The 72,089-nt window shown below is 32.6% G+C and overlaps 1 protein-coding gene across 1 annotated transcript; it reads right to left on the bottom strand.

The window, feature by feature from the left end:
* Positions 1–11,753: 11,753 nt before the first annotated feature.
* Positions 11,754–59,151, bottom strand: Zdhhc8 (zinc finger DHHC-type containing 8). Its single transcript, XM_067271944.1, is given in 9 exon segments — positions 11,754–12,877; positions 12,880–13,844; positions 29,668–29,809; positions 29,988–30,079; positions 31,854–31,956; positions 35,955–36,127; positions 38,423–38,580; positions 42,600–42,721; positions 58,776–59,151. Coding segments are annotated over 9 exon segments (2,097 nt in total). The 5' UTR covers positions 58,868–59,151; the 3' UTR covers positions 11,754–12,627.
* Between the last annotated feature and the right edge of the window lie 12,938 nt (positions 59,152–72,089).

The raw sequence follows: 72,089 nt of genomic DNA, 5'->3' as shown, positions 1-72,089 counted from the left end.
CTTTCACGGCGAGAATAACCGAATGGTGTAAAGCAGCCAAGGGCATTGGCGCATGCGCTTTACAGAGCACCAGCGTCAGCCGGTTTAGCCGGTGGATGCTACACACCATAACGCTTTCAAAGATTCTATCCCTTAGCCACTGGTAGGGAGCTATGTGACTAAGTGAATTGTTTAAGATTTAAAAAGTGAAGAGTATTCATTGTTATTTTTATGTACGTTTCTTCGCAAAGTTATACTTAATTATAATTTTTTTTTAATTATACTGTAATTATATTGTCAGAAAATCTTTAGAATTTTTATCACTTTTAAATGTTAATAATTTTAATATGAAAAATAATTTTTCCAAGCGTGTTTTAATTCTTTAAATTAAGTAAATTTTATGGGAAATTTTTTGATTTATCTAAATTACGTAGCGAATCGCAATATTTATATTCGTGTCCTGACTATATTGACAAACAACTCTTAGACATAAAAAGTATTATAATTAACGTCGATCCGAACAAAGACGTACTAAAAGAATTATATGATTTAATACCGTTAATTTTTACGAGACCATCTACCGGTGGGTCTGCTGAGCGCAGTTTTTCGACCACGAAGCAAATTCATACATTGGCCAGGAACACTCGGTCGGAGGAAGATTGTCGTCGCTAGCGTTCCTTTCGATAGAAAAAGTGCTTTTAAATACGTTGACAGAGTCGACGACCAGCGACTTTTATGATAAAGTAATTAACGACTTTGTCGAAAAAAATCGCCGAATAGAGTTAGTTTATAAAAAAAACAAGTTTTTCTATTATTGTTTGTATCATGTCAATTTGTATTATGTATGTATTATTTGTATTTTAGAACTACTGTAAAATACGTAAATTGTTTATTTTTGTCATTTCCAGTATTTGTTTAAAACTTTTATGGAAATGTCATGTACCGGACAGGTCTGACCCGTCACAAAAGACGCGAAAAACGGTTAATTTAGAGAAAAATTGATTAGTTTAAAAAAACATAAGTAAAAGTCGTTTGTAGTCGGACACTCGTTGTTTATATCAAACTGCCAAGCAGAAACCATAAATCGCGGACGGAAGTCGTTCTGTCATCGGTGGAAGATCGAATTCGTCTTCGATTTTGACTTTTCTCGCGCTCCGGGTAAGAGTCTCGTTACGTTTAGTAACCAGGGACCAACCACTCGGGAATCGTGATTGAGGGAGAACGACTAATCAAATGCACGAAAGAAAGAACGGAGATCGATATAATCCCCGACAATCGAGGACACCTGGCACTCGGTTAACGTTCCGAATAACCAAAACGCCGTGTGTCAACGCGCGCAAAAAAAAAAAAAGTTCTCGTCTATTGTGCCAACCCGTAACCCGTGCCACTTCGGACTTAGACCGTGTCCCCGACGCCAACAGAGGAAGTCTCCCCGTGCCCTACAGACTTGTCAACGCCACTGTCCCGGGGCCACCTTCGATCGACCATCGAAGAACCACATTGACGCCCGGGATGTCCGAACGGCTGATTGTTTTAAAGCAAACGATCTTGTACATAATATATGTTTATTTTATGTTTCTTCTTTGTCGGTTTTTGTCAGATACGTCTCTTTCGCCACCACGCACGTACGAATGGACCCTAGGCCATCACTGACGCGCAATTAACTGATTGCCCCTGGAAGTCGGCTTCTTACAGAAACACAGCTTCCCTATCATCAAATGTCACGGCACGCCACTGGTAATATTTATGAAACCGTGCCGGTGCTTATTCTGCAACTTGAACGCAAACTATATGGTGTATTTTCTCGGACACGTGGCAAATTTCATCACTAATTTTTCAATCAACTGAAGAAAAATTAGTGATGAAATTTGCCGTGTGTCCGAGAAAATACACCATATAGTTTGTGTTCAAGTTGCAGGAAACAATAATATCGAGAAGGAGATACGGACTCGCTCGATAAAAGGAAACAAAATCTACTTCGGGCTGACAGACGTACTAAAAAGCAGACTCCTTAGTAAAAGGACGAAGCTAACTGTATATTTGTCGCCGATTAGACCCGCGATTCTGTACGGATGCGAAATATGGCCAATGACAAAGCGGGAGGAACTACAACTACAAAGATTTGAAAGCGAGATACTAAGGAGAATCTTCGGACCCGCGGAAGACTATGATGATAATGGTATCGTGGTCAATGGAGAACAAATATGGGAGAATAACAAATCGGGAACTGCGGACAACCCGCGACGAGCCCGTAATCACACGGGTGATTAAGGCCAGAAGTTTCGGTAGCTAAGCCACGTCCCAATACTACCTCACCGGGGAACTGACCGGTGGTTGTTGGGCCGCCGTTGCGCGAGCATGCAGTCTCCCGCTTCTCTAACCGCTTCGGTGAGGTTGGCCACAGCTTCCTCCAGATCTCGACCTTGGAGACTCGCGTGACTACGTCGACCGTGTTTTCGGCGAGCATTTGCTAAACGTAGCGCGGTTTCCGGCAGGCAGCCTGTAGCAACTAATCGGACATTGAGAAGAGTCAGACAAACCGCACACCACCTCGAAGGCAATGAAGCGACGGCGACTACAGCTTTCTGCATCGATAGTCTCCCACTACCAGATCAGTCTAAACATAGACTCACTCACAACTGTGGGGTCCAACTGTTACCTAGAACCCAAAGGAGAGGAAAAGGTAGCAATCCCGAACGAATCCTTCGTCGTGTTCCAGTCAGGATCGCCTTTGATGTCTGAATCGACATCAAAAAGCATGACCATTACTCCCGCGGTAGGGTCCTTATAGATAGGTGTTTCGGTGACTTTTGGTGTCCACGGAGACTCGGCTTCACCGCTCTACAACCACGAGGACAATCTTCACTCTTTTGTCCAGGATTATCGGTTAGGACTTACCCCAACGGTTTACGGGCCAGGATCTCCCGATAAGCATCCCTGTTCAGTTATTTTACCGCAAAGGTTTGGGCTTGTGTCTGACCCGGTCATCTAGTGCACTGTATAAGTTTCTCAAGTCTAGCGCGCTGACCAGTGTGAGGCTTGGAAATAGCCGCCCAAAAAAGGGGGTACGTACAAATTTGTTAAGTTAAACCCCGAGATTATAACTTTTAGAAGTGTCGAGTGGGCGACACCGGACTTTGACGTCGACGCTCATAAAAAGTAACGGGAAAAACAAAATTTTAGGTAACCGGACGACGGTAGAATCCTGCAACGCAAAATTATAATTTGAATTTTTATAATTCTTGAAAAGTTATAGAATTAATATGCGCTTTACATCAATTTACGTTCTCCGTGTAAAAGAAATTTTCAAAAGTGTTTCTTCTCTTATTGAATACTTTTGTTGGACGCTTTATTTCTTCAAAAATCTTTCGTCCGATGTACCGCCGAAAGTACTCGCTCGCATTTGATATGGGTCTTTATGAGTAATTAGAAATACGTTTTCGCAGTCAGATATCGATTCCTTTATTAACTAAAATGAGAAGACGTTATACGTAAACACTTTACTTCATTAAGAATTATATATTTTTGTCAATTATCGTAGACCTAAGCCATACGCGTAATGTTATTAAATGCCAACTTTGACGGCCGGATGGCCGAGCGGTCGAGGTGGCAGCCTACCGCTCTGGGGAACCCGGATTCAAATCCGAACGGGTCGAATAATCCCCAGGAATTTTTCGGGGAGTGGTCCGTTCGGATATGTCGGGCCCCGTCCCTCACCACCCGGTCGCCCCATTGCGGGCCTGGCCGAACCCATAATGGGCCTTCTAAAAGAGGCCCTCTTAGTACCCACAGGGCGAAAAGTTTTTAAAAAAACATGCCAACTTTGACCCCTAATATCTCAACGAGCGACGAACCGATTTGGATGAAACTTAACGTGTTTTGTGTCCGCGACGAGTGCTACGGACCTCTTCAACTTTGAATAAATTGATTGGTTGGATCGTTTTGGACTTAGCCAATCGGTATTTTGTCGCCTAGATTTACCAGCAGAGATAAAGGCGACACCCAGCTACCAATGTAGGAGTCCGCGTGTGTTTAAAAGCTTTTTTCTAGAGCTGACGATTTATATTTTATTTGCATTGTATAAAAGGTACGTAATGTGAAAATGATTATCGATTTGATTTTCTTCTCGTGTCAAATTTCGTACGTGATATTATCACAATAAATGAAATCGTATAAAATTCGCAAATCGGGAAATCGTCCTTATATTAGTTTCATTATTGCGAGTCTGTTTTAAACTTTATTCTTCTTCTAGAAGATAAAATGATTTTATGCCGAAGACGAGTCAAACAAAGTCGAAGGGTTGAGCTTCGGTGAACGTTCTTCCCTTTCCGCTGTCCTACTTGTCTTAACCGTTACATTAAATTTTAGAAAACTTTACACAGTTTAGAACATTTTCTTATATCTATTTCAAAAATTCATGTATATTTCGTGCCTACTTACGGTATCATTTATAAAGTGATAAAGGTTTTGTTGGACGTTCGAGGAAACGAGGGGGTTACGAAAACTTGGACAAACTGAACACGGAGGGAGAGGGGGAGTAAAAATTTCAAGGAAAATGCAAACATAAGGACAGCTCCCGTGGTGTTCGACCATATCCTAACTCTATGTCAAATGATTATAGCGGCTGGTGTCTGCGATGACGAATAAAAGGCTCGAGATAAACTCGTGCAATGACCCACCAAAATCACTCTTTAGAAATACAGAGAGACGGAAATCACGACATTCGCCGTAAAATCCAATTTTTTAACATTAAACCGAGTCGCTACGCGACAATAAAATTTTCTCGTTGTCGAGAGAGGATTTATTGTTGACTGGTGCGGTTATTTATTGCCAGTGTTTTCTCGAGTTTTGCTGCATTTGCAGCGATTATTTAAATATTCTTTAACTTTGATAAGCAAAATATCACAATTAGTGACGGCGGTTTTCGATAACAATTGCTCGGTTTCCATCAGAGTAATCGGATCTTCTCATTTCTTTTGGAAGAGTCAATTCAGTCTTACGATTGTTAATTAATAAAGCAAATGAAAATTAATAAATAGCCTACTTTAAATCTGTTATTCCCCGTTATAGTTTATATATTACATACGTATATACATTAATATCCCGTCCGAATCTTAATTCATTACACGTCGTCTGGTTTCCTCTATTTTCACACACATTTTGTGTTATGGCAGTCAACACAATATTACATTTTTTTAAAACTAATTTCTCTATCGAACATTAAAAATCGTCGAAAACATTATTATTATTATATATAATAGAGATTTTATTATGATATTCAAGGAATTAAATCATTTTTGCGTTCGAAATTTACAGTTCAAATTTGTAAGGTGGGGGACTTGTGGGGATCGGGAACTCGAAAGCCCACTCCTCGGCACCAATATAAGGTTGCCGTCCTTTAGGTGAGGATCGATTAATCTCGCGTCGGGATGAACTTAAGGGAAGTTTGCGTGTGGGTGTGGCGGAGGAGGCAATCGATGACAAGTGTTTTACAAAAGGAAAACCGCTTATTTGGTAACATTTATGCTTACGTCGACAATTGATAGTTCCAGTTCTCTATAGTCCTTCGGAGAGGCGAGAACTTCGGCTTCGGTCGTAGTCCCGGGGCGGACGAGACGAGATCGATGGACGGATGCTGGCAGAGACGCCGAGGCGTCCTACGTTGTTGGCGGCGACACAACACGATACACCGAGCGCGTCTTTTTCTGATCCAGAGGAGACTCCTCCAGATCTCGGAGATTCCGATTTTTATAGTTTTTCTCTCGCTATTCCAATTTCCGATTGGCCCCTCATCCCCTTTCCCGCATTCCGATTGGTCCCTCCTTTGTTTCGGGCAAAAACCCGGGACGACTCGGGTCACGGGAAAGGTCCGATTCGGGGTGTCCATCCGGCGCCCTTTTGTCTATTGTGCTCGGAGATTGTTGATAAACCATAAGACTCGAACTCATAATTTAGTCCGTTAATTGCGATTTCTGTCATCTAGGAACTTTTACGATCATACGCGATGTTTTTCTATCCATTAAATCTGTCTCCCCTTTCCGAAATTGTTTTCCTAGATTGACTATTTACGAGCACTCGAGTCAGAATTCCACCTATTTATGAGCTTCTGTGTCGGAATTCTACCCTTCCGTTTGACATTGACCGATCGTTTTTAACACGCGTTCCGAGGCTCCTCGTTTACATTTTGCGTCGCGATGTCTAGATCAAGAATTTCTCTCTCTCTCTCTCCCTTCCATATAATCTATTGTTATAATTTAAACGAAAGAATTTCGTGATTTGCACGATTTCGGACCTCGTCTGGGAACTGACAAATTAGAATAGGAATATTTCTTAATGCAAGGTGTGTTTTCACAACAGACGATCATTTTTCTTGCAGAATGGATAATTTCAAAGAATTGAAGTGGCACACCTCGGGCCACGCGAGTCCCGGGAAGGACCTGGTCTTGGCCCGACGTAATACGGGTGCTTCCGAAAGATGCGGGGGAGGAGTGGCATACGTCCGATGTCAAATGGTCGGTGGTCGGTGGTGGTAACTCCGGACGACAGCGCCTCGTTATCTGGAGCGGAGATACTCCGAAGTTGCGGAGTGGACGGCGGAGACACGGTCACGTGACGATACCGGACTCGACAGAAAGGAGTCCGAAGTGACCTTTCGTCCGGCTACGACTTAATCGATTGGACTCGACGTTCCATCCCAATTTACGGACGGATACTTCGACAACATTCGAGATTCGGTTAAAGTGCATAGAACAACGACAGTGGCCAAAGTGACAACGAAAATTTAAGCCGTGTTCTCGTGTTTAAAGACTATTTAAATGACTAACTGGTCGAGGCAACTTATAATATTTCAACCGATGTTCTACTTGCAAAACATTTCGCTACAAAATAACGGATATTGGTCGCTAGCAGCGCTGCCGCCTCTTCTGGTGGACCACCCCGACGGCGTCTTCGTTTACCCTCGATTACCCTAAATTGAGAAAACTGCTCGTGCTCGGATAAAAAAAATAAGACGAACGATTCTATGACAGATCCCTGTACTATTATCGTGAAATAATAATCAGAACAATTCTTAATTTATTGTTTTTAAAAATCTTAACTAAAATGTCTTAGGATTTTTAGGCTTTGTCGGAGGTTTACATCTGATAAAGCCTAAATTTGAATTTGAAATTCCAATTTAGGGAAATTTAATCCGAATTTACACCTGATACGGAGATAATTGATGTTTTACTCCCAATGAGAAAAATTCGCCTGGTCTTTAAATAATCATAAAATATATCCATAAGCCAGAATGCAATTATTTAAACTTAATTCACTTTCAACATGTGTTTTAGCCGAAGATAGAGAATTAAATAAGCTATTCACTTGATTTCAAGCATACGTTAATACGTAAATGATCAGTTTTAAAAATTAATTTATATATATATATACAGGGTGTTTTTTTAAACTGACAGTACTCAGAGACATCTGTAGAGCAATCTAACAGCCGGACTGTCGCCAAATTTGGGATAGTGACTAAGGACGTCGTGAGAAAGATTCCACGAAGAAAAAAGTAGTACCTAAATTCGTCGGTAGGGGTGGATTTGGCGCTGTTGTAGCGAAACGGCTACCAGCGCTTCACCGAAGAAAGGGTCATCAGACGCTTTTTTCCACTCGCATGGCCGCCTCGCTTTCCGGATCTAACCCCGTGCTACTTTTTCCTGCGGGGTTACTTAAAGTCCAAGGTCTATCTTGATAGTGTTCCAAATTTGATGACCTTGAAGGACATTTCTCGAACTGTTATGAACATTCCTGCGGACACGTTACGTTCGGCCATAGAGAACACGGTGTTCGGGATGCAATGTGTTTTCCAGCAGAACGTTGATCACAATGAAGGGTTATTTGCCGATTAATTAAACTTTCGTTATTACACCGAAACCCCTGTCTGATTATTCATTCGTGTGTTTGTGAATTGCAGCTGGATTTTATGCAGATTCTTAGCTTTTTGCTACAACGACGCAAAATCCACCCCTACCGGCAAATTTGGGTACTACTTTTTTCTTCGCGGAATCTTTCCCACGTCGTCCTTAGTCACTCTCCCAAATTTGGCGACAGTCCGGCTGTTAGATTGCTCTACAGATGTCTCCGAGTACCATCAGTTTTAAAAAAGCACCCTGTATATATCTGCGTTATAACATTCGCTTCGAAGGTTCGAATGAAACCACCAAATCCGCTTTATTTCTTTAGCTTCTGTTGTCCTATCCCGAACCTCCATTTATAGGGGAAAACAAAACTGTTCCGGCAAAACTTGTAGCGCGATGGGTAACAGCATCAAATCACAGGACAGTTTTACCATAGATTTACCCTAAATATAAGACTACCCTAAACATTACTCCGAGAGGTTGAAATTACCCTAGAAACTGTAGCACTGGTCGCTACAGTGAACCGAACGTTTCCACGTCGAATTTTAGCCAAAAGCGCATTGCAGTCGATGTGTGTTAAAAGCAGAATTATTATTACTTTAATAATTAAAATTGTACCAGAATTTTCGATTGTACATAAATTTTTATATTTAATAAAACTTATTAAATTTCGTGTTACCTGTTTAAAGATTCGATATTTATTGAAGTTACACACGTTTAGACGAATTTATAATTAATAATAATGTTTCTAACAGTTATGACGAATAATCAAACAAAAATATTCAAATTTAACGAGCGAAATATAATTTAAAAAGTTGCAAGTTTCTAGTAAAACAATGGGGCGAAAAATGAAATGACATTAAATCGAGGTCCGCCAGCACATTTTAAAAATACGAAAAATCCTCAAAAAATACAATTAGAAAAAGCTTCGGAACATTTCGAGTTTTGCGCAAAAATATAGACAAATTTCCACCGCGTGTCTTTCCTTCTACCATTGTCCTTTACACCGTGTCGGCAAAATTAAAATTGCGAAATATAAATACTCCCATTCTACATTTTATTTAATGCAATATTGTATTGTTTTAAGCCCTCTTTACAAACTTATATTACCGTCGACGTCACCCGGTGACCAACAGATTCTAAGCAGAAAAATACCAAATAAAATATAATAAAACTACTTTACAAATTGAATACAAGTTATAAAATAATGTAATGTAAATGGATCTTAAAAAACAAGTTCAACTTGAGTAACGATAGCTTTTGTCCAGATGATTAGTGGAGATAATCACGCTAGGGTATTTTATTTTTATGTCCAGGAATTAAATACTCTAATGCCAATTCATTCCTAACGATTATATCGACACTTCCGTCAATCTTCGGCCATTAGCGAGATGAAACGTACCTCGTCTCCGTCGGGACGACGACCGACGTATTAGTCGCTCTTCTAAACGATTGTCCGAGAGACAATCGTTTAGAAAGTGCCATTCTCCCGTAAACCGTGAGGATTTGTACGTCTTTTCGAAGCTAAACATAGGTTATTAACGGGTTCGATTTAGTCAAAGAAATGGAATCGTTACGGTGCCGTATATATCGTCGAAAAATGAATTTCAGAAGTGACATTGGAAAAGTATAAAACTCGGAACCGTCTCGTACATTAATAAACAATACGCAGCATATACAAATCCCATATCGGCCTAGCTCAATTAAAGCTTTCCTTCCGAATTGAAAAACATCGGTACGATATATACATATATGAATTCGTAGATCTGGTCAAGTAGGTGTCTGCAAACGTAATTAAATGGCAACGTATTCACCCGATTTGCGGCAATTACATTATTTTTTATTAAAATTTTTCAATTTATTTAAATTTTTCGGCAGACGAAACACATCTATTTTGTAGTGCCAACTTGATATACGGTAGAGTTGAAAATGCAAAATGATCGGGCTGGGACAATTTCAAATAACCAATGTTTTCGGCTAATTGATCCGATCGCACTGCCGCAGAAAGAATAAACAACTTGATACGGTACCTTAAATAAAGTAAAACAGGTTAACGCGTAGAAATTTAATACTTACAAATGACCATAAATAACGGGAAAAAGCATCTAATTTATTAAAAATTAAATAGTAAAACTATTATTAAAGTACTCGCACAAAAAAAAATTATTATAGTTCTTTTTCCTTTCACTTTTTCGGTATTTTTCTGTTTAATTTGATTCGATCCCCGATTTGAAATCGTGAGTTTAAAAATCTATTTTGGGTTGCATTTCTAACCGCGTCGATGCTGTTTCTAATGTATCAAAAGTTTCGCTTGTACAGTACGTAGGGCACGGGGAAGCGTTTGATGCATTAGAAGCCCGGGAATCGTGCTTTTTTATATGTACTGTAATAAATAAAATCTAACACTAGCTCATTTGCGGACGTGCAAAAAATTGCTGGCAATCGTCATTACATAAAAACTTCAGAATTTCTGAAATTGATTTCGATTAATTTGCTTTTTCAAATGTATATATAATGTATTAATCATAGTTACGCAAACTACTTAGTTACTTACGAGTAATGAGCACGCTTATTACACTACACACCCAGCCTATTTAATTAACTTATCCGAAATGCATTTCGGCCCTACGGGCCGTTATCCATTAGATGACGTACAAAAAGCAGAGTCTATGGTGACGATTGCCAACATTACAATATAAGTACAACTATTACAAATTATTACGCACGTCTTATTAATAGGAATTCTAAATTATCACTTGTCCAGTTAAAACCTTGCGAATAGTCGTAGTGTCTTCTTTATACTGTGGTAATTGTCTATTCTTCTGTCACGAGGACTATTCACAAAGTTTTTTACTAAACTAGTTTAGTTAAGCCCGTCCATTAGTCGTAAGTATAGTTTTTGTACAAGGGTTATTTTTTTCCAACCTCCACTGACCCAGAAGAAAAAAAACAAGAATGAAGAACAAAATTACTTCATTTGTTGAAACTAGTTACAGTTGTCACCTATTTTTCCACGTAATTGTCTCGTCGATTCGGGCAGACGTCCGACGCCGGCTTTTGTACGCCGACGTCGAAGAACGTTTCCGCCGGGCCGTTCTGCCAACCTTTAACGCTGTCGGTCGGTGGTATGCGGTGTGGAGCTCGAAATTTGAGAAATCGTGAAACCGACGCCTTTCTCGCACCAACTGATCCGCCTGTCCGACAAATCGGCGGTCGTCACGCACTTCCTCCCTCGACTGTCCTCGTCGTGAACGTTGTCGTGTCCTCGTTTGAATTTCCCGCACCATTCACGCACACGTCTGCACCTCGTGAAGACCATACACGTTACACATCCTACGACGAATTTCGCCTCCTTTCGGCCCGTAGAAATCGAATTACCGCTCGTACTTCGCAGTTGGCGGGAGACCGGATTGGCGGGATCGTGTTTACTCGTTTACTTAGCGTCGTGCCAAACTATTTAGACATTTGCTAGCTTGACACAACGCTATGTGGTGAGGGAACATACTACTCGCTAGGTGTGTACCCTGTCCCGTCTCACAAGCTTCCGATTTTTTTTCGTGCATTAGTGGAGGTTGAAAAAAATAACCCTAATTAAATAATACGGGCAAGAAGCTTTTTAATATATTAATCATAGATTTAATATAACTATTAACACCCCCATTAAAAGTTGTATTAATTCTACATTTACTTTATAATTTCCCAATTGTTTTCTCTATTTCTCATCAAATTTAGCCTCCGAGCGATAAAAACAAATGTTTTAAGTCAATCAATAATTATGCAAAAGACTTTGGATTATGCTGTTGCGCAGCATTCTGTCGTAATTGCATAGAGAATACACAAATTTTGTAATGTCTATAAAAAAACTTTTCGTGAAAATTATGAAAATTTAGTTTATTCTTGCCACTTTTACAGTAACACACATCAGACATTCGAAATCATTATAATCCCATCAAATATTCTGCCCAGACTTAACTACTACATGTAACAAATTTATGATCGGATGATCAACAATGTTTCGATATATTTACATAACCCGAAATCGTAACTGCGTCAATTTAATGACTTTCGGCTTAATTCAACTAAGCACGGGATCGAAATAATAACAACGATGATGATAATACAATTAATAAATAGAATGTTAACGAGGTAAAAACTTGAAACAGAACATATTTATAGCGACGAGAATGGTCGAGTCGACTGTATACAAACACACACATTTCTTTTAACATCTCTCCTAATTGTTAAAATCATAATTATAAAACTGATAATAAAGCATTATATATAATCATTGGATAGTAGGAAATAAAATAATATAAAAACTTACCTCGATGCTGCATTTTAAGTAAGAAGTTTTTGCATTTTCATCGGCGGAGGAAACTAGCGTAAAAAATTGAGGTAAGAAAATGGAAGAAGTCGGATATGATAAATTAACTTGTTAAATATTGCAAAATATTTGGTGAGTTTTATTACGATAGTTGTTTGCAAAATCGTATCTATGATTTAAGTTACAAAGTTTTAGTCTCTTTATGATTTTGAATGCTAAGTGTAAATTCCATTTAAAATCCTAGTCATTTATTTTTCACTCCAGTCCCGCTGTCGAGTGATAATTTTCTTCTTTTGTCGCTGTGGCAATGTTTCTCCTCAAGTAAAACACCTGGAGATATTTTCATATAATAATTCTATTCATAAAACTGCTGGCACTTGAGGTAAAAATTCATCTAGTGGATCCAATGAACTATAATAAATTTCACTAAACTGAGATTTCGTAATTCATTTCGTATAAACTCCTTCTGTCGGCATTGCCGTCTTGTAATTCTTGAATGGTCGACGAAGGAGGGTTTGACGACTTCGACTGACGATGTTCGATTTTGGGAGTTCCCGCTCCCGCCGCAGCCTTCTCCATAGAGTCCGACATTTCTAAGGCTTTTACAAAAGACATGGGCCTTTTTGCGTGAGGACGAGAACCCGCGGGCGACATATCCAACGGCGGAGTCGCGTGTCCCCCATGTTACGTTTGGACTGCGGAGAGGCACTGCCGCTGTGACGGCGGCCGTAAGGTCCTCCGTGAATGCCTGCCGGCGGCAGACCGTGGATGGCGTGATATCCTAGAGAATGAGACGGTGGCGTGTGAGAACCGGAACCGTGCTGTTCACTACGCGAATTGCGACGAACCCTGTGATGACCGCTGCCGGAAGAATGATCCGCCCAATGACAGGCTATTCCGGTCCGGTTTGCTAATTCTTGGATATTATCTGCAGTCTGATTTGCGATCACTCTAGAATCGTAATTTCCATTTGCTTTGTCTGCAGCTGCTCTGACGAGTTCACTTTCCGAAGCAAACTTACGATTAGGACTCATGCTTCGAGAATTAGTTCTACCTCTCATTCCTATGTGAGTGTAATACGGCATCGGACCGCCGTACGTTCTTCCGATGCTCGACGGTCCTCCCAGACCGGAGTTGTTGTGGCGTTTGCTCGTCGCCGGAGACTGCCCGGGAGTAACCGCCGTCGGCGATCCCGGACTCGATCTTCTTCCCGGCGAGTACTGATTATAAGAAACACCCACGATAGCGCTGCTGCTAACGGTCGGACTGGTCAGACTTCTCGGAGGAGTACGAGGCAGACGAGGACTGTTGATATTTGGCCAAATGGGCTGGCTATTTTCGGGAGTCCTAGGTAATGCCGACTGTACCGCTCGATCCTCCACGCTTAATATGGCACGGGGAGCTCTCGGCGTCGGAGGGCCGGCGCTACCGTAAGGAGACCACGGCTTACCTTGCTGAAATACGTGATTTGCCCGTGCGGGACTAGAGAGCGCAGTCTCTTGCATTCCCGGATTAAAAAAATTCGTTTTTGATCCGTGACGTGGAATGGGAGGAGAAGGCTCACAATCACACGACTGACTTTGAGTAATTTCAAACGAATCCATTGTAATGTCCACATCGACAGAATCGGTTATCCCTAGCATCTACAAAACAAAACTTAGTTTTACTATGTTGTTATTTAATTAAATTAATAAACAAATGTAACCTAGTTAAATACATTTTTATTACTAAACTAATACAGAAATAAATGTTAAAAATAATAATTAACTTATTACTACTGAAAACAAGCTTTACAACAATAAGTAATCTTAAAATGCAGCTTGTTAATGTTAGCAGAATGCATTTAAATAAATGAAATAATCCTACACAAATAAAAGTCCTTGAAAATAAAACAAATTTTTAACTTTTCGGTAAAAATTCTTTTAAAAACAAGCAAAACACTCAAAAACAACTCCGTCTTATTTAAATGCTTACATTCATATTAGATTATTTCATTTAATTAAACTGTTTTATCGATGAATATAAAAATTTGTTATTTATTAAAAATAAATAAAATCTATATTTAAACAATCTCGATAATATTTAATTCTATTGGTAAATTTGATTATAAGAAATTGCTTGACATTTTAAATCCAGTATAATGACAGAATGACTTTCCAATATTTACATTAATTTAATAAATATTTTTCAGTTGCATGTATCATTACATGATTCGGAATAAAAGCTATTAATTCTTTTAATCAAGATATGTAATAATTTTTTAAAAATTATTTTAATTTTATGAATATAAAGTAAAGAGAAAAGGCTTAAAAGTGGATAGGAAAATCTATTTATACAGTTGAACTTGGTTAACTCGAATCTCTCCCTAAAGCTAGGTTTGCACTTTGTGATTTCCATGTAATTTTTGTCATTTGACTCTACAAGGCACAAAAAGAACACAACAAACAAATTCAAATCAGTTTGAACGTGTAGCTTGAAAAATTGATCCAATGAATGTTAAGATCATAGACCACCTTACAATTATTTCTGTTCATTTAGTATCATTTGTCATTCTTATGTTTATTAATTATCTGTTCAGTATAAGAACAATTAATTGAGAGTTTTGTATAAAGGAATATAAATTATATTTATATCCTTTTAAAAGAATAAATAGCTTGTCAATGGTATGACATCAGAATTAATTATCTTTTAAATAATCACCTAAAACACTGGGTTGAAATCACTAACTCCTCCAAAAACCTTTAACCGGTTAAAGGTTTTTGGAGGAGTTAGTGAAAACAACTTTTGTCACAGAACGAAACAGGATTAAATCAAATTTTACTTTACCCTGGATTTAACTCCCATAAATTCAATGTATTTTGTACCTTTTACGTCGGAGAGACTAAACGGAAGTCGAAGGTCGGATTCTCGGGACGTCTCGCGGCAGTACATAAACGTACTGCCGCCAGATACTTGGATACTTCTCTGGTATTTTTGCATTGTAATATTAATAATTGTCAAACTGATGTTAATGAAGTAAAAATTGTGTATAAAGATATAAATACCGTAAAAGGGAAATTTAAAGAGCATTTTGCAATCGTTACGCAAAGTAAATTTAAATAATGGTGCGGTGCCGGTGGAATGCCGGATAAACCTTGTCGGATATAAAAACCGTAAACGCGGAGTAGGAGATCGTAACGGATAGCGATCGTGATTGGCAAACTGAATTGTATTGTGAATTTTGGAGCCCTACCGACGAGGCCGACGTACTAGCAAAATGCATTTAGGAATAAATACGACGAAATAAAAAGGTTTCTCTCTAAGAAAAACTGGTTTGCTTTTTAACCTTTTATTCTAATTCTATTTCATTTTAGTAAATTGTTTAGAGTTCTGAAGGTTTTATGCCTCCATAAGTCAGAAAAGAAAGGAAATTTGAATTTTCGTGTACTCACAGTACAATTAAGTAAAATTAGAAAATTCTGACTCCATTGTTTTAAATATTTTTATTTAGTTTTAAGAATATTTAGATAACCCAACATCTGGGATTCTAAAAAATTTATCTTGTTTACTAGCATGCATTTTCTGTTGCAATTTCAAGGGGCCACTTTAAAATGATTTAAATCACACGTGAAACAATGTTTTCAAAGCAATCAAAAACATCTAGAACAATATCCAGCAGAAGGCAATGAATTATTCATCATATTCACATTAAAATTACTTCCACTATTATTATAAACATTTTGCTATTTTACATTATGTACAAACTCAAAAATAATTTTTAAAAATATATCATATTTAAGTCTAACCATATTGTTTGTATCATATTTACAATTTAATTACAGTAATGGTATTTTCTGTAACTGAAAAATTCTTCTCTATCCCTTTCACCTGAAGTTATTGAAAGTTAATATTTTTTATATAATAATTTCAGTTAAGTAAAATATAATGGCACAGAGAAATTAAATGCTATATACTGTTAAATACTGAAGTAACATTTGTCTTTATTATACACAGAAGAATAAACACACAACTCACTTGATCATATATAATAAGTAATATAAAATTTATCATTAAATAACTAAATCAATACAAATTTTCTAATAGATTTTATTGAAGACAAATGAAATGATTAATGCACCAGGAAATGGACTATTAAATTGCAGAAAATGAAATGGGCCATATTTTTACTGATAATCTTGTTGATTATTTGATAAATTAATTTCTAAATGTTATATATATGATATGCATTTCCTAAATATTAACATACGGGCAGTAAGACCAGATATATAATTCGAGGATTTATGTATGTGTTAAAATTAAATGAGAAAAGAGAAAGGCTTCTTGCCGAATCTTTTTCCGATACGAGCGGTTCGCAACTTTCGGACGTAACGTATCTATAAAAATGCGTACGAAGCAATAAAGTCGCATATTTTAAATGCAGTTCTGTTGGCAGAGCTAAAAAAATTATGAAAACTCTTATTAAGATAGGAAACTTTACTTCTTTACAGGATATATGTTATGATCTTAAAATAGTATTTCAAATGTTAAAACTATAAATTAAATAGAAAACAGTCAATAAAAATTGTCGCAACTGATTTTGCTGTTATCGAAAACAGCAAAATGCACATTACAATATCTTAAAAATTACTTTTGTCAGTTGAAAATGTACAGAAGTTGACAGTGGCATATGAAAACTGATTTAGAGATATCAAAGTACTATTATGTATAAAAAAGTGGTTTGTCTAAAAGTCAGACTTCCGCAATAGTATTTAAGCCATATCCAATAAGCATAAATCATACAGAAAGTTTTAATTTTTCAATAAACAAAACACACTATCACGGAGGAAAAAAACAAAAACCGAGACCAAGAAGTAGCTAAAAAGAATCATCCAAATAACTGAATTTCTTCCTTTATACACTGAAATCTCAATTGAACACTGTAAACAGGAATCAATAAGATCAATCTTACTACTGTTAGGAAACATAAATTTGAATAATTCAACATTTTAACACGTAAATTTAGAGAGTTTTCTCACTCCCTCTCCTCTTACATCCGTCGTCTTCTACTAAATTTCAAATATTGTAAGCAATATTCTTATTGAAACCATATAAAATTCATTTAAACTGGAGGAGGAATAATAATTTAAAATCTCACAGAAACACAGCTTTCAGACTTAAAATACTTTATTAAGAGTACTTTTTAAAGGTTTTATAATAAAAAAATTAAGCAGTCTTCACTCGTGTTTAGAGTTCAATTTACTAGTATGAAAAATCAAATTAAGTATCTTTTAAATTCATACAAAATTTATTTTTGTTTGGGTATTGAAATAATGGCATTTGGGGCCACAGCAAACATCTGTTATAAAACTAAAACAATCTTATGATTTTTATAAATAGACCAAGCAGCATATATCCTATTCTATGCTTATGAGATTGGACACATTGATTATCAAATCACTAATAGCTGGATTAACTTTTACGACTATTTATTATGAGATCTAGTGAGTGATAACACACAGTAAACAGAAGTTGCAGATTAAAGACCCTTGCTACATCAATCCTTCCTTCTGAAATATTCTAAATTATTGAATTTAATTCTATATTAATATAATTATTAAAAATTAATACAAAATGGCAGCCAAACTATCTGCTTGTAGTCTACATTACTTGGTATTCATAATAATTAACCAAGTTATATAATATTTAAAGCTAGATTTTTATCATGCTCTTTTGGCCAAACTTTAACTTAGTTATTAAATAATTTGAATGAAAAACAGGTAACAAAGATACCCCAATAAAATCCAGCTTTGGTAATTGTTACAGATTTCAACTTGGTTGTTTTCATAACCAAATTATAACTTAAATGTTAACTCAATGGTTAATGATTTGACAACTATACCAGTAATAATATGGGCTTGGTTGTTCGTATATACTAATACAATCCATGTAACTGTATACAAAATAAATACATGATAATGATGAAAACAATGTTAGATGTCATGGAAAATAATGGCGTAATATTTCATGTAAAAGGTTCACTCATGTACTGTAAGAAAACTTATTTTAACATCAGGAAATGTAACACTAATTACTCAGCAAGTAAGAATATATTTAGACAAAATTCTGTACTTATTTTAAATTGGATGCATACAAAACTTCTACCTTAACATTTTAAATATTATGTCTCAATAAGCAATTCAACACCATTTGAAATATAGTGGTGTCTACTGACCAATTTAATGTTGAAAATAGTAAATGTCACTCATAATTTTCTCCAAATGATTCTGAAATTAAATCAACACAATGAGCATATTTCATATATAGTAGATCTCATTAATTTAATTGTTAGTAATAAATTTTCTCAAATAATTAGTGGTATTCAAATAAAAAACTTAATTGAATTATTTTATTTATTTATTTCGTTTACATTAGGAAATGTCATTAAACAGAAATCTCCTCCCCAATAAATAATAAGACCCATAACAAAAACAAAGATAAAATACATAAAAAGAAAGCCAACTGACATAATAAAACAAATTAAAATTGCAAAAAATATAAATACACAGAAATGTCTAAAATATTAAAAGATGTTTAATGCTAAAAGTAAAACAAAAATTTTAAATATAATATAATAACCAAACCGGATTATAGGATATTGCCATAGAATATGTTTGCGTAAAGTGTAAAAGAATTAAAACGTAATAAGATACGTAAATAAAATCGCGTTTACAAACCGCCGAGAATTATATAATAGACGTCGACGAGGTGTTTTATAACGTAAAAAATTGTCGCGGAGCACGTCTTCTACATTGTTCGTGTTTCCGACTAAGTGCTAAAAAGGGGTCTATGCGAAATAGATAAATGCTAAAAAGGAGTAAAAATACAAGTGTTGTTGCATGTAATCTTTATGGGTATTCTAAGACAAAGCCAGGAACCCAGAAAAACACCATTAAAATATTTATAACAGAGTATACAATCATAGTATTTGATTCTTTCACGTAAATTGGTAAGACCTAGCCCGAACCTTGCAACATTTGGGTCGTTGGTAAATGTAGATTCTTTATTAATTCATATGCCTTTGTGTCCTTATTATACAATTTATTCGTATTATATAAATATCTGCTAGGACATATCGTATTAGTAGGACTTACTGTACTGGTGTATGGGTTCCGCGAATTGAGGAAACTTATTCAGAAAAACTGGTGCAGGTGAAACAGGTGAACAATAAAGATTGTTTTTTCTGAATAAGTTTCCTCAATTCACAGAACCCAGACACCAGTACAACAAGTCCTACTAATATATGTCCTAGTAGATATTTATACAATAAATGGTAGATTCCTTAGTTTATTTAACAAAAAATATATTTTATTATTAAGTTCTCTTAAAATTTTATTGAGGGAAGGAGCTAATGATAATAATAATAATATGAAGAAACCAATTTTATGAGCAATGATTGATCAATTGTTGTTATAATATAAATATGTAACTTTAAAATAAGCATTTCAAGTAATAGAACTTTTACACTATTAAAGGCTATTAGTTTAATTAAACAATACACTTATAAAATCAGCATAAACATTAAAATATATTTTTTACAAAAATAGATTTTTGATGAGCCTCTTAGTTTAACTGTGTAATAATATTTATTATTATTTCATATCAATTACAGCTTTGAAACAAATTAAATACAGATTTGTTTCAATACAAAGGAAAAAGAGTAATAAAATTTATCTTTCTTAATGAATATTTTGCCCATAGCAAAATAGGTCTCTATCTAATAACTTTTTGTTTTCCTGAAATTGTTTTCAGCAATATAAACAATTTCTTAGAAGCTTTCATTTGCAATTTGGAACTCTCCAATGGTCAAGTAAATAAAGCCACCATACACTGGAATATGACCCCTAGTTTGCACCCGTCCAACAGGTTGGACCATAAAAATTTTCTGGAAGTAAATCCCTTCACACATTTAACATCCTAAACAGAGGGCCTGGTTTCCATAGAAAATTCTCATGAGGCATTTGCTCCTTGGAAGATTGCCCACAAGTTTACATTGTCTTATCCCATCAATCCAATTCATGTGCAATTAGTACAAAATTTACTAAAAGTTTTGTAATTTCTCAAAGACTGAACAATCATATAGAATTTATTAATTATTTTCTTTAATATTTTCAATAAAAAGTGCAAGAATAAGAAAAGCATAAAACATAATTTAAGAGCATTAACACTATTTATTCAAGTGCTTAAATATATTTTTTTTAAGTCTCCAAATGTAATTAGCAACGTTCTGATAATCGTTGATTTTTGTTATAAAAGCAAAAAATAATTGTACTTATTTTAATATTTTTAAAAAAACTAATAAAGCAAAAATCCTAACAATTTTCTACAGAAATATTTAATTGATATTAAAGTTATTGACAAAAAAAAACCACTAAACTAATCAATAATTATGCAACTAAGTCAGATAAATATGTTTGTAAAGCCTTTAGAAATAATTTGACAGCAATTACCTTTGGTTGACTGTGTCAAATCATTTGCATAAAATTTTTCAAAGCTTCACTTGTTTGGGATAAATTATCTGGAAAAGCAGGGATGAAAATGGAAAGAAATTGATTAGTTAGTTAATGCTGGCATGAATTAATGAATAAGACCAGTTGCATGAATTAAAATTTCCAGACTAAATACTGAATACTTTTTATCAATTTGATTAAATCAAAATTTAATTAATTCCTTTTCTATTTTTTTTTTATATTCTTTACATTTGAAAATTATCATAATCATACATATACAGGAAAGCCATAATCATATATATACAGGATTACCCGTAAGTCTGGGACCATAGTGTTATATTCGTCCTCGTTTATTCTTTTACAGGCAAAAGCATGGAACTGGATAAGAAGAAATAAATTCAAATTATTTTGAAGATGGGGCCTCACAGTCAACATGAGGTTGCCAAAGAGTTTAAAAAGCTTCTTTCAGACTTAACATCACTCAATCTCGCCGAGTGCAACTTTTTAAACTCTTTGGCAACTTCACGCCGACCGTGGGTCCCCATTATCAAAATTAAATTTATTCCTCCTTTTTCGTTGCCCTGCTTTGACTGTAAAAGAATAAACAAAGATCGACATATATAATTAAGTTATGCCTTTTCAAAAACTGCACATTTCTTTCTTTCGTTTTCTAATACGGGCTACCCTCATTTTACACTGGCGGTGGTTTCTCGGAGGAGACGTCGTATACAAAATAAATTCATTTTATTATGGAATAAATAGGGAGGGATGCATTCCAGGCATTCAAAATGAATACATATACATATTTTTCAATAAAATTCAAATGGTGGTCAAAGCAAAGAAATTGGAGTGCCTTTGCAAACAAAACATAAAAAATTTGTAGTTTTTATTAACAACATCTAGTCAACAATCTTACAAAAGAAGACTTTCCCGAGATGATTTGTTTGGAAAATATGGCTTCAAAAATTTCAAATTTTCCCCCATTTTTATTGCAGTTAGTAAGAAGAGTAATTGAGCTTGACCTACAAATGTGTACAAGTTTACAGCACACAAAGCAGTGCAAAGCAAACTACTTGCGCTACTAGTGCCACCACAAGTCATGAAAAAATAATAATTGCATGTAGCAGTTGCAAAAACTACTCTCTACATTGCAAAAGAAAATTTTTGAGGCTTTTTTGGGGAAATTTAAACCAGCATCACTGTCAATTGGTATAAAATGAGGCAGCTTGTAATTACAAATTCGGATACATTTTTAGAACATTGATTTCATATGATTTTATTGCTAAAAATAAATGACGTACCTCTCCCGACGTGCAAAAAGGTCGACGAATATTCGATCGGAGGACAATCGGAACAAAACGGTAATTCGATTACTATTTCAATATTATTAGGTATTTTATTTGAAATACCTTTGCTAAGAGGTTCAAAATATTTGAATTTCCAAATACTCAAGTATTTGATATTTCAAATACTCCATAATACCTGAAATACTGAAAGAATTTCAAATGTAACATTTTGAAAATAGCAGTATTTATGTGCATTTAAACAACTGTTTAATACAATACTAATACATGATTAGCATATGTTAATGTTTATATCAGTTTATATCATACTTTTTCTCATTATCTTATTCTATCTTAATTTCATATGTGAAAATAACAAAATTTTATCAATAATGAGATGCAACTTTTCTCAAAAGGCTGATTTTCATAAAATTCAAATGATATATTTAATGACATGGCAGTACAATCCAATTGATCAGAACTCTGAAAATCTACTGCAATCAAGTTCAAAAAAATGAGAATTATGTAAGGAACTTGTGTGTTCAATAAGGAAAACATGTCAAAAAATTTACCAATTCTATAAAATATCTTTTCTTCAGATAAATAATACGTCGTACATTGGCATAAATATAAATTTAATTGCAATAAGAATGATATAAATATGAAAAATAAAGTTACTGAACACATCTTAAGGTATGTTCAATGCCTTAGACACAGTGATAGTTCCAGCTTTGACTATCATCAATACAAACATGAAATATAAAATAAATTTAAATGATTAAATTGAATTATGAAATATGAATAAATATGTATTATTGTTGTTTTATTCTAAATATTTCTGCATTAAAAGAATTCACTATATGAATTTTCAAGTATGATATTTCCAATATCTAGAATTTTCAAACACTCAAATTTACACTGGAAGTTAAATAATTTTCAATTATACCTTAATATAAAATTTAAATAACAAAAGCTTAAAAGCAGTAATTTTGTTGAATTTGTTGAATAATAATTTTTTTTTTTCAAAACAGAATATTTAAATTAAAAAATTGTGAGAGATACCATCTGTTACAAGATTTTTAAATAATTTTTATATCATTAATCATTATAAAAAGGCAAAAAACCTTATTTTGGAAGTAGGAGCGAATGGTGTAGACGTCAACGACAAGTAAAATTTTTGTTAAATCTTACTCCACTCGAGATATGACGTGATTCCCCTCTATCTCCTCGTCCTCTTGATCTTTAATTACCAAAATTTAATAGCAACGACATTCCGTATATAGAAATAACCCTACCAAGTATCGAAATTTTTGATTCGTTCGGTCTTGAAATGTAATGCAAAATAGATGCCGACACACACCACCGTTCTGTACATTTTACACCGTGGAGTGTGAAAACATCAAGCAATGCAAAGAACAAAGAGGTCAAATTTTGACCAATCACTATAATTTCCCTATATTATATTCTATAGAATATAATGTAGAGAAGAATAATTAGTCATTTCACTGATAAATATATTATTGTGACAAACAAAGATTTTAACGTGGGTCTTTCATTGATTAATGCGTCGTTCATTCACCATTATTGAAAACCCAATCATTTGATTTCGGATGCAATTTCTTTACTAAAATGAGCTACAAAAGAATTATTGCAAGAAATTCCATATTAAAGTAGATTCATTTATTATGTTTATAAGTGACTAAATATCAAACAGTGCTTAATATTTCAAAATGTTAATTTACAATAATTTTTAAATGATAAAACATTACTTATTAAATACACAATTAGAATTATAGAATGGTTTCATTCTCACAAATAAACTATTTGGATTTAGTACTAATATAAATGTATAAGTTATGACAATACTTCACAGCTATAATGAGAACTATGTTTGGCACATTTTGAAAAAAAATGTGTGTAATTCCAGCAAAGAAAATAAGGCCTTAATCTTAAAAAACACAATAACAAATCTCAAAAAATTAACATTAACAAATTAATTTTATTACCTAAATTTATGTAATGGAATATTATCTTATATATAAAATTCTCGTGTCACAATGTTAGTTACCGTACTCCTCCGAAACGGCTTTACCGATTTTTACCAAATTTGATATGCATATTCAGTAGGTCTGAGAATCGGCTACTATCTATTTTTCATACCCCTACACCATCTCCCCCCTTTCAAAAATATATTTATATATAAATTAAGGCTTTTATGTCCAACAGATGGCGCTACCTTCCGACGAACTAAGTTTGCTTTTCTGTCAGGCATTATGCTTTTCTGTGAGAATGGACTGAAGCAGATCATTTTCTATCTATCTATATAAATAATATATAACGTTCGTTTGTTCTTTTCTATGTTGTTTATATTAGTTTTAGTTTACGTTGTTTAGCATCGCGCGTGAGTTCTTTTGTATTTTATTTAAATTTGAAATTGGTTATTCGGAACAGTATTCGAATGTTGTTAGCCTGACGATGGCCATGGAATGGGCCGAAAACGTTTGTTTATGATTAAAGTTAAAGGTTCTCAGCATCAAGGTGTTGTTGTCTTACAGTGTAATAGAGTCTGAGTGAGGTTAGGAGAATAACTATTAATTATTCCTATTTTATTAAAATTATTACTTAATATAAATATTAATATAAATAAAATATAACGTTCGTTTGTTCCTACCGATTCCTTTGAAATTTTGACACAACGTTGCATTCGAATACGCACGTGTTTTTATATAATATACATGTCGAAATTCCCCCCAGTGGGGGGAGATGGACGGGATTAAGGCTTACCGTGAAGAACTCGGCTTCTATTATACTATTTTACATGCGTTTTTTGCGTTTTTAATTGCGTTTTAATAGGTTACGTCAACAGAATATACACTAAAAAGGGATTTTTCGATATTCCCCAGCGGGAAAAGTGACGGGATTAAGGCTTACTGTGAAGAACTCGGCTTTTATTATACTATTTTAGATGCGTTTTTGATTGCGTTTTAATAGGGTACGTCAAAAGAATATACACTAAGAAGGAATTTTTTGAAATTTCCCCCACGGGGGAAGTGTTACACATTTATAATTAACATTAACAAATTAATTTTATTACCTAAATTTATGTAATGGAATATTATATCATATAAATTTCTCATTTAGAAAATCTAAAACATTTAAAAGTGAAACAATAAATATCAATTTAGTTGTAATGACAATTCATCATTAAAATAAATTAAAAATAACAATAATACATGAAAATATATTTTATGTTAAACAAATTAAAGGATATTGTGTATTAAAAAGAATTCAAAACTTGCGTAAAATTTATTGTCAGTTCTTTGCTTACAAGTCTTTTAATGAAAGTAAAATTTTACTTATAGATTAAGCAATTTCTTTCTTATTCAAATCTAATTGTCATTTTTGTATAATTATGTTTTAAGACTATAAATACTGGTAGCAATAATATTAATGAAATTTCCATATTCTTAATTATTTACTAGGATTTAAAACTTTTCAATATTTCTCATATCTAAATAATGCTTTAAGTAAATTAAATTAAAACATTTTTGTTAATAATATATTAAAAACAATCTACATTTTAAAAAAATACAGTCTTTAGATTATTGAGTATTATTTAATATTAATTTATTGGCGAAATTTTTGAGTTCATCTTTACTTTTTGGCCAAAACATTTTTGTTTTTCTAATGTTTATATGCTACAACTTTAACTCATTTATTTCAATACTTATTATTATTTTTGGTTGAAATCTTACTTTAATAAATATGTTATTATTGCAAACAAAAAGATATTTAATACATATAAATAAGTAATTCTTTTAAAAGCAAAAAGCAATAACAATGATTTGATTCTGACATAAAGCACCAGCATACTACAGAATAAAGGCAAATTAGTTATTTGTATGGGCTCAGTCCAAAACAGGCTTGAGGGGCACCACTAAAGAAATGAGAATGACATTCTGATCTTTAATCTCTCATGGAAGGTTGATATTATTATTAAAAAACAAAATACAGATCCTTTAGGAATTAAAATGTTTTTTGTTAAAAGGAAAAAATTGAAATAAAATTAACATTCTTTAATAGCTTCATTGGTAGAATCATATCAAGGCATTTCCCATACTTACATAGTGACTTACCAAAAAAACTTTTCATAAAATTGCTTTAATATAATTATTATAAAAAATAATGTAATCTAATAAGAATGGATACACACGTATATGTATATAAATACCAGTATAGTAAATTAAACTTTTTTATTTATTTTTATGTTACTTCTAACTTTTCTTATTTTTTTGTTAATAGTGTTTCATATCAAACTACTTTAAACTAGTAACAATTTCAAATATATTTATGACCAAGGAACAAATTCTAGCTTATGTAAGTTTATGAAATGGAATGTTTACATTAAATCGGTGAATATTTGTGAGAGTAATTATTTAATAATTTTATTGACAAGACTATGTCTCGTTTATAAAATCGCACTGCCCGATTCTAAGGGTTAGCGCTATATGTTCCCGAGGGCTTCGATTAATTAATAAATTTCCTGTGATAATTTAACATAAAATTCTTAATATTTAAAATTGTCATATCATTCTTAATTATTTGACAAAAAATCAACTCCTTTTAAAATTTTGCATTTTGAAAGATTAAAAACTAATATGACAATTTCGGAAACTGCAGTACATCTCGGTCACTGTCATATCCCATACACCCATGCACAATGGTCTATTTTCTGGCTCTGATACATGTCATATGTTTGGTGTGAAGACTGCTCTACACACATTTATTTTATTCTCTGATGCATTCACTGTTGTTATATGTTTATTTCACTATTTGTCCAATACATGGTGCTATGTTACAAAAATTATTTAGCCATTTTAGGCAGATATTTTCATTTTACAATCTGAAAACATCTCTAACATCTTTTTGATAGTTTTTCTTTCAAACAAATTAGTTTGTGAGAAGTAAGAAATTATAATTTTATAAATTTTTGTTGATGGATATTGATGATATTGACTATTTTAGTGATTCTGAAGAGAGTGAAGTTCAATTATCTGAATCAGTTAAGTGAATCAGATGATCAATTAGTTACCAGTATTAGTGACAGTGAATAACTATTTTATTCTTAGAAAAAACACATGTAAGAGCTAAATTTTGCATATTTTTCATTGAAATGAACTATATATCAAATTTCAATGAAAAAAACATACCTGTGGACAGTCAACCTGAAAAAAATGAGACTGAGAAGGGATTAATGATTTCAATTTATAATCTCATGTTTAAACATATAATATTCAGTCATTATGTGTGCATGCATATATATAGGCTTTTTTTTCAAGCTCCAACGGTCCATAAAAAAAAACAAGTGTAAATAACAAAATGAATTAGGTTACCCAGCGTATAGCCCCAATTTAGCACCAAGCGACTTCCACCTCTTTCCTGAAGAGAAAGTGGCTAGGAGGGCAGAGCTTTGAGACCAATGATGATCTTCAAAACAACGTTAGGGCCCATCTCGAGTCGTTGGCGGCAACCTTCTATGACAAGGGGACGGAAAAGCTCGTCCACAGATATAACAAATTCCTCAATCTTCACAATGATTATGTCGAAAAGTAACCAGGTTTGTACCTAACCTTTGGTAATAAATTAATTTTGTTATTTACACTTGTCTTTTTTTATGGACCATCAGAGCTTGAAAAGGTGGTCCATTTTAATCAATTCACTGAAATAACTCAAAAAATATGTATCCTACCAAAAAAATCATTAAACCAAAATGTTAGACTGTAAAAGGGTCAACTTCATTTTCATAAATGGAAGCACTCATTTTTTATCGCATATTATAATTCTATATCGAAAACAAACTTTTATTGAAGACATTTATTTTCAAAAATGCTCATAACCCTTGCTGTAAATACTTTTGATCACATGACCATAATATTTTACACTGGAGCAGGTTGTAAAACCAGCATAAAGCAAGTTGAGCAGTGTTAAACTTTCGATGCAAATACAGCCATAAAACAATACCATCAACTAATCAGAAGTCAGTAGACATCTGATCTACGTCATTGTGACACTGTGCGAAAATGGCAGAAAACAACCTTTTATGTACATTCTCTCATGGCTACTTAGAAAAGACCTAGAATAGATTTGGAAGATTTATCAAAAACATCCAAAGATATCCATATATCTACGACAAGAGGCATTCCAATTATAATAATGGATGCCTAAAACAAGCGATATGGACGGCCAAAAAAAATCCTTCAATTTAGATGAGTATACAATAAAAAAAGCTAAGCATATAAGTGCAGTATAGTATCTTAATAATATGATAATAAAAGTTAATATATGAAAATAAAGATATTATTTTTACTACATTTGTAATTATAGTACAGAAAAATCATAGAATGTAATTGTTGTCTTTATATTGATACATCACGTATACAACCATAACTTCGATAGTACGATAGTCGAAGTAAAAACTTTGCTAGCAGAGCCAGACCTCCACCACAATCTGAATGCAAATGCAAATAGGTCACATGATTAAAAGTATTTATGGCGAGGGTTTTTACGCTCATTTTTACACTAGTGGAGTCTTGGCCGTATATAGCTGTCCCATAATGAACCCATCTGTGAATAATCTGTAAAGTTCAAAAGTCAATTCTCTGTTGGAAATGTTTCACAATTTTTAATAAAACATTTTGTGGTATGTTTGCACAAGCTGTCCAAAACTTCTCTAGTTGACAGTTCCTGTTTATAGACAACATTCTTTAAATATCTATACAAATCAAAGTAAGACAAAGTCAAGTCCAGAGATTGTATGTGTAATTGTACTGGTACATGTTGACCAATCCACCTTCCATTAAAGTGCCCATTTAAATAATTTACTACAATTCATGCATAGTGGAGTTACTACTCCATCTAACAGAATTACATCCTTTGCCTTATATGAAGATCGACAACTGGTAGTTCATCTTTTATGAACTCCAGAAAATTTTGTCTGTTCACATTTCTATGAAATAAATATAGACCTTTCTTTTTTGCATGAGTTTTGTATCAGTTTATTATTTGAAAAAGAATGATTCTACCAAAAATATTATTATATATAGTTTCATAATAATTTTTTATGCACTTTTATTCTGTTTTTTTTCAATGAACTTCATGGATATCCATAGATGAATGCATGCGATGTGGCAGTCACGTAAAAATTCAAGTAGTAACAACTTACAATGAGATAACTTTCATTAAAAAAAACCTTAGATAAAAGTTGTTCATTTCTGATGTGGAATCATAATATGTAATAAAAACTGGGGAATGCCGATTTAAGAAAAACGAAGTGGATCCCATTTTCACTAATTGTAATGCCATCTATAACAAAACCAATAGCCCATCTTGTGACTCTCTTGAAGTTTTATATTTTCAATTCAATTATTTTTTGTAGGATATTCCTTTTTACAATTATTCCAGTGGATTGATTAAAATGAACCACCTTGTATGTAAATTATATACTACAATGACTGAATCTTAGTAACTAAAGGAAAATTTACCTGATTCCAAATTTTATAACTTGATTTAAAGATATCTATGTTATATTTTTAAAGGAAATAACCTATTTTATACAATTACCTACAAAATTTTGATCAAATAAAAGATTTCATTTCAATTAACAGAATTTTTAAATTTTATAAAACAAAACATTATACTTTATTATATGAATTTCCACTTGTATTTCTGGAAACATTGCTGTTATCCATGTAAATTTTAACTTGATTCTCTGCCATCCGTGCTGAAACAGAAGGAGCTGGTACTGATAAATTTTTCAAGGACTTTTTTCTTCCTTTATACCTGAAAGATTGATTTTAAATATGTTTATCCCACAAACTTTTTGTATAATTGTTTAAATACATAAAGGTTATTTATTTCAAACAAAGCATTTTTGTTAAAACAGGAACAATTTAATCTCCAACTAAGACATTTTCTTGATATTGATAAATTAGTTATACAAAAAATACTTTTCTTTTACCTTGGATACTGTGGACCGCATAATGCATGACAAACATTTCCGCAACAACCACGTGAAAATGGATTATATCCTCCTCGAAATTTTCCAGTAACCTAAGAGACAATTTCAGATAATTATATTCACTGACATCTTGTTAACAAATAAAATAACAAAATACAATTACAATAGCCCATGTAGTATTGTTTACATCATTGCAACATATCCAAAATTGTTTACTTCTAACATAGTATTACTTCAAATTTAAAATATCCTTAAATTTAAGATGCATTTCCACTTTTAAAAAGAAATGTTCACAAAAATATGAATGATAATTTAAAGTAACTATTGTGCAGTTTGTATTTTTCTGGCAAACTGTAACTTTTAACTGAATTGACTATGTTCCAGACTGTTCTAATTTGAACAATAAATTCACCTATTATCATCTATTCATGTCTTTGTATGAATTACAACTATAGATTAAATACACCAGCAGGTTCTTTGTATAAAACTATATGTTATGTATGTAAATACATAATGCATTCCATCATATAGTAGCTTCTGTCATAAATTTCCAATTCCCATACTTTTTATATAAAAGAAAGTTTCACCTCATGGAAAATTTTTGAGCAATGATCGATACGGTTTCAATCCCCAGCATTCGGCAAAGGACACTCTTGTTAAATTGTGTGATACTCTACAGCAAAGAAAGAAGGGATTGATGTCCCTGTTAATATTTCTAGATATCAAAGATGTATTTTACAATACATGGCAGCCTTCAATTTTAAAACTTATTAGAGATACCAAAGTACAATAAAATATTTTCTACTTGCTCGAGAATTTCTTAAAAGACAGAACAGCCAAGCTTAAATTGAGCTTTGTTAAAAAATACCTACTCCCTAAATAAAGGCTGTCCTCAAGGCTCAGTATCAAAACCCCTAATCTGGAATGTTGTTATAAATGACTTGCTAATTAAATTAGCAGATTGGTTTCATTTGTTAGTTATAAAATCAGCTATATCATTAAAAAATAATTAATTATTGATGATTTGCCAAATTTTCTTAAAATCCAGACATTTTTTTGTTTTCACCTGGACACACAGAAACACAATGCAAAAACTGGACAGGTAGCAATACTAGAAACAGATGAAGAATTGTATCAATGGAGTTAGCTAATATTGATGGGAGTTAGCTAAGTTGAATCATGGTGGGGGTAGAAATATAATATGATCATACCTGTGGTTGGTTTTATTATGAAATAGTCATAACCCAAGATACACCTGTATTTAATTTTCACAAAAGAAAACTATATTTCTGTTGTTTTTTTTAAAATTACTCTTACAATATATATACATTTCTAAATTATTAATTGTTTAATCGTATTAAAAATCTTGTTCTATAATTTCAGAGCCAATCATAGATGACGACTCTGCTTATCATAACAATAAATTTTGCTAATCATTTATTTCTACATAAGGTAAAATAGGTTTATTGGAAGTTATCATCAGTATTTGACTTAGGAATTATCCTTCATATTTTACTTTTGTTTATGAAAGTAACAATCAAACTTTAAATAATTAATTATTCTTCACGAGTAGTATGTAATTTGATGAATTAACAAAAGCCTCAAAAAATTCTGATAAGATTGTTATGTTTAAAATATTTTTGGAATTATAAAATCCAGTTTTTATAATTCCAAATTTAATTTTGTATAAAATAAAAAAACTGAAATTTTATCAAGAAATGATTTCAATTTTAAAAAGTTTCTAATGTTGTTTTGTTCAAAATTGATAATTAATTGAATTTTAACTATAAAAGTAAGAAATAAATTGACTGAAATTGTGAAGTTTAATTAGAATAGCAAATTAAAATTAATTATGAAATAACTTACTTGCTCATTAGTAGTTCTGCCTCTTGATACAAGAACAATATGAAAACCTGTTAGACCCAAAATTGGGATAAATAGCAGTGTGATGATTACAACGATCACTATACTGTTAACATTTTAAGGAAATTAAATAAACCAATATTTAAATTTGAAAAGTATTTCAGTTTAAACATAAAAATAATTATAAAGTAAGAAAGCTGAGCTTGATTTTAAAAAGAACTAAAATAAAATATCCAATTTCACATTACCTAACATCAAACAAGATAAGAAAAATTTAGAACTATTTTAGGTAAAATACCGTCGAGAAAGATTTCATATCTAATTAAAACAAAAATATGAAATCAAAATAAATTCAGCTCTAATAATATAATCTTATATTACAGACAGTCCTAGACTTTTGAACAATGTGTAGGAAAGACAAATGTCCAGAACTCAAAGCAACAGAATTGACATTATAAAAGGAGTTCCTTATCCACAAAGCTATAAAAGATTATAAAATCTCTTAATTAAGATAGAAAAGTTTGACTTTTTTTATATAAAATATGTAATAATGCATAAAATATCATTTAAAATGTTACATTAAACAGAAAAAAGTCAAAGTAATTTTCATAAATGATTTTACTGTTACTAAAACCAGTAGAAAGCACCATCTCACAATAGCTCAACTTTTTACTTAGCAGCCAAAAACTTAATAACATCCAAATACGGCATATGAAAGCAATTCAGATATCCAAGTATTATGTACAAAGAAATAAACTGTCTGAAAGCCAAAGACTGCCTTTCTATGAAACATGTACATTAACTAATATGATAAAAATGTAAAAAAAGCTAATAATAAACAGAAGTCTAACTGATTAATGTAATTTGTAAATACATAGAAATTTTATACTCAATAATTTAACAGTTTTTTAATGCTATTTATTATATTATCAATTAATATATCTTGGCAAATGATATGGTTGTTTCTTTTAATATTCTAAAACAGAAAACTTAATATGCTGGACAACCTACAGCTCCCAGAGCTTTGGCAATGTAATTTTATTTTCTTGTTTGTCTCATGTCATTATGTACCATATTTACTCGCATATAAGACGAAATTTTTATTCATTTACCACAGCTTCAAATTCCTAGGTCATCCTATAAGCACGAGCAAAAGGTTCTTTGCATTTTTGCAAATAATTTTTGTGAAATGTGTATTCACATTTTTTACCGGATGCTCACCCTCTTGTATTTAAAAACATAAGTATTTTATCTGGGTCGTTTAAATCATTCTTGTATATTGTCAGGAGTAAAGATGAATAGCAGCAGGAAAAGCAAAGCTTTTGAATTAAATTCCAGATTGAAATTCCAAAATCACACAGGAACATGATGTAAGTTTTAATCCATTCCCATGTGAAAACAGATGATTATTCGAAAATCAGAATTCCAAGAAACTCGTAAGTGTAATCGACGGAGAGTGGATTCGACTGTTAAGAATTGGCAAAAAAAAAAAGGTTCCCAATTGTCCAGCCTTATGTGAACAACTTATGTTGTCGATTTTACAAGATTTTTTCTTAAAGTTTAAAATATCAGTAATTTGTGCGGGACAATGTGTGCATTTACATTCATTTGATATTTTACTTGTGATTACATGAAATTAGAATTGTATTAATAAATCTAATTTTCTTTATTTTGATCTTTAAAGTCACACCTCGTCCTAAATGTGAGGTCACCTTATATGCAAGTAAATACAATAATCTTAAGTAAGCTGATATTACTGATGAAGAACATTCAAACTAAACTCGACCAGTAAAAAGAACAGAATAAATTATATATATTACTAGTTTGCATATTATTAACATATAACTTATCATTTTAGTACTTAGTGTACTGGTGATATCAGATATGTTGATACTCCATAAAAAAATGTATATAGCCAGCCAGAGCCTACAAAGTTCCCTTGCAACCCACACCAGAAAAGCTTGCTCATTACTGATGTATCACTGTAGATATTTTATATGTATTGCTTATTAGTTAATTCACTGCCAATAAAAACCATATGAGGTTGTAGCACAGAGCTATAAGCAATACATTAATTGCTGATTTTCATAATTTTGTAAACAAATTCTTTGAGTAATAGTTTACAGAGATACTGGAAATATTCATTGACTCTAGAACTACATCACAAGTGATATCATAAACAATGGCATTACAAGATTGTCAAAGGAAAACAGTCATATGATTACAGAAATCTCATTTGACATCACATTGAAAGTGATGGCATCAACTAGTCCTGCCAGCAATGAGTTGCATAACTTTCCTCACTGTTATGAGATTTTATTTAGAAAATAACTTTTATATTTTTAATCACAATACAGTAATACCCCGAACTTACGTGATAGGTGGAACCGAGTGATAACCGCATAAGTCGAATTCGAGTAAGTGGGGTATAATTTCCCATATAAATAGATATAAATTATTTTTAATTGGGGCCGGAGACTAAAAAAAATAATTTAGAAAACAAATGTTTAATAAAATCTTAGATAATACATATGTATAACAAATTATATTATTAAAATCGTAAACCGAAGTTATTTTGATGTAGAAGGCTTCATAAAATCTAATAAAGTCGTCTGATGGCCGAAAGATTTTTTTCTCCTGCAAAATTTCCTCGTAGCATGCTAATAATTTTTTTTATTTCTCATTTTGTAGAAGAAATGCACTCTTCATTGAAGTCTAAATTTTCTAAAATTTGTAACCCCTTTTCAATTAAACTATCCCTCTTCAATTGAACAGTCTCTCAAGTCTCCGTAGATATAACAAACACAGAAATAAATAACACAAAATAAATTTGATTCTGCACAACACGTCCGAACATGTAAGCTGAACGATAGTATGGGGAGAGTGAGTAGTCAAGAGTCGCGTGGCACTCAAACAAAAGACAAATCGATGAGATCTGAAAATTGCGTAACTCCGGGTTCGCGTAAGTCGAGGTATTACTGTATAATAAATAAAATTGTTTGTGGTGCCGTCTGTTATAAAAAATTTCTATATTTTTAATTATTATTGAATGGCAAAAAGCTTAACTTTAAAGGTAGTAATCAGTTTCATAAAAAACTGTAAATGCTTATAACTTATAACATCTTCACTAAGCTCGACCCTATTCGACATACGACACACGATCCCCTTATCAGTCTTTCACCATCAAAATTTAATAGCATCATTGCTCCTTATATACAAGCAGACAAGCCAAACTTTTTCTTTATCTTCACTCCATCCTAAGACATTAAACAAAATAGAATCCAGCGCACACATACACTCTCAAGGAATTTTTTGTCTTTTTTTTTCTTTACTTTTTTGGGTTTAGATCTCAAAATGTGGAGATATGCAAAAAACTCTGAGGGTAAAATTTGATACGATTCCAGTACTTTCCCTTGTTATGGATACGTAACAGCCAGGAAAGTAAAAAGTAAAGGAGACTCTTACAACACATAAAAGTACATCAGAGAGAGTTGTATGACCTCCCATTCATGGCTTGACCAGAAAAGTACACAAAGTGAACAATTAATGATTTTTACGATCATTAATGTAAGGTGTGTTTAGAAAAATAGGGTTTTAAAAATTATTTTTCTTTCCTACAAACTGTCTACAAATTACAAACTGCTGGGCTTGCAGAACAGCAATAGTCAACAACCACTTTGAGAAGCACTGTTCTACAGGATATAAACAAGTTATAAACAATCATAAACATATTTACAAATAGATCAAAAGATATTTAAAGCAATTCTTATTATTTTTTTTTAATTATAAAAATTAATCGTCATATAAAATTATTTTTTTATGACAATTTTTATAATTAAAAAACAAAATAATAAGAATTGCTTTAAATATGATTAGTTATGTTATGATGAGAGCATGTCTTTTACTCAGCTATTTATTTATTATTCATTTTTGAAAATTATAAATTTTATTAGCTCAAAAGTAACTTTTTTCTATATAAAATGCAGTCTTTGTAAGAAAGAAAACAAAAATTATTTAATTGTATTTAATTATCGTCATAACTGATAGTCTTTTTGTATTACTAGTTAACGAGACTAGTTCAAACATTATTTGAAAAAAGGATACGTTATAATAGTGTCTCTGTGATGGAGCTTTTCTTGATGATTCAAAATATAAATTATACATAAACTGAAAATAGAAATCATGTGAATGCTCAAAAATACAAGGAAGAGAAAGAAATATCGATAGTTGCGACGGCCAATGCAATTGTTAACCCATGGACAGTGATGATCAAATGTCTGAAAAATTACAATAATCATAATTAATAAAACTAGAATGAAATAACTTTCATTTCATATGTTTTTAAAATTTATTTGAATTCAATAATAATAATAAATATATAGATAATAATTATATATAAATTTAATTTATTGAAATTTGTAATGACGGCTGTTAATATATTAAATATATAAAAGTCTCTGTAATCCGAACAAAATATACTTGTAAATCGGTAGACTATCTTTCAGCCAACTGCTAATAACTTCTTTTATTTAGTATGGTAAATGCATTTCGGTCCTATTTTACATCATGGACCCTCTTCAATACCTTCATACTCCCGGATCTTATACGCGCTTCTACTGCACTAATACAGCTAATTTACATGTAAATATTCACACAGTTGTTGACTGTAGTGCTAAAAAACAATTAAAAGATTACATTTAATGTACAACTCTAATTTGTTATATGTTATAAAACTCGAATTTAAAAAATTAAAAAAAAAAAAAAATTAAAAAAAATACAAAATTACATACGTTTTTGGCGACTTTGGGATCAATTCCGTACAATATATATAATATACCGATAAAACATCACTGTGGTATACAATTTTCAGTGGTAATATGTCACATAACTAAACCGTACAAATTTACACACTGTAACAGTCGTTATACAGCACTATCCCACTGCGCCATCTATCAGAGGGTACCATCTCTGATCAATTTGCATACCGTTAGAAATGTTGATCAAATTATTATTTTTACTATGGTTGTATTTTATTATTTCTATGTGTTCTTTAAATTTGCGTTTATAAATATCCCGTTCATTATGTAAAATTTGTACACTATTTCTATCAATTTGACAATTATTATTAACAACATGAGGGTACCAAGGAGAAACATTATTTTTCAAACGCATGGCTGCTTCGTGTTCTTTAATACGTTTTTCCAATATACGTCCTGTTTCCCCAATATAAACTTTCGGGTTCTGACAGTTGCAATTAATTTTATACACAGTACCAATCTTTTTTTCTTTATCGATTTTAATTGGTTAGTTTTTACTTTAATATTATTTAATATTTTATTGGTCAAGGACGCAGAATATTTTATTGGTCAATATTAAGCAGAATAAAAAACATCTCTATAATAGTTTCCCTTATGTGGATATTATATATAATAAGTGTATAAATTTTTTAAAAAATGATGAAATTGTGTTGGCCCCGTCCTTGACCAATAAAATATTAAATAATATTAAAGTAAAAACTAACCCAATTAAAATCGATAAAGAAAAAAAGATTGGTACTGTGTATAAAATTAATTGCAACTGTCAGAACCCGAAAGTTTATATTGGGGAAACAGGACGTATATTGGAAAAACGTATTAAAGAACACGAAGCAGCTATGCGTTTGAAAAATAATGTTTCTCCTTGGTACCCTCATGTTGTTAATAATAATTGTCAAATTGATAGAAATAGTGTACAAATTTTACATAATGAACGAGATATTTATAAACGCAAATTTAAAGAACACATAGAAATAATAAAATACAACCATAGTAAAAATAATAATTTGATCAACATTTCTAACGGTATGCAAATTGATCAGAGATGGTACCCTCTGATAGATGGCGCAGTGGGATAGTGCTGTATAACGACTGTTACAGTGTGTAAATTTGTACGGTTTAGTTATGTGACATATTACCACTGAAAATTGTATACCACAGTGATGTTTTATCGGTATATATATATATTGTACGGAATTGATCCCAAAGTCGCCAAAAACGTATGTAATTTTGTATTTTTTTTAATTTTTTTTTTTTTTTAATTTTTTAAATTCGGTTTTATAACATATAACAAATTAGAGTTGTACATTAAATGTAATCTTTTAATTGTTTTTTAGCACTACAGTCAACAACTGTGTGAATATTTACATGTAAATTAGCTGTATTAGTGCAGTAGAAGCGCGTATAAGATCCGGGAGTATGAAGGTATTGAAGAGGGTCCATGATGTAAAATAGGACCGAAATGCATTTACCATACTAAATAAAAGAAGTTATTAGCAGTTGGCTGAAAGATAGTCTACCGATTTACAAGTATATTTTGTTCGGATTACAGAGACTTTTATATATTTAATAAATTTAATTTATTGATTTCTGAGAAAAAAGAAAAGTTGTATATCCCCAAATAAAAAATTGTTTATGCTAAAATTGAAAAGAATTGATTGTATCTTGATTAGTTCAAAAGTCAATATAACTAAGGGCATAAAAATATCAAAACACATACTCTAACGTGAATCAATTAATAATAAATGTAATACTTACTTCAATACAATTGTTACAAATACTGCAATGAGAACATCGAGGTGGGCGGTAAAACTGACAAGTGACGCACCATTTCATTCGTACAGATATTCCATTGATTTCTACATTTTTATAAAGTGGTGTACGAAAATCGTCATCCTTATCTTCGTCTAGAGTTGCTATATTCATTTTAAAAGAAATAAATAAATTTTATCAATAAATTCAAAATTTACTAAATAACAGAAATGGAAAGAAAAAGCAATGGAATTTTTATGTAAATTCTTTCAAAAAATATTTTGTAGAAATTCAAAGAAAGTAAAATAAAAAGAAAGTATACATTAAAACTTGTTTTTTTCTCAGTAAATTAATTTTAATTATAATATACTTTTATACATATATATTAGAATTTATAAATGTCTTAGTTTAAAATCTGTATATTTAATAGAGCCATTTCAATGTTTTCATTTTTAAAAATTTGATACAGTTCTACCTTTAAGAAAGAAGTGGCTCTGTGCAACTCATTCTTAAAACTGATATTTAGCAATGTTAGTACAATAGATCTACAGTTCTATATGTTCTGATTTCTTTTTTTAACTAAAGAACAGGGCAACAAAGAATATGATGCCATTTTCAATCACTTAATATTTTAATTTTTTAATGTTCTTGAAAACCTCAAGTGTAAGAATTACCTGGGTATTAAAAATGATAAAAGACTGAAACTGACTTCAATCAATCTGGATGTTGAAAATTTGATTAATACCAAAAACCAGTGTTATCTCAATTATTCTGATATAATTTCTTTTACTTTCTTTTGTAATATAGTAAAACTTTTTCAATGATGTTTTTATGAGATGAAAAAAACACTTAAAATTACTTTTAATAATTGATATAATATATATATATTATATCAATTATTAAAAATAATTTTAAGTGTTTATATATATATATATATATATATATATTTCTTATTTTTCATAAATAAAATATTTAATTAATTAAAGCTGAAATATTTTAAAATTATTTACTGAAATGTAGAAAAATTATTTTCTGAACAAAAGAAAGAATTTAGGTATATACTGATGAATCAGGTCATTAATTAGTGGGTAACAGATCACCAATGTTTAAAAATATACTACTATAGAGTTATTACTAATCATACAGTAATAACAAGAAACTAAATGATCAGTGAAAACTCCAAGGAATATTTATAAATGACAGACATTCTATAATTTACAAATTTTCCTTGCAGTTTAGAGGCATTCAACCACCCAGTGTGGCTTCATATTTTAAAGAACTGATCTATCTACTGAAAATTTACATAGTAATACAAAGGAAGTGATATTAGTCTGTAAAATGGAAATGAATATGAAGCTATTTTGAAGCACCATCATTACTTTGCTCCTTACTCATACTAGTGATAACTGTTTTTATATGGCCACCTCCTTTGGTATGTGAATGCTTGTGTGAGTCTGCGAATTTTTAAGCGGACTTTTAAAACTAATGTTAATTGTGTTTTTTCGACATGCAAATATCCCCGATAGAAAAACGGAGAATCAGTGCGGAGGTCACTGGTTGTAATAACAAGTCAGTGGGAAAGTTGACACCTAGCTGTCAAAATGCTTTGTCATTGTCAACATTTGACGATCACGTGACCTCTTTTCCATGACAATAGTATTAAAGTGAGAGCTACTGGAAGCTCGGAGCGACCGAAAGAAAGTGGTACTTGAGATGTTGCACATTTAGTCTCCAAGTCCTCAATCCTGCCTGAGAAGACGAAGGACACGGACTACGATTCAACATGTTGAATGAAAGGAGAGACTGTTAAGACTACGATTCTTCCTACAGATCGATCGTCGAATACAGTTCCTCCCCACATAGAGGTATTTTTGATAGCAATCTGTAAACTCTCTCTCCATTGCTAACGGGAATAGGCATAGCTAAGAGCTACCCTTTTTGTAGATAACTTTGTTAGTATTTAACCACATTTAACCATGTCCATCCTCTTAGAACCTCCTGTAATCCAGATTTAGTCATATTATGCTTTGTTTATTTGTTAAACTTGTCTCTTATCACTCCGAAACACGAACATCTGCCAACTTGCTCACCTTCCTCACCACTCGATTTAAACCAGCTAAACGACAAAAAGATCGGATCTTACCGATCCATGCAGATTAAGTACACATTAGGGAGTTGCCCTGTGGCCCCCTGCTTATCTCACACTTGTTTTTACTTACTATAATCTCTGCTTGTTTTAATTTCTTTTAGAAAAATAATAATAGAGAATGAAAAAGAACAACAAAGTCAGAAAAATGGAAAGATAATATCCTGAAGAGGCAAAGAAATACTGGTGATGGCTACATAAGAAGAAATGGAGTCATGGTTCTTGAGAAAACAAGTCACTTTATTAGATTATTGTGTGAAAATTGTTGAAAATCTTTTAATACTGATATACTGATACTGATATTCAGAAGGGTCTGTTCAATTCATTCTGTCAGTGCAAATTACAGCATATATTGATCATCAGAGGGCATTACATTTGTCTAAATAATGACATAATCACAAGATTGACATTAAACACAAAACTACTGATAAAAATCATATAAATATTTAATGCTTTTTCCTGTAGATTGTTTTAGACCTGAATTCTAGCTTGCACACTGCAGAACTGTGACAAAATTGAATAATTTTAAATACAGTGGAACCTCACTTAATGAGCATCTCGCATAACGAGCAAAACAAATTGTAACCAATTATATACCTCTAAAAGCCTGTTACCGGTGTGTAATTAACATCAAAACAAAAAAATTAAATTTCACGAATGTTTTCAAACCTTCCAAGGTTCTTCTTCTAATGGACATTCTAAGATATTCTAACAGAAATTCATCACCACCTGAAGAAGAACCTCGAATAATATTCGTATTTAAAGACATTCTAATGGAAATTTGTCACCACCTGAATAACCTCAAAAGATTCAAAAACGTTCATGAAATTTAATTTTTTCGTTTTGATGTTAATTACACACTGGTAACAGGCTTTTAGAGGTACGTAATTGATTATATTCTGGTGTTGAATGAAGTAAATTTACAAATTGTAACAAAAATAACTCGCTTAACAAGCAATGTTTTGCATAACGAGTGACAAGGAGAGGGAAAGTCCTGATTGTGCACATGCTCCATCAGTCTGTGTTTAGCACTCGTTCCACTAGCATCTTACTCTCACTTGTAATCAGATATTTTCCCAAACTTGTGTTCCTACATATTACATATAAACATTAACAACTATTGCCCATTGTATAATAAACACGCCAAACGATATGCCAAATTCTTGGGCTATATAAAGGCTATAATTAAATATTAGAAATTAATTAATTTGACTAGAGGTAGGCAGTTATCCTGCCATCTCGTATTAAATTTAATGACCAATTCCAAATTAAATTTTAGAAATGTCTAAATAAAAAATTAATTAATTATAATTATTAAATTTAATACAAAACGGAAGCATAATTGCCTATCTCTAGTCAAATTAATTAATTTCTAATATTTAATTATAACATTTACATAGCCCAAAAATTTTGCATATTGTTTGGTTGTTTGAGACATTTTTTTTCATTTTTTTTTTTTTTTTGGTTTTATGCAAATTAATTTGCATTACAGGTTGGTTAATTCTGCGCTAGAAGAAAAGATGAGGATGATTCACGCTTCCTAACAATGTATATTGCATAATTTTCTTTGAATAAACATCGTACATAAAATATTTGAGTATTTTTTTGGCGTGGAACACATTATCGTATTTTACATCAATTTCTACGGAAAATATTGTTTCGCATTACGAATAAAATTCTGGAACGAATTATGCTCATTAAGCAAGGTTCCATTATAAACTGAAACATGAAATAGTAAATAAAAGTTTTTAACATAATTATTATATATTTGCATAAAGACTTTGCTTGTGTAAGTACAAGTTAAGTGTTTTTTAAAAAGATGTATTTTTCACAAGGAAATAAAATATCTGACTAACTCATTTGCTTGATGATTTCTGTTGTTGTCTAAAAAGCCTAATTTTATGAGTTCTCTTTCTCTGTTAAAGTCTTTCTCACATACATTTTAATACTTTGTAATTGTTTGATAATTTTTCCTAAATATGAAAACTAATTTCATAATGCATAGATAACAATTTTGACTCTGTATAGTTTCCTTACCTTTAGGGATGATTCCTGGATCCGTAAATGTGGCTAGTGTGAAATTAGCAATAACAAAAAAGGTTATGATTCCTTGACATATAGGTACAGCAATATGATAATGAATTGTCAAATAAGGACATCTGGAAAAAAATAAAAATTTGTATTAAAAATTGAAAAAAATGTGCATAATTTCATCTTAATCATTTACATATATTTTCTTAATTATCATATACAGTAACATTTCAATTTCTGATTTTCTTAGTAGATAACAGAAAGCCATTCAACACCTAATAAAAAAATCAAGTATCTATCAATATTCTTATGAAATAGTTTGACATAACAATTTTATATAAGAGTAATCTTGTAACAAATAAATTAACTAATTCTAATCAGTAATAAATTAATAATTTAGAAATATTTGGAAAAATGATCAATTGAGAAGATGACTAATATGCAAAACAATTGCTGGATTAAATTGGGCTACTTTGACATATTACTAAAATTTTTGTCTTCACACATCCTCACAACCACAAGAACAAACAATTACCACGAGCAGAGTCGACCTTTCTTTTGAGGCTCTTCCCTGCTTACGAATATGTAAATTGATTAAATGTCCCTCTGGCACCAGATTCTTTTAAAATTTATAAAAATCTCAGGATGAAATAAGTATTTGTTTAAGATTTTGTATATCAAAGATATTTCTAAAAATCTTTTTGAAAAATATTCTCATTAAAATATCTTTAATATTTTTAAAAACATATTTCATCATGGATTTTTATAAATTTTACAAGAAATATTTTTACAAGAATCTGATGCCAGAGGGACATTTAATCAATTTACATATTCGTAAGCAGGGAAGAGCCTCAAAAGAAAGATCAACTCTGCTCGTGGTAATTGTGTGTTCCTGTGGTTGTGAAGGATATGCGAAGATATCAAAAATTTTTAATTGTATTTAGTCTTCGATAATTTTTAGAAAATTATATGGCATAACATCCTCTTGTATTGAATCATTTATTTTACTTTATTATTTTATTTTTCACTATTGGTGTAAGACAGACTATCAGAATCAGGTCATACTAGCTGGCTTAATCTTGAGTGAACAGTAAAACTTCAACAAATAGTTTCCATGAGCCTGAATAAGGCCAAGATTATCAAAAGAAATTTGATAATTTCTCTTCTTGTAACTTGAAAATGGCTCACCAATTCTTGGTACATGTTGCTGATGAAGACTTCCTCATAAGCTGTGACTATTGAAGGAATCTTAGTGATTAACTTCACACTAGGTTTACCTCAACATATTATCTTATTACGTATAATTATCAGATTCATATCTCATATGAAAGGAAACAAAATAAGTATTAACAATAATTATTTATATACTAATGTTTCATATTCAAGTTTTGCTGAAACTCATTATTATTTTTTCACTTTCGCTTTTTGGAAGGAATTAAAGGAATAGTTTTGGTTGTACCATTTTATAATGATTCAAATTATGAAATTTAATAATAAAACTAGAACAATTTTGGTTTTATGAAATCATTCAAGCATTACTGTAGTAACTAAACACGAAACACTTGAAATGATTTGGGTGACAATAATGCAGTCAATAGTGTGTTTTAATTAAAATGGAATAGAATAATTGCTTCAAGTTCAGTCAAATTTCACAATACATTCAATTTCCTCCTAAAAAAATTTCAACAGGTTTATTCTATTGTATGGAATAAAGCAGACTGTAAATCGTTCCAATACATTGACATTTCCTGTTAAATATGAATAATACAGTCATTCATGCATTGCAATGAATTCTAAAGCTAGCATCAAAAAACAAAAAGAATCTAGTCTAAATATGTATAATATTAAATTATAGTATATAAAAACATGTATATAACACTTAAGCAGAACAAAAAACTACTTATAAATATAATTCAAAATAAAATTGTCATCAATATTTTATACCACAAATTTTCTTTCATAAATATTTTACTGACATTCCACAAGAATACACTTCACAGTGTAAAATGTACAATGTAAAAACAAAACTCTTAAAAGAATTCATATCAAATGAGTGTCAAGCCATACTTTTAACAGTACATCATAATCCAATTATTTAGATGTATTAGGAACAAAGAGTAAGAATGCAGGCAATCCCTATCTTTCAGACTTAATCTGTTTCAAAAGTTTAGCAATAAAGAAACATGTGAAGAAGTTCCATCCTTTTTTTTAAACGCTTTTTGTCTTGTGGATACTAAGGGGACCTCTTTTAGCTAGCCCATTACGGATTCGGCCAAACCCACAATGAGGTAGCCAGGTGGTGAGGGACAGGGCCTGACATATCCAGATGGACCACCACCTAAAAATTCCTGGGGCTTTTTTTGAGCCATCTGGATTTGATCCTGGATTAACCCAGAGCAGTAGGCTGCCACCTTGACCATTTGGCCATCCAGATGTCATGCATAAAGCATTATTTAAAATGTTAAAAACCACAGATTAAACAGAAAACAGACAATAAAAACTAATTTTTACAAATGATTTTGCTATTACCAAAACCAAAACAGGCCAAAAATGGTTTAAAAAATTTTTGTTAGCTAAAATACTGTACAGTATATGAAAGTGCAAATTTGATGTATGAAAAACAATTCAGGAATATCAAAGTATTATGTACAAGAATACAAGTTGTCCAAAAGTTAGAGATCACCTGTAAATTATATTGGGTGGTCAAGTATATAGTATCATGTATAAGTGTTGAGAAAAGTTATTGCTTAACTTTGATTAATAATTGTTTCACATTATCAAGCTAACATTTACAATAATTCTATTTTAAATAATTAAAATTAGTAATAATAATATGTTTAATTAAACAATAGCATTTTTATTCAAGACTTGGGTTAGATAGAGGTCACACTGAAGCGTACTGAAGATATTTGAAAAAATCACTAGCCTATAGAAAATTGTAACTTCACATATAAGATACAGGGCAATTATTTGAGCCATTTCTGGATGAAAGTTCATCTTATATGCCATAAAATAAAATAATTCTGAATAATTTTATTTTTATTTGATGTATTTTTCTATTGTAAAATATATATTTTGTACAATAATATTCTTAGAAACATAACCAAACAATTGCCTTAAAAACACAGGCTATAAATCCACTATTTTTAATAATTAATACTAAGTAATTTGCTACTAAGAATTAGGTGCCATCTGTTATCTAAATTAATAATTATAATTTAAATAATTAATAAACAATTTAGAATCATCTGGAAAAAAAAAAACTGGCCTGTGGCAGGGCCTGAACCCACAGCCTTCACTTTCCGTGCAGTGCGCTTGCCAGTCGCACCATCCAGACCCCAAGCAAGCCTTTGCTTCCAGATGTATTTAAATTTAGATATAACCTTACGCATGATTAACTGCATAAGGTTATATCTAAAATTTAAGGTGATCATTTGGCTGCATATGTATATATTATCGGGCTTCAGGTTGTTTAATATACTTATATTCTTAGAAAGCAATAACAAATTGAAAAATTCTGCATTGTTCTGATTGAAAGTTGAATAAGTTTTGGTTAAATGATTAAGAACTAGAAATAGTGCCTCCTTTCAAATATTTAGAGACTGTCTTTTCTTTAACTCTTTTTCCACATTCACATTAGATAATAATTAGACAAACTTCATGATTATTCTCAATTTTTTCCAAGTTGAAACTCAATGCAATCAATACTCATTTAAAATTATTTGATTTGTTGATTTTATCCAAGTTTAATTCCAATTTGGAGATGGTCTGAAATTATACAGAGAATTTGAATTTGTTTAACTTCATTTCTGTAGAACACTACTGAAATTGAATGGAACTGTTGCTGGTCCTTTCATTCAAATAGATCTAGCCACTCTCCACTGCAACTTAAAATATGTAATTCTTTATGTACCTGGTATTTTATTATTAGATTGCTAATCTTTAATTTACAAAAAAATGCCATTACATTGATCTGTTTTAACTTTTGACACACATCATCTACAAAAGTTTTCATATAAATCAAGTTTTATCATATCATATAATACAATAAAATTATTTTTTTTAAATAATTATTTTGAGCACAACTTTAAAATTTACAGATCTAGTCATGGAGCTCCAATGGAATTAGCATTATCTGCATTTTTAGAAGAATTTTTAATATGCAATTTGAAATATGAGATTTTTCACTTTTCGAGTATTCAATTTGAATAGCTGTGTATGTGAGTATACACTTTTTGATTCAATATGTGGATAATGCTTTCCTAATTTTGCAGAATGCATATGAATATTTCACAAAATTTCTTGAAGAATTTTTGAGAAGCATTTAATTCATTCTTCCGTAGCAACATCAAGAGAGGCAATAAGGATTTTTTTCTCCAAGCCAAGAGAAACTTAGGAGCCCGTAATGATTTGTATCCCTTTACTAACAGGAAATAAAATCTTTAAGATTCCTTTATATTAATTAATAAAGGAACATTCTATTTATTTCATCTAAAGGGCCCTACTCTATCCAGGTCCCCATACAAAGTCTCAACAACTCTGTTCCTCCATTATTTAAACAAAACAATATCATTTGGTTTTCTGGATATAAACATTTCTAAGATAGCGTTTTAATTTAAAATTTAATTATTTTGGTAACCACTGAAAAACGGTTTCTAGACAAATAAACAAATTTGTTATGTCCTCCTAATCCAGCTTTCACCAGAGTGGTTACAAAAATAAGTGATTTTATCCGGCCAATATTGTTATTCAGCTTTATATTAAAATTTAATGTTTATCAAAAGTTTGATACAATTTGTATTTTGTTACATTACTTAGTTCATAAAATTTTCTTTGGTGTGGCAAGGTATGATTTTTCTTACGAAAGATCAAACTGCCTTAACTGTGTTTCATTTTAATACAATTAAAACAAGACTTGTCTGGCACTTTAACAGATATAATTAAATTTATGTCAGTACAATTATTTATTTTATTTAACATTCAGTTTCTTCCTATAAATCAGGGATTTGTAATGAGAAAAAGTTCGTTGCAAATATGGAAACGAAAATGGGTACACACGTAATTTTAGAACAAAAACATCAGTTTTTCACACAGTATCAATCTAAAATTAAATAAAAATGAACATTTACCCAAATGCCTTATAATTATAATAGATTGTTAAATTTCAATTTTTGTTTTACATTCAAATGATGCATTTGAGGATAAATTTAATATTTCAATTTAATTAATCAAAAATGTTTATAATACATAAAATTACGACTTTAGTTAATTGAATATGTTATCTAATTAGCATTTAAGACTTTAGTTCTTTTTCTGAAATTGATATTATAAACTATTTTCAGTTATTCAAGGACATGCTTCCTTTTGAATAAATCTATGAATTTATTTTGTAATTTAATTGTTATTCTTTACTTCACAACAGGGTGCATGGGTAGAAACTGGGCACCTTTAACATCACTCTTTATTCAGGAATATCTTACACACCGATACACATTTCGGGCATACAAATGTCTTAAAGAGGGCTAATGTACTGAACAGACTATTCAGTGCCTATTCGGTGCACTGTCAGGAAATCTTAACTGTAGATATATGTATTTTAAAAAAGGATGTGTATTCAACAAAAATTTACACTAAAACACATGATTTCAGCTAACTTCATTGTACATCCAATGATCAGGATCCAATAGAATATAGAATTAAACTAGGATTCTAGACTAATGTATACAGCAAGGCCACGTTTTACAAAGTGCTTAGGTTCCCAACATGGTTCAAAAAAAGTAAATTTTTTGTAAATTGAGGAAAAATATTTAAATGATATTAGCTACTTCAGTATGAAAATTGACTACAAATTAAAGTTAGAAATTTAACACTATGGATAGCTATCAAAAATTCAACATGTTTATTTTTTTAATATTTTGGATCAAATTACATCAAAAATAATTTTAAAAGCTATATTATTACCTTAATAATATTTCAATTTTAATAAAAAAATACATTTCACAAAAACCTTTCACTCTTTCTCTAGCAGTTTCTTAAGTCCATTGTGAAACTTATTTAAAGAAGCTCCAGCTTTCCGTTCATGGATTTAATAAAAAAAATTATGGATATTTCATAATTATTTTACATATGTAATATTTATAAATAAAATAAGACAAAAGTTATAAATTAAAAACATATTTGAAAACAGTGGCATAATGAAGAAGCATTAATAAGATGGGCCTTTTTCGGGGTCATTTAGATTCATACATTGAGATTTTTCTAGTTAAGAACTGCAGTAAAAATATCTCTTGTACCTTTTTCCTTCTCTTATCCAATATTTTATAATATGCTTTAAGAGCATTTGTTACAGCTCTTCAGTTGAAAGAGCTGCATTCCCAATCAGGATTATTACCACAAAGAGATTGACAGGCAGTTTATATCTGTATCAAACTTCTTTAAGTGTCTTTGTGGTGAGAGCCCTGAATAGTATCCTTTCCTAAACGTCTTTGTCCTCTTTAGCAAGTTTTGAAGCCACCATGTTTAGTGTAGTATTTAAGATGAAAATTAAATGAAAGAAAGTAAAGAACATAATGAAACTAGCATCATGAAATGTGTACACCGTGGAAACTAAAATAAAACATCTGTATGATAAACTACAGCTGTACTAGTTCTCCAAATTCAAAACTAACCAGTTTTTTGGTAATTCCAGATTTCTGGAAGCTGGATAATTGATCCACCAAATCATATGATGATGAAAGAAGTGAGAAAATTTTAAAATTTCACAGAAAAAAAATTAATTTTTTTACTGACACTATTTATTCCCTACAGCAAAAGAGTACTGTACATATGAATCAATCTGAGTGGGAAGTGTCTATGTCAGATGAGAGAGATGGAAGGAGATATGTGAAAACTGACACATGAATCTGATCTCTCTCAGCTGTTTTGTTTTTTACAGTTTTAAAATGTCTTCATACTATCTTTATTATGAACAGTTTTATCATTTTACATATTTCTACAAACTATTTATGATAAAGATAACATAAAAATGTCTTAAAACTGTAAAAATAGCTGAGAGTTCAGATCCGTGTATCAGCTTTCGTATGTCTCTTTCCACTCCTTTCATCTGACATAGACCCTTCCAGCTCGGGCTAACTCGTGTCTATTCTTTTGCTGCATAGACTAGCATAAATAAATTTTAAATAATGATTTATATTGTAAAATGTATAGCGCAGTACTAAAGCTAACTACTATACTTTAGATTAACAATTAGATTTTAAGGACATTACACAAGAGCATAATTTTTGATGATAGAGTTTGACAATTGCTATAATTAGCAATCATTAAGCTCCATTATCATTTCACAAGTTTTAAATTTTAGATTTTCCATACTTTTTCCTAATAATTTTAAAATATACTTGAGTAAAATATATCCAATGTTCGTAAGTTTCAACAGTTTTTTGATTATTATTAATAATAATAATAATATAATCTGTGTGTGTTTGAATTCCTTATAAATCCTGCTGTCTTGTCCAATCCAGACGATAGTTTGCTTATATATGTTGATGGAATACAGGCTATTTAATTTGAAGATTAGCTTATATAAATTAATTTTAAATATAAAAAAAAGTGTATGTTTTGTCCATAAGATGACACTAGAGTCAGCTCAGTGATTACTTACATTACACAATGATATAATTTACTTTAATAATAGCCAATCACATCATTTCTACAAGCATTTTTAAAAACTTTCCTTACTGACAAGATGATACTCTGTTATTGACATTCTACTCTCTCATAAAAAGTAGTCTTTAATACAATGCGATCTATCATCATCATCAGAATAAAAATCAAAATTATATTTTTTTAAATATTAAAGATTTCTTAATTATTTTTTTTAATAAATTTTGTTTTCATCAGTTTATTTAAGACAAAGTAAGCAATAAATATATTTGAGAATTAATACAGTTTACTATTTATTATGTTCAAAATAAATTCATAAATTCTTTTAAAGTAACAATAATTCTCTTTACACTCCATTGTCTCCTGTAGTTCTCCTTCAAGCTGTACGTTTGCACTGAAGTAAAGTGTAGCGTATCGACATTCATTGTCATCTTTAACTAGTTAATAAATTACAGAAGATATTTTTTGAAAAGTTTAGATATCCTCAAAAGAAAAACCAGTTTTATTATATAGTCAAGTCCATTTAAGAGAACATCTTCCATACACATAATTTTCTCCTTTATTTTGTGTATAGTGACATACCAGATAGTAATGCAGTCAGTTTAAATCATAACCCTGACAATGATGTTTTTAGAGTATCAATTTGCATGAGAGGGCACTACTCTAAAAAAGATTAATAAGGCTCTTTCTTTTATCTTACAGTAAATCACTGCCCAGGATGCGTGGCAGTGATATACACAGTGGTATTTGTTGAGATTCACTGAAATGTGCAATGTGGTTAAAGGAAATGAGTGGAGGAAGGTGAAGAAGTTGAATAAGATGAAAAAGAAATTGCTCATGAATTAACAAAACCTGTTTCTCATTCAGATGCACTGTTTATAAAAATTACCAAATTCTTTACATTAAAACCCTCTAACTCTTACAATCATCCCTAAAATCAAATACACACAAAAAGAACATTTAGGTTTCAAATTTTCTTCATTACTACATTTTTCTTACTGTGTTTGTTGATCTCTATCTTTTCTGCTGTTAAAATATTTTTGCTCTCTAACTGCTGTCACCAATTTTACCTTATCCCATTCTACCTCTATACTCTTACTATATGCCTCTGCAGCTAAAGTTTTTCCTATCCTCCTGACATTTATCTTTTTAGTTTGTAATGTATTGTATGGCAAATAACTGATAATTGGAGTGCAGTAAAAATTACTTGTAGATTTCACATTTCCAAGTGTTATATGGAGCTTCTAAAACATGACAGGGAAAAAAAGATTTGAATATCACAAATAACCCAGTAGTTGATCTTATTTTGGATAAAGGAACATAATGCAGCAATCCTGAGGATGCTCCCTTAAGTAGACTTAGCTGTATATGAAAATACAAAGCATGTTATGTTAGTGTTGTGTATACTTAAGGATTTCTTTCTTAAATATTTCATTAGGATCGTAATTTTTTAATAAAATTTTTTATTAAAATTTTTAATAAAAACAAAGAAAAGCTAAAAATTAAGTTTTTTAATATGAATAGTATAAATGTTCTTAAGAAATGAAAATATTTATTAATTTTATACATGAATTTGCTCCTGAATGATTTTCTTTAATCCAAATTGAAGATTATTTGTATTTTTTTTATAGCAAATATATATAAACCCTAATATACATATACATGACGGATGAATTTATAAGAAATGTACAGTACAGGCTGATTTAGAACATATCAACAGAACAGAAATTAGGGAGCTAATTCTACAGCATATTTGGATGAAAAAATCCCATATAAACATGGATTGTATATTCAATAGTATTTGAGTATAAATGTAAAAACATACCATTTTATCATTTAGAATACACTTGGTATCTAATTATTAATTAGACCTGTGGTTCTCGGAACACTGGTACTCCGTGAAGCCACTTCAAGTGTTCCACAAAAAAATCAAATATACAATTAAAAATTGTTGCAAAAGAAAAATCAATACAATGGAAAATAATTTTTGTATGGGAATGTAATCAGCAAATGCCAATGTGGTCATCTACTAGACTGAGTGAATTTGATTTCAAAAAGGTTTGACAACCCTGCTTTAAAGCTGATGTATTGTAAGTGTTCTGTGGAAAGAAATGTCAAAGTTTAGTGTTCCCCGACTTCAAAAAGATCGAGAACCATTGAATTAAACCATTTTGAAAAAGCTTCTTGCACCGGTAACAGGTTACAGAAGTGAGTTTCTCTTGTTCATTGGCAGTTTATCTTGTTATGTTTTAAATGTGCATTTATTGTACATTCTAAATACCAGCTGAGTACCATTCCCCTCCTTTCTACTATGCTATACAGCACACTCTTCTGCAATGCATTGAGTTTGGAAATGATGTTTTCAAAATTTCTATAAAATCAGTGTTACACACTGCTGCTGCTTTAAATACTGACAGTAGGACTCATTAGTATATTTTTTTTCCACAAATATACACCTTAGAATCAGCTCCCGAAGTCCCACTGATAAGTTCTAAATTGCCCTGTATTTACAAATACCAATTCTTTTATAAATATACAGTGTACATATAGTTACATATACAGTGGGTGAATGGTTAACGAACAGTTCAGATCGGATAACAAACACTTTCGCAAAAGATTTTTATGTTCGGACAACAAACACTTCACAAAACATGCAGAAAAAGAAGCAACATAAAATAGTGAATACCAATTGGTCTTCCCTTATCTCCAGGTGACAATTTGAAACTTTTTGGAGCTCTGGAGACGTCGACATCGACGCTCAACCTGATACCAAACGGATAGTATTCCTCCAAATTTTGAAACTCTCCCTTGTAATTCCAGCTTTTTGTTTACCTTTCTGACAAATAATTTTTTATAGTCTTCGCAAGACTATCGGGCAGGTACTCGTTAAGTTTTGCGTCGGTTTTTATTTACAAAAGGTGAGAGTTTAACTGTCCCATCTGATATTCGTTAATGTTTTAATACCAGATTTCAAATTTCATCCAAACCTTCCATTTAAATAATTTTTTGTGCACTAGTTGATTTCTGTTCCCTGAATTTTTGTAAATGCTTTCTAAACTAATTATTTAAAAAAAGAAACTGATAATATTATGGAGCATAAAAAGAGTGGAGTGTCAAAAACTGTGCTCACTATAGAAACCAAGTAAGATATAATAGCAAAGGTAGGAGTGGGCAAAAGATGTCTGATGTTCCTAGTCAATATGGCTTGAACAGGTCTACAGTAAACACAATCTTAGCTATGAAAGATATATCAAGAAGTCTCAAGCAATCAAAGATCTTTTGAGGAAGTAGGAGGATGTCAGAACAATGGGCATCCAAATGGCATCCAAATCAGAATGAGGTTAATAGGCTTGGGGATCGCTACAATTACAATGCTATTAATTACTTCTGAAAAATCCTGAAGAAGAGAGAAAAGCAATTGACATTGGACAGATTCTTTAACCCCCACAAATGGAAAAATATCTAATAAAAATGCAAAACTGTGTATATATGTATTTTTATTACTACATATATACTTTCTTACTACATTTATTTATATTTTTTATTTTTGGAGTCTCCAGAACAAATTAATCAAATTCCCATAAAAACCTATGGTAAATTGATAATTGGTTAATGAACAATTCTGATAGCAAACAAAGTCTTGGAACAGATGATGTTTGTTAACTGATCACCCACCGTATTTGAATATTATTGAATAAAAATATATTTTATATATTTCATAAAAGGATTTATTGACTTATTTTCTTTTATACTTATTATCACAATAAATTTTTCAAATTTTTAATTATAAATGGCATTTAATTTAGAAAAATAAAAATTAATATGCAAATATAACCGTAATTACTGGTATATAAATAGAGTAGTAATTTTTAATAAAAATTAAATTATTAAAAAATATTTATTTAATTAATTAATACACTATATATAAATTAAAATATTATATTGTTTTTGAATAATTAAAATAAACTTAGCATATTTAAGTAGAATACACAGACAAATTTCTTAATTTACAGACTTATTTTGTAAAATATATCCTTGAAACTGATTTGCTTTACTTCATTTAAACATGGCTATTTAATATGCAGTCACACACATTAAAAACTTGTCAGAAAGAAAAATGCTAAGTGCAAAACACTATACTTTACAGTATTTAAAAGATTCCACTTTATAGAAAAAAAATGCTGCCATCTAAACAAGTTACTACATTTAAAGTTATAGTTCTGACTTCATTTTTAACAGGTTTTCAGTCTTTTTTTGTATTAAACTAAAATTCATTTGAAATATTTAATGAACTTAACAACCAACTTCTTAAAATCAAAACTTGTATAACAGACATAAAATAAATAAAAATTCCAAACAACCTATAAAAAGTAGTGTGTTCCAAATATGACAGCACTTTAATACAGTATATAAGAGGAGCTTGTTTTGCATAAACTGTTAAAATTATTGAGTTAATTCTTATCTTGAAACTACTGTTAATGGACCTATAATACCACTAAGATCTCATTCATTTAAAAATATTATTTGTATTTAAGAAATAAAGTTTTTATAGGACAGTCTTGTATCCAATATGAATGCAGTACTGGAGCAAATACCTGGCAAGCCTGGGACCAGAAAAGGTCCAGATTTCTATTTTCTGGACACAGACTAAATATATATTGGGTTGTTCGGAAAGTTCGTAGCGATTTTTGATAGCCGACAGTTGAGACACCGATTGACGCGAAAATGATTAGAATTGTACAAACCAATGAATATTACGATAAATGACCTTGAGACGCGTCCGTTACAAAAAAACCGTTAAGATTATTCAAATAGCGTTTAATTTGGCTCATTGCAAAAATGGATGCGAACAACGTGCATTATCGACACTTGTTTCTTTTCTTTTTTCGTAAACGCAAAAATGCTGTACAAACAGCAAAAAAGATATGTGATGTTTATGGTGAGAGTGCTGTATCAGAATCAACTGTTCGAAAGTGGTTTGCAAAATTTAAAACGGGTAATTTCAGCCTTGAAGATGCTCCTCGCTCAGGAAGACCTCCTGTTATTGAAGAGGACCAAATCAAAGCATTATTGGATGAAAACCCTCATTACACAACTCGAGAGATTGCAGACATAGTGAAGTCATCAAACAGTACTGTATTTCAACATCTAAAGAAGCTCGGATACGTGAATCGTTATGACATTTGGATACCTCACGACTTAACGGAAAAAAACTTACTGGATCGCATCTCCATTTGTGATTCTCTTGAAAAACGAAATGAAAATGACCCTTTTTTGAAGCGTTTAGTGACAGGTGATGAAAAGTGGATCATTTATAACAACATCAGCCGAAAACGATCATGGGGTAAGAAAAATGAATCACCATTAAAAACTCCAAAGGCCGGTCTTCATCCAAAGAAGGTCATGCTCACTGTCTGGTGGGATTGGAAAGGAATCCTGTACTATGAGCTGCTTCCACAGAATCAAACAATTGATTCTGATAAGTATTGTTCCCAATTGGATAAGCTGAACATGGCAATTAAAGAAAAACGTCCGGAACTGGCCAATAGAAAAGGCATTGTGTTTCACCAAGATAATGCCAGACCTCACACGTCTTTACGAACACGCCAAAAATTATTGGAACTAAGCTGGGATGTTTTACCCCACCCCCCTTACTCACCCGACCTTGCCCCGTCGGACTACCATTTGTTCCGTTCTCTACAAAATTCCCTTCATGATAAAAACTTTGATAGTTTGGAAGCTTGCAAAAACCACGTGGATCAGTTTTTCGCAGAAAAAACTGGAAAGTTCTACGAAGAGGGTATCATGAAGCTGCCCCATAGATGGCAACACGTCATTAAAAACAATGGCGCATACATAGTGGAATAAAAGTATATTTTTAGTATTAAAACAATTTCTTTTATTTCTCTTAAAAATCGCTACGAACTTTCCGAACAACCCAATACTTAAAATATAAAATACGCAATAAAAAGTAAAGAGCTAAACTGTTTCTAATACATCATATCCTAACAGTCACACTGGAACTTGCAGCACATGTACACCATGGAAAACAAAACAAAGCGGTCGTGCAGCAGAATACAGCTGTACTATAGCCCATCAAATTAAAAACTAGTCAGTTTTCTGGTAATTCTGATTTCTAGAATTTGAATATTTGGTACAGGATTGTTGCACTAATGCAATTCTATTGCACTTTGTCTTTTATCATTTACAGTGATAAATTGGCCATTGAGTTTTATTAGTTTGATTAGAGTTAATTACCTTAAAATTTCAGTACATATTTAAATTTATGATGAATCATTCGTAAATTATATATTAATTTTTATAATTTTCTACAATGTGGATGACTATACAAAAAATAATTTTTAAAAAGTAGCATAAATATTAATTCAAAAGAATATAGATTAGAAAACGATAATTTGTTATTTACCTACAAGTGTATTTTTTAAAATTAAATATTACATATTCATTCATTTAAAAACAATGTATATAAGCAAAACATTCTATATTTCATATCACTCAAATATTATGATCAGCTATAACTAATAATTAAACAAAATTTAATAAATTATCTAAATTAATTAAATTTTGTCATAATTAACATCAAAAACACTTACAAAACATTTCAAAATAAAATAACTTAAACTTTAATAAAATTAAAATAGTGTAATTAGTGTGAAACATTAAATAACTTAGTGTTTTTTTTTAATTTTTCATTATATAGAAGTTTAATTATTTTTAAAATAATAAAAATATTTGATATGATTTAAAATATCAAACCAAACAATAGACTTGTATGTTAGGTGTATTTCAAACAGAATACTCTGATAATATTTAAGAACATGAACAAAAGAAAACTGATAATCAGTAATATTTAAAGAACTACAACAGAAGCTTGTTAATCCAGTAACTGATAATACAAAATGTCCAGTAACCAGCAACCTCTGGAAAGTAGCCAACAATTCAGAATTGTCCAATAATAATCCAATCTGCTGGTATTATGCGAGTAAAAATTTATTTGGACATTTGGTATGCTAATGAACCAGGCAAAATAACAGTACAGGTGTGAAAAACAATTCTTTGCACACGAATCATTGTGAATGTTGATTTTGCCCAATAACACATTTATTAATATTTCTGCAGGTTTTTTCAATTAATCTTGACACAGCATAATCGTGCACTGCATCGTCTTCAGACTGATTAAACAAATCAGAAGCATACGGCAGCATGCACCGGTAAAAAACAAACAGCAATATCTATAATGTTCGAATGTCAAATAACTTATCAATTTTGTAAAAATATAATGCATGTAGTAATCCTAAATAATCAATAATCCGATACCTTTCTGACTCCTTAGGTGCAGGATTAACGAACTGCTACTAAATATCATATTTCAGCCAAAAATAAAATCAAGAAAAATAATTCAAGAATACTTTCATAATTTACTATTAATAATTAAATTAATAATTCAAATATAAAGTAAAAATTATCTTTTACAAAATTATTCAAAAGCTCACATATTCAAAAAATAATCAAGATATAGCTTTTAACAGTTCAGATAAAGTTAAATTTTTAATAATTCTGACAAAAATTTAAGAAAATTAAACCATACTTTTTAAATAATTTTAACAAAACTACATGCATAAGCTCACAGTCCAATAAACTTATAAACAGATATCTGCATATAAAAATAAACAAATTAGGATTCTACACTCTATTGACTTACAAATGTATAATGTTTGAAAAATGTCAAAAAACTGCATTTCAAAATATTAATATAGAAATTAAAATGACCTCAAAAGGAAGAGTCAACATCCAAGATTTTTTGCATTCAAAATCTATCTTTACGATTAGGAATTTATAATTATTTACTCCTCCAAAGATATTTTATCACATCCGCAAAAACCGTCAGCCAATTGGCCGGCCGGTTTCGTAAAGATCGGCCACGCAACCCACACGCCGGTTTGCATCCCATTTTTCGTCAATATTTTTGTTACACATTTACTCACTTTTATACGCAAACCGAGTGTAGTTTACACTAACCGGATATCTATCTTCTCGAAAACAATAACAAATTTTGTTTCAAAACACATCGCCGACCTTTATCGTAACATAGAGAACGAGTAGAAGTCATCTTCGGGGCACGGATTTACGTACGTACATATTACTCGAAGGTAACTCGACGTACTCGACGATCTTAAAATTTCACCCTCGGCGGATTATTTACGGAGTCTCTCCGGATCATAGGTAGCACACTGGTAAAACCGACCTTTGGAGGCAAAGGGTCCCATGGACATTTTGCCGGTGCCACAGGGTCTACCACTCCGGGGGTGGGAAATCCCCCATTCACAGTTCACAACTTACCATCCAATTTGCACAATTATTAGCACTTACCTATTGGAATTAATCTATTTTTATAGCCTGGAATAATATCGATCCCTTTTATTTTGAATTTAGCGACACCTGCGAGTATCGAGGTGAGAGGAAATGATTGAAATAAATAAATAAAAATGTATTGAGACTTACGGAAAAACAAAAAATAGAGTCGTAGCCGATATTAATAACGTCCATGCACAGACAGCTGGAATGAATCTGGTCTTAGATTTACACTTAGACATTGTTTCTACTGCTGATTTCTTTTTAATGCTAAAATTTGTCGTCAAGTTCCATCTGAAAATAACCCTAACTCTAACGATGTCCAACACCTCCTAAAAATAACCACAAAATAACCTACGTTAGCCATACAATTGATATTTGACGATAAATGTTGTATTAGTCGAGTCTTTCATTAACTTTAATTGTGTTTTAAACCACTAAACACAAAAAATTTTTCATAAAACGATTCTACTCCTCAGACGAGGTAGAGTTCGTTTCTCGCAAATCCACTTCTGCGCCCTCTGGCGTCCAAATATCGCAATCGTGTTTTTCGCGCATTAAAACGTAATTAAGATAATAAATTTTATGTCATATTATATTTTTTCATATTTTCGTCCATAAGTTAAAAATAAAAAATTCAAATAATATATATATTTATATGTAAAATCTAACCTTTATTAAAACTAATAAACAGGTACAGTACGGCGGTGTATTTACAGACAATCCTTCCCGTTTGTGTTTCCGTGTTTAACTTGTTGTAATTTATTTTTAAAATTAAAGAGTCTATTGTTTATAAAAGTCATTAAATAATTAGTAATTTTCGAGAAACTATCGTTACTAACAGTGATCATATTTCAGTTTAAATTTGAGTCGGCGGGATGGCCAAAGAGGTAAAAGCATCCAGGTCCCGGCACTGAATCCGCACGGTCAAATTAATCCCAGAAATATTTAATAAGTCCCGAATATGTCGGGCTCTATTCTTCATCAACCGGCCGCTTCATTGTGGCCTGGCCGAACCCATAACATGCTTGTTTAAAGAGGCCCTCTTAGTGCCCACAGGCCGGAAAGAGTTTTTTAAAAAATGTCGATGTAGGCCGAGGTAACAGAATCATTATTTTTGGAACCATCTGTAGCAATTACCATTTCATATTTCTGTTGTTGAATCCATTCGTTGAAATTAGCTTCTAGAACCTCTGGGGATAAGGCGAATTGTTGAAATCGACATAGGCTAGCAATAACCATGCCCACATAGGCCCATAAAGTGGGCGGGTTGTGAGGGATGATGACTCGTCATTTCCTGACGGATAACTTCCCGAAAAATTCCTGAAGTTTTTTAACCTTCCGGATTTGAGCTATTGGTTAATCCGGCCCTGAACCTACCGATCTGGAGGACTCGATCCTCCAGATCGGTAGGTTCAGGGCCGGATTAACCAATAGACAAATTAGAAAAATGTCTAGGGCCCGTAATTCGGAGGGGCCTGGCTTCAGTGCAGAATCTTTCTGTTTTAAAATGAGTTAAAAATTATTTAAGAAATTCGATAGGACAGGAAAGGCTGTCTTTAATTAACAATGCTTACTAAAGAAAGAGACACACTCAAACGGCTAGATTGATCAATTTTCTGAAATGAAAATCCAAAAACGAAAAATTTAAATATTTTAAAGGCTGATTAATGGTTAAAATTATATACATTTTTCGTTGTACCAGAAACTCTTTTGTTGTACAATTATTATTTTATTAGTGTTTGTATTCTCTATTATTAATAAAAGTTTTAAGTGACATTATTTAAGATTTGTTTAGAAGCAACTTATTTAAATGGGGCCTCAATTTAAATTTTGTCTAGGGCCCGCTAAAGGCTTAATCCGGCGCTGGGTAGGTTGCTATATTTATTAACCGCTTAAATATTTACTGTTACGAATATTGGTTTAATAAAATAATTGAAATGATGTAATCCAGTTAGTGACAGACAACAAGACTCGTGGCAATAGAGAATTCTAATAATTACGACATATTAAAATCTGAAAAAGTGCACTTTACATTACAGTAAAAACGATATATTTTTTATTTGTTCTCTATAATAGATATGTGATGTGAAAATGTTTATCTGTTTGAGTCGACCTGTAGAAATCTGCCTGACTACCTTGGTTGATATGGCTGTGCCAGTAGGCTTTGCCTATTATTGCTATATAGGCTAATTTATACGAGTAATATTTTACACGTTAGTATTAATTTTTCGACAATAAACTTTGAAATTTTCTTTATATAATTCTTCATTATTTATTTGAATTTTTTAGAAATGATTCTCACACCTTGCAACGCTTGTAATACAGTAGACAGTCGTTTATCCGAATCAATTGGGGACTGGGGTTGTTCGGATAACCGATTATGTTCGAAAAAATATATTAAGCTGTCCGATGTTGAAATTTTACTCCGTCGCATGTCGCTTCGTGAATTTTTCTCCGTTGCGTGTCGCTTCGTGTTGAATTTTCGTCGATTTTAAGCCTAACGAAAATTTTTATAATAATAATCGAGGCTATGGTATCGTTAAAAATTATTTCTTTATTTTGTACAAACAAAATAAATATATTGAAAAATATAAAAACATAAGAATTATACTTTAGAAGTAAATCTAGTATCAAAAAAGTTCGATGCGGCACGACACATTCCGACTGGAAAGTGTTCGGATAACCGGTGTTCGGATAAATGACTTTCTACTGTATTTGTAAAGATAATTTTTAATTTATACACGTTTTACCTCGTTTTGCCTACCACAACACAGGTTCGACAGATGACGTACAAGAGAGATTTGTAAGGTTTTAAATCATAATCAACATGCAAAAGCTTCAGCAACCAGTTGCGTACTTTTTTTGCCACGAAAAACACTAACGAGTGCTAACGAGTGCTAAATGGCAAAAAGCTCCATTTTGTGGGTGTGGATGACAAAAGACACTATCCCCGTAACATATTTAAGCAACTACATTCCACAGTACATTATTCTACGTCTACACAACGTGAAAGATTTTTATCGAAATAAAATATCCAACAAAATTTTTTTCAACTTTCTTTTTACGTGTCTACATACAATTATAAATTAATGTGAAAATGCCAAACTTCGATAAATATCGAATCTTGAAACAGTCAGCCTAATATGAAATTTAACAAGTTTTATTAAATATCAAAATTTATGTACAATAATGAAAAAAATTCCATGTACAATTTTAACTGTTGAAATAATTATAATTCTGCTTTGGACATATATCGACTGCAATATGTGTTTAATTAAAGTTCAATATGAAAATGGTTTCCTCTCGTAGAGCCTATTCTGTGGTAAAATGTTTTAAAAATAGAACATCGGTCGAAATGTTATAAATTGCTTTGGCCAATTAAACAACAGCCTAACAATCTTTTATCAAACATGAGAACGATGTTTAATGTTACGTTGTCACATTGGCCACGATAGACTTCACTGTCGTTGTTCTGTGCATTTCAACAGAAGTGGAAGAACCAATGTCGAATGTTGTCCAAGTATCCGTCCGTAAATTGGGGTGGAAAGTCGTCCAGTTGATTAAGTCGTAGCCGGATGAAAGGTCAATTTCGGGGAAAAGTGTCACATTCGGTGGAAATTCGAAATCCGTGCAAGAAGGCCTCGGCAGAAAAATGGTTATGTTTTCCAGCAGCAATAAAACCTTTCCCACCAAGACCTTTTACGCTCGACGGATTCTTCCACAGTCTCTTCGGACTCCTTTCTATCCAGTCCCGTCTCACGTGACCGTGTCTCCACCCTCCATTCCGCATCTTCGGAATATCGCCGCTGCAGGTAATGGACGAGAGACGGGGTGCTGTCGTCCTGAGTTACGACTACCATCCGTTTGACGTCGGGTGTATGCCACTCCTCCACCACATTTTTCGGAAGCACCCGTATTACACCGGGCCAAGACCAGGCGCCATCCCGGGGTGAGTATGGCCCGAGGTGTGCCACTTCTTCAATTCTTTGAAATTATCCATTCTGCAAGAAAAATGAGCGACTGTTATAAAAACAGAACTTGTATTAATTAAGAAATATTCCTATTGTAATTTTAATTGTAAATTTTGAATGCAGAAATGATTGTTCTAATTCCTTGAATATTATAATCAAATCTCTATTATATATAATAAGTTTAATGTTCGATAGAGAAATTAGTTTATAAAAAATCGTACTATTCTATTGACTGCCGTAACACAAAACGTGTGAAAATAGAGGAAACGAGACGACGAATGATGTCGAATTATTGTAATGAATTAAGATTCAGACGGGATATTAATATATTTACGTATGTAATATATAAACTATAGCGAGGAATACATACATAGATACAAGAAAGACATCGGCCGTACACGAAATGTTTAGCCGGCAAAAAAAAGAGGGTAAGGGAAAGGGGGAAGAAGGAGGGAAAGGAGGTAGACAGTAGAGAAAGGTAGGATCCCTCTGAACGGCGTACATATGGCTACAGTACCCTTTATGTTTGATGTTGGCGTGCAGTTTTATGCTGCAAGGCCGTAGTCCCCCAAAGGGTCTAAAAGAAAACCCAAGTGTAGAGAACACCAATAATTCAGTGCCGCCACGAATAGCTAAGTGTAGAAGTTAGTGCCAAATGGCTGTTAGTAGGAAGACTTATATCTACTTAATACTAATAAAACTGAACGCGGTCGCGAATCTTAATACTACTTAACAGCTAGACAGACAGCGCGACAAGGAAACGAACACGATGGCAAACTAAACGAGACGAACAGACAGAGACAAACAGGCAAGACTCCAAATTTCCTTTTTTTTAATTATTTAATTTTTTTTAACATTAACTTACTAACTAAACTAACCTACCATAACCTAGGACGAACCTAACCAGACGACTAAAGCTAATAAACTCTAACCTATCATATTCTAACCGGAAACCAATCTGAGTCCCTAATCTAACTTACAACTAGGACTAACCGAATTTAGACTGAAAAAAGAATTAAAATACAAAGTTAACGGCAGCTATATACTGACAATTGAAACAAAACAAGGAAAAGCTAATTGCCGTCCGTGCCCCCGGAGTGAGTCCGTGGACTAAGGGATATAAATGCGAGTAGATGATGAAACACTGTACGTGTGTGAATGAGTTGATGCGGATTGCAAGGCCAGTTGCACCCTTCAAGAATAGTAGCTCTCATTAAACTATCCCTAATGTGATTGTACCTTCTGCAGCGAAAAACTAGGTGAAGTGGTGTTTGGTCCTCCCGAATACCACAATCGCATTGTGGATTGTCCCAAGGTTAAACCTATACAAGTATTGATTAAAGTTTCCGTGTCCTGTAAGCAGTGCCGTAACTAGGGCGGTGCCGGCGGTGCCCAGGCACAGGGCGTAGACCCGGGGGGACGCAGAAATTACCTGGACCAAGTTTTGGGTCATAGTTTTGGGGCGTAGTTACAGATGCTCGCACCGGGCGCATAAAAGGCTAGTTACGGCGGTGCCTGTAGGTAGCTGAGTGAGGGTGTAACTTGGGTAAAAGTGGCGAAGAATGGCAGTAGTGTCAACCTCGAGGATAAAAGTGTTGGTGAGCCAACCAGTGGTGTCACGGTTTCAGCTGTCTTACCAGCGAATGAAGATTTGCTTCTTGATGTGATTGTTGATGTACGAGGTAGGAATGTAACCGAAAGTACTAGTAACTGAAGACTTTGCAGTTTGTTTGGCAAGACGGTCAGCGGTCTCGTTGCCGAGATCCCCCGCATGAACCGGGACCTATTGGAAATCTATTCTAATATTGTTGTCTAGGTGTCTGAGAATGTGATGTATGAGATGAATGAGTTTTAAGCGGCTATCACACTTCGCAATTTTGTGTAAAGCTACCCTACTGTCAGAATAAATGCGATGGTGTAAGTAGTGTAGGGTTTCTCGAACGGGATCCTCGGATCCCGGTTGTTTTTTAACCCGGGAAATTTTTCTTATCTCGGGAAATCCCGCAAATTTCTTCAAAATTCACTTTTTTCTTATTTTTTGTTGAGGTTGAGGAAATTTTGCAAATAGAAAGTATAATTAACTCATAAACTGTCAGAATAAATTAGTATTTATTAATTTTAAATCTACTTATTAGTTTTTTTAATTTTTATTCGTTACGGCACAGATGGTCAATAATCAATACGTAGCTTATTTGTGGCAGGACTCTGAAAATTCTTTACCTGTAATATCTGGAATAAGTGTGCTTACGCTGTCTTAATTTTAATTTAACCATGCCCAGTAGCTTCTATAACTTCGTAACGCCAAGTTGTGTAAATTAGGCAAGGATACAAACGAGTACGAAGTCTGCGAGTATGAAGTTTTTCTTCATAACCTAATTATTAAAGACAAACGAACTGCCGAATTATTGGGCTATGATGTTTCTATTAAAGCAGTCGAGGTAGACTAACCTAATCTCGAAAACGAACTAGAAATCTTTCAGGATACAGATGAAAACACATAATATTTGTCTTCTCTTAAATGCATTAAACACGATTCCAATGACATCAATTGAATAGGAAAAGGCATTCTCGGTAGCCAGACTTTTCGTTACTAAAATAAGAATTAGATCGAGTGATCGGAGTATCGACCATCTTTGCTTTTTAAAATCTTATAAAAATTTACTATATTTTGTATTATATTTTATTTTAAAAAAAACAAAAATTACCTTCTAAGTTAGAAGTTTGATCTGTTTTTTTTTCTTTTTTAATTTTCAACTCAATTCAGAAGCATTTTTGTTGTTGTTGTATGCAGTTTCCAGCAAACTTTAATAAATTTTTTCTATTTGTGAAAATTTCTACGTAATTCAAAGGTAATTTTTAATATATATCTTACACAGCGTTATTAATATGATTTTGGAGGTTATAGAACGTATTAAATTACTTTAAAAAGTGAAAAATAATTATATCGTTTGATTTCATGATATTTCGTATATCTTAAAAATAATTAATTTTGTCTTGGGATTTCCTGAAATCCCGGGAAACAGTTCACTTTTATCCCGGAATCCCGGGACAAGCAAAAGACCGGGAAATGAGAAAACCTAGTGTCTTTTGTCCTTCCTATGCCTAATGTGAATTAAGCTCATATAGATCGCTAAAGTTTCCGCCTGTGCTATTGAGCAGTGTGAACTTAGACGGAAGCGTGCATTCACATATATATAGCGGGGAATATTAAAGTAGGCTATTTATAAATTTTCATTTTGCTTTATTATTTAACAATCGTAAGACTGAATTGGCTCTTCCAAAAGAAATGAAAAGATCGGATTCCTATGAATGAAACCGATCAATTGTTATCGAAATCCACCGCCGCTAATTGTGATATTTTGCTTATCAATGTTAAAGAATATTTAAATCTAGAAAGATCGATTAAACTTATTTAAATAATCGCTGCAAATGAAGCAAAACGCTAGAAAACACTATTTATTGTTGACTCGTGCGGCAATAAATAACCGCACGAGTCAACAATAAATCCTCTCTTAACAACAAGAAAATTTTATTGTTGCGTAGCGAATCAATTTAATGTTCAAAATTTGTATTTTACAGCGAATTTCGTCTCTATTTCTAGAGATGATTTCGACGAGTCATTCATTCCACGAGTTCGTATCGAACCTTCTATTCGTTATCACAGACATCAGCCGCTATAATCAATTGACATAGAGTTAGGATAGGGTCGAACACTAATGAGGGCTGTCCTTAAATTATGTTTGCATTTTCCTTGAAATTTTTACTCCCCCTCTCCCTCCCCCTCCCCTCTCCCCTCCCCTCCCCCTCCCTCCCCCTCCCCTCCCCCTCCCTTCCCCTCCTTATTCAGTTTGTCCAAGTTTTCGTAACCCCCTCGTTTCCTCGAACGTCCAACAAAACCTTTATCACTTTATAAATGATACCATAAGTAGGCACGAAATATACAAGAATTTTCGAAATAGATATAAGAAAATGCCTAACCTAAACTGTGTAAAATTTAATGTTTCGTAAAGTTTTCTAAAATTTAATGTAAAGGTTAAGACAAGTAGGAACAGCGGAAAGGGGAGAACATTCACCGAAGCTCAACCCTTCGACTTTGTTTGACTCGTCTTCAGCATAAAATTATTTTATCTTCTAGAAGAAGAATAATGTTTAAAACTTGCTCCACCTTGCTGTCTATGTTTTCGGGACATTCGCAATTTTTGAGTGGTGAACTTTTTTCTACAGATTTCCAGCCCAGTTCATCTACCTTAGAGATTTCATCATCAATAAGCACCGCGTCCTCCTTGTTGGGTCAGTCTACCGCAACCACACCTTTGCCGATTTTCCTCATCCGCTTAACTGCAACGCCTATTGAATGCCACTTTATTTTCTAAATTAGAAGCTCTCTAGTTTGCTCGGAGGTGTTCTTGTCGTTCTCACTGTAGATTAGAACAGTGAGGGTGGACAGCATGGTGAAGATAGAGGGTTAAGGGGAGCCAATTCCCTGTTTTAATGCGTCAGTGTAGCTAGTAATAGCAACTTCTTCCGGTCTTAGTGTATTGCAAGAAGCAGTTTTCCCTAAATTACTCATTTCTTCCTTAACCTCCAGTATGGAGGCCGTAACTCTTTCATTTTGCTCAGACACGCACTCATTATGTCTTCTTTCGTGGCCGAGGAACTCGGCCTCTCTTCTAGGCTGTCAGAAATACTGTTGTTTTCAAATGCTATCTCTGCTAGACAGGGCCGGATTTACTAATCCAGGGGCCCTGGGCACAAATTCGGTGGGGGTCCCCCCTTTAAGAGTAGGCAAATTTGATGATTTAGAAAATTTACACAAAATACTGTACTTTCAATTAGATTTGAACTAGGAAGTTGTAAATTTCATTTAAAAATAAAGTTATTGTAAACATACATATATTTTATTGTGTAAAACTAATTATTTTAACTTTAACTGAAAAATACCTATGTGAAATTTTTTCCCGAAATTTTCCGATGTTTCATAGGTTTCTTTCCGGGTTTGGTTTTCTCTGCCTGTTGCCCTCATGATTAGGCCACACTAGGCTGTCGCGGTAATAGAAAAAAAAATTATGTTTAAACATAATTTTTTTTAGTTTTGTGGAAGCCCCTATTTTGTGGGGGCCCTGGGCACAGGCCCCAAATGCTCTTATGTAAATCCGGCCCTGCTGCTAGATCGATTACTCTGGTGAAACGCTCTGACATAGCGTAAGTGTTCTCCAGACCAGAGTCTCCCGTTCGGATTGAAGGCAAAATACCCTTTTACTTCATCCACAGCCCTAAAGGCCTCTTCCAAAATTTTTCTTTAATGTTGGCACCCATTAAGCAGAACTAAGTCGTAATATTATTGATTAAAACAAAAAACCAAACAACCTGCCCAGTGCACTAAACAGAGTATACCTGGCCTGCTCACTAGACTTGAGAAACTTAGACAGCGCACTACACTCAACCTGTTGCCTAGGATGACCGGGTCAGACACAAGCCCAAAGCTTTGCGGTAAAATAACTGAACAGGGGTACTTACCAGGCAATTCTGCCCTGTAAACCGTTGGGGTAAGTCCTAACCGATAGTTCTGGACAAAAGAGTGAAGATAGTCCTCGTGGTTATAGAGCGATGAAGCCAAGAGTCTGTGGACACCAAAAGTCACTAAAACACCTGTCTCTAAGGGCCCTATCGCAGGAGTAAACGTTAAAATTCGCCTTTTGCCGAAATAATGCGATTAGCGCCTGTGGTCCCGCTCCGTGTTTTGTATCAGAAGTGTTTACTCGTGGATCACTTTCCGGTGCACTGGCAGCGGGTGTCTTGTGTTCATTCATAAGAATAGGTGCTGGAAGTATAGACCGATCAGCCTATTCCTCTTTCTGGAGAAGGATCTAGATAAAATCCTCAGTGACAGAACACTGTACCATTTTCAGCGGAAAGGGCTATTACACCCACAACAGTATGGGTTCCGGCCAGTCGACCTGCAGAGCATTACATCGGGCGGTCAACCTAGGCCGTGTCCAGTAACTCAGAACGTCTAAGTTAGAATTCCGAGTGGCTTAGTGCAGCTGTCCCCAACCGTTTTATCGCCGCGGACCGGTCAACGTTTGATAATTTTACCGCGGCCCGCTGAGGGGGGGGGACGTTGATTATTTATACAGTCAAACCTGTTTTTGTGCGGTCTTTTTCTGCGCGATTTTTATTTGTGCGATTTTTTTTGTGCGGTATATGAAAATTTCAATCAAATTGGAACATAATTGACTTTTGTAAAATTTTTAAAAACTCTATTGGTTGTTTTCTATGACATCGGCAGGTTTTTTCATTTTTTATTCAGTAAAATTTTTTTCTCATACGTTTATTTCGCTCCCCTCTTATTTTAATAGCATAAAAACCATAAATATTATGTTATATTTGAACAGATGCGGTAAGTTAGCTCCCCTCCAGCTTTAGACTGCAAGTGTGAAATTTCACGCCTCGTTAAATGAAATAACACTTCCTGCAGCTATATTTATCAAATAAAATCATTATTTAACGATTATTTTTAACTTTTTAATGTTAGATTTGTATTTAAGTGGAAATAATTAATTAATATAAAAATTAAAATTCTTAGAGGATTTTTTCCCCATTAGGTGTTGCAGAAAAAGGCCCAAGGAGTTAAAAAAGCAATTCCTAGTTATTTCGTACGGTTTCGAGTTATTTTCTACGTGAAACTTTTTTTATGCGGTCCCTATTCACCGCATAAAAAAATATTTTTTAAATTGTGTTGCGAAAACTATTTTTTATAGCCACTCCTGAAGTTTCGCGCGATTTTTTTTATGTATTTTCTTTTATGCGGTCCCTATCCCCCGCACAAAAACAGGTTTGACTGTATTTTAGATTGTTTTGATTTAACTAATTAAGTAACGTTGTATCGGCGTGTAGTCGGAACGAAGCTGCTCGCACCTTTATTTTCTAGATTATGAGGGAAGAAAAGAAACAAAGAATCATTCGTTTTCAACAACATATTTGATTTCTATTGGATCATTTAAAGGTACAAATATAAGGTCAGAATAAGCCATTAATTAATTGCAATGCCAAAGTTTCACGAAATTCTGCCCATCACTACGGACCTTGGACTTACAGATTGACTCGTAGCGATCTTTATTGTAACTCTTTAAAAATATTGAGTCAGTTATTTTTTTCACTCGACTCAATGTAACATAGGTAAGACCGATAGCTGTCTCTTTTTTCCCTATATCTATTTTGATATTTGGAAAATCATCCCTGTGATTTATGTATAGTCATCGAGTATGCTAAGGTAAGGAGAAACTGTCTACGAGATGGCAATATACTGCCATCGTTCGAAGAGCGTATTATGGGGATTATTGGAAATAGATTACCATAGATGAAAGATCCTCGATAGCTATCGAATTCCACTAAAATAAACAGAGGAAGAGCCGGAGGGCTAGCATTAGGAGCATATATAATGTAGCGTATAGTTCCTAGTGAACCATTGACGAGACCTCCTCGCACCCATAAGTTGACTCCCGGCACGATTCTGGCATTAACTGAGAGATACAAATACATGGAGGACCAAGAGCCGAGTCGTCTTTGGACGAAGGCGGGGCAATATCTGAAGTGTTTTCGGATGCTATATAAGCGAGAGGGCATCCAGTTGACTGCGAGTAGTCTTCGTTGCTTTGTTTAACTCGCTCGTTTGTTGGATATAGCTCTACTGCCGTTTGGAACTGATCAAGTTCATCTCTGGATAAATAGGCTGGATTTCTTGTCAGAATATTCAGATCTGGGGTGTACTATAGATTACTCTCTATGGAATTTCAGGACTTTGATTATATATTTGAACTCAGGGGACCGAAACGAGTTCAACGGTACCCTATTTTTGGACCGGAGACGAAAAATAAAAAAGTTATCATACTTTTTCACTTACCCTACTTTTTTAATGCTCTCATGCAGACGGCACCGTAGTTGCTAGTATTGCCATCTTGCGGTAAAGTCTGCAAACCATGACGTCGGACTACGGTCATCTTCCGGAGGGTAAACACGCGATACGAGAGCGGAGAGAGCGACACGACTTCCGATCATCGCGCGATCGCGAACATGGCGGCAGTTCCCACTGTTCGTGCTCCCGACTGACCTCTCATATGGGAGCCACCACACGCCGCCATGTGCTAGACTAGTGATCGATTCACGGTAGTTCTTGAACAAAGTAAAAAAAGGGGGAAACGTCTACTAAAGGCAATTTTAACGGCAAGCACGCGACTCCCGATCGCGATAGCGAGGCCACTTAGCGGAGAGCGACGCGACTCCCTATCATCGCGCGATCGCCGGGCAAAAGTATGATAACTTTTTTATTTTTCGTCTCCGGTCCAAAAATAGGGTACCGTTGAACTCGTTTCGGTCCCCTGAGTTCAAATATATAATCAAAGTCCTGAAATTCCATAGGGAGTAATCTATAGTACACCCCAGATCTGTATCAGAGAGATCACCCGAAGCTAGATGTTGTAGGACATCTGTGAAGGAACTATCTGCGCTATTTTGTCTATGAGAATTACCAGCGGCGTGCCGTCATTGGAAGCGATGGAAGCGCCGCTTCCACCTTCCAATGACCTTTCCCTGTATTTTATAAAATATAAATTTTCATATTTTAACGTACTTTGAATTAATTAAAATTAATATTTTATTATAACTGCATTATGTATCTTTTACAAATTTCTATACTACATGTGAAAAAAAAACGATAAGATTGCTACTGTATATTCGAATAATTCAGTAGCGAAAGGAATGTCGAAACCGGGTCAGTTTCTAATCAGCCAGATTATATAGCAAGGGCGTCGCCAGAGGGGGGCAGAGGGGCAGTTGCCCCTCCCTAGACATGCGAAAAAAATTATTTAAATGCTAAGTCATTTATTGCCCGATTTATAATTCCCGCGCAAAAAACCCAAGAAGATTATGTTTTAATTAAAATAATCTTCTTAAGCTTCTTAAAATTTATGAATCGTTTTTATTTTACCTACATACAATTCATATCCTCTATCAATTTATATCATCTTGCCCCCCCCGGCCCATTGGCTGGCGACGCCCTTGTTATATAGGCATTAGCACATGCGGTTTACAGTGCACCAACCTCACCCGGTTTAGCTGGTAGAAGCGACACACGCGTAGAGTCCGACTTTATATCCCGGAGCGGTTGTGGGCCGTTAGCCGCCCGCTAGATATTCGGCCACCCTCGCCCGATTACGCGAATCACGAGTAGACTAGATCGACGGCGGGCAACCTCCGGCCCGCGGGCCAGCTACAGCTCGCGAAAAGTTTCAATCCGGCCCGCGAGATCTTTGATAGATTATTAAATTGGAAAAATAACTAATTAATAGATTTTTCCAATTCTTTGTAATTTTCGAAAACGACAAGAGAAATAAATGTAGTAATTAAGTTTTTATTTATTTATTTCGTATTTGCAGACTAAAAAAATTACGAGTCACAAGAGGGCGTCGATTAACTACTACGGCCCGCGGAA

Source organism: Centruroides vittatus, unplaced genomic scaffold (genome assembly GCF_030686945.1).
Source record: "Centruroides vittatus isolate TY-2023 unplaced genomic scaffold, ASM3068694v2 contig_409, whole genome shotgun sequence".
In the NCBI taxonomy this organism is placed as follows: Eukaryota; Metazoa; Arthropoda; class Arachnida; order Scorpiones; family Buthidae; genus Centruroides; species Centruroides vittatus.
The sequence above is the reverse complement of the archived record's forward strand: the minus strand, read 5'-3'. Positions and strand labels throughout refer to the sequence as shown.